This window comes from Triticum aestivum, chromosome 5B (genome assembly GCF_018294505.1).
Source record: "Triticum aestivum cultivar Chinese Spring chromosome 5B, IWGSC CS RefSeq v2.1, whole genome shotgun sequence".
In the NCBI taxonomy this organism is placed as follows: Eukaryota; Viridiplantae; Streptophyta; class Magnoliopsida; order Poales; family Poaceae; genus Triticum; species Triticum aestivum.
The window spans coordinates 72,877,728-72,937,528 of record NC_057807.1 but is presented as its reverse complement, the minus strand read 5'-3'; the positions used below and the strand labels follow the sequence as shown (position 1 = coordinate 72,937,528).

Genomic DNA, 59,801 nt, shown 5'->3' with positions numbered 1-59,801 from the left:
TTTTTTTGGGCCTTTCTTTTTTTTTCTGGGCCTCTCTTTTTTTGGGCCTTTCTTTTTTTTGGGACTTTCTTTTTTTGGGGGGGCAATGCTCTAATAATGATGATCATCACACTTTCATTACAACATATGAATTACAACTCGAAACTAGAACAAGATATGACTCTATATGAATGCCTCCGGCGGTGTACCGGGATGGTGCGATGAATCAAGAGTGACATGTATGGAAAATAATGCATGGTGGCTTTGCCACAAATACGATGTCAACTACAAGATCATGCAATGGCAATATGACAAAAGTAATGCATGTCACGATGATGATGGTGGAAGTTGCATGGCAATATATCTCGGAATGGCTATGGAAATGCCATGATAGGTAGGTATGGTGGCTGTTTTGAGGAAGATAAAAGGAGGTTTATGTGTGATAGAGCATATCGTATCACGGGGTTTGGATGCACCGGCGAAGTTTGCACCAACTCTCAAGGTGAGAAAGGGCAATGCACAGTACTGAAGAGGCTAGCAAAGGCGGAAAGGTGAGAGTGCGTATAATCCATGGACTCAACATTAGTCAAAAGAACTCATATACTTATTGCAAAAATTTAGAAGTCATCAAAAATTCAAGTACTACGCGCATGCTCCTAGGGGGATAGATTGGTAGGAAAAGACCATCGCTCGTCCCTGACCGCCACTCATAAGGATGTACAAGCCAGGTACACTTCATGTTTCAAATTTGTTACACAACTTTAACCATACGTGCATGCTACGGGATTTGCTAACTTCAACACAAGTATTTCTCAAATTCATAATCACCCAACTAGCACGACTATGATATTATCACCTCCATATCTCAAAACAATTATCAAGCATCAAACTTATCTTTGTATTCAACGCACTCAAAAGAAAGTTTCACATATCTTGAATACCAAGTATATTAACATTAAGCAAATTACATGCTAATAACGACTCTCAAAATAATCTAAGTGAAGCATGAGAGATCAAGTTTCTTTAAAACAAATCCACCACCATGCTCTAAAATATCTAAATGAAGCACTAGAGCAAAAATTATCATGCTCAAAAGGATATAAGTGAAGCACTATGAGCAAAAACTATCAAGCTCAAAAGATATAAGTGAAGCACATAGAGTATTCTAACAATTTTCAATTCATGTATGGCTCTCTCAAAAGATGTGTACAGTAAGGATGATTGTGGTAGACTAACAATAAAGACGCAAATAATACAAGACGCTCCAAGCAAAACACATATCATGTTGGTGAATAAAAATATAGCTCCAAGTAAATTACCGATGGAAGTGGACGAAAGAGGGGATGCCTTCCGGGGCATCCCCAAGCTTTGACTTTTTGGTGTCCTTGTATTATCTTGCGGGTGCCATGGGCATCCCGAAGCTTAGGCTCCTGCCACTCCTTGTTCCATAATCCATCAAAAGAATTCACCCAAAACTTGAAAACTTCACAACACAAAACTCAACAGAAATCTCATGAGCTCCGTTAGAGAAAGAAAACAAAAGACTACTTCAAGGTACTGTAATGAACTCATTTTTTATTTATATTGGTGTTAAACCTACTGTATTCCAACTTCTCTATGGTTTATAAACTAATTTACTAGCCATAGATTCATCAAAATAAGCAATCAACACACGAAAAACAGAATCTGTCAAAAACAGAACAGTCTGTAGTAATCTGTAACTAACGCAAACTTCTGGAACTCTAAAAATTCTACCAAAATAGGAAGTCCTGGACAATTTGTTTATTGATCAGCAGAAAAAATAATCAACGCAAAAGCACTCTCCAGTAAACAATGGCAGCTAATATCGTGAGCGCTAAAGTTTCTGTTTTTCAGCAGAATCAAATCAACTATCATCGTAGGTTATCCTATAGGTCCTACTTGGCACAAACACTAATTAAGACATAAAACCACATCCAAACATAAGGTAGATGGATTATTTATTCCTAAATAGAAGCAAGAACAAAAACACAAAATAAAATTGGGTTGCCTCCCAACAAGCGCTATCATTTAACGCCCCTAGCTAGCCATAAAAGTAAGGATAGATCTAGGTATTGCCATCTTTGGTAGGAAATCCATAAGTGGCTCTCATGATAGATTCATATGGTAATTTTATTTTCTTTCTAGGGAAGTGTTCCATACCCTTCTTTAAGGGAAATTGGAATCCAATATTCCCTTCCTTCATATCAATAATTGCACCAATCGTTCTAAGGAAAGGTCTACCAAGAATAATAGGACATGAAGGATTGCAATCTATATCAAGAACGATAAAATCTACGGGCACATAATTCCTATTTGCGATAATAAGAACATCATTAATTCTTCCCATAGGTTTTTTAATAGTGGAATCCGCAAGATGCAAGTTTAGAGAGCAATCATCGAAATCACGAAAATCTAGCAAGTCACATAAAGTTTTGGGAATAGTAGAGACACTAGCACCCAAATCACACAAAGCATGAAACTCAAAGTCTTTAATTTTAATTTTAATAGTAGGTTCCCACTCATCATAGAGTTTTCTAGGGATAGAAACTTTCATCTCAAGTTTTTCTTCATAAGATTGCATCAAGGCATCAACAATATGTTCGGTAAAGTCCTTATTTTGACTATAAGCATGAGGAGATTCTAGCACGGATTGCAACAAGGAAATACAACCAATCAAAGAGAAATTTTCATAATTAAATTCCTTGAGATCCAAAATAGTGGGTTTAGCAACATCACGGTTTCTATTTATTTCAATCCCACTTTCATCAATTTCATCATCAAGATCCAAAAACTCAGAATTCTTAGAACGCCTTCTAGGTAAAGGAAGATCATAATCAGTTTCATCAAGATTCATATTGCAAAACAAAGATTTAATGGGGGACACATCAATAACTTTTAGATCTTCATCTTGATTTTCATAGGGATTAGAAGAACACACTTTAATAAAGGCATCTTTGGAAGCACGCATCCTAGCGGTTCTTTCTTTGCACTCATCAATGGAAATTCTCATGGTTTTGAGAGACTCATTGATATCATGCTTAGGAGGAATAGATCTAAGCTTTAAAGAATCAATCTCGAGAGAAATTCTATCAATGTTCCTAGCCAAATCATCAACTTTAAGCAATTTCTCTTCAAGCAAAGCATTAAAATTCTTTTGTGAATTAATAAACTCTTTAACACTACTCTCAAATTTAGAGGGCGTCTTATTAACATTTCCATAAGAGTTGTTGTAGGAATTTCCATAATTATTAGAAGGATTTCTAGGATAAGTCCTAGAATTAAAATTCCCTCTATAAGTGTTGTTTCCAAAACTATTCCTACCAACAAAATTCACATCCATAGATTCATTATTATTGTCAAGCAAAGTAGATAAAGGCATATCATTGGGATCAAGAGGAGTATTTTTGGGAGCAAACATCTTCATAAGTTCATCCATCTTTTCACTCAAAACATTGATTTCTTCTATAGCATGCACTTTTTTACTAGAAGATCTTTCGGTGTGCCATTGAGAATAATTAGCCATAATATTATCAAGCAATTTGGTAGCATCCCCTAATGTAATTTCCATAAAAGTGCCTCCCGCGGCCAAATCTAAAAGATTTCTAGAAGCAAAATTTAATCCGGCATAAAAAATTTGTATGATCATCCATAAATTCAAACCATGAGTAGGGCAATTGCGAAGCATTAATTTCATTCTTTCCCAAGATTGGGCAACATGCTCATGATCAAGTTGTTTAAAATTCATGATATCATTCCTAAGAGTGATAATCTTAGCGGGAGGAAAATACTTAGAGATAAAAGCATCTTTGCACTTATTCCAAGAATCAATACTATTTTTAGGCAAATACGAAAACCAAACTTTAGCATGATCTCTAAGTGAAAACGGAAATTACTTCAATTTGACAATATTGTTATCCGTATCTTTCTTCTTTTGCATATCATACAAATCAACAAAATTGTTTAGATGAGTAGCGGCATCTTCACTAGGAAGGCCGGCGAATTGATCTTTCATAACAAGATTCAACGAAGCGGTATTGATTTCACAAGACTCATCATTATTAAGAGGAGCAATGGGAGTACTAAGGAAATCATTATTATTGGTATTCGAGAAATCACACAATTTGGTATTATCTTGCGCCATGGCAACAAGTAATCCAACACACAAGCAAACAGAAATACAACGGGAAAAAGGAAAACGGGAAAGAGAGGGGGAGATTGGGAAAGAGAGGGCAAATAAAACGGCAAGGGTGAAGTGGGGGAGAGGAAAACGAGAGGCAAATGGAAAATAATGTAATGCGAGAGATAGGTATTGTGATGGGTACTTGGTATGTTGACTTTTGCGTAAGCCTCCCCGGCAACGGCGCCAGAAATCCTTCTTGCTATGTCTCGAGCTTGCGTTGGTTTTCCCCAAAGAGGAGAGGATGATGCAGCACAGTAGTGTAAGTATTTTCCTCAGTTTTTGAGAACCAAGGTATCAATCTAGTAGGAGGTCACGCGCAAGTCCCTCGTACCTGCACAACACGATAGCAACTCGCAACCAATGCTTAGGGGTTGTCAATCCCTTCACGGTCACTTACGAGAGTGAGATCTGATAGAGACAATATTTTTGGTATTTTTGATAGATAGATGCAAAGTAAAAAGTAAAAGCAAAGCAAGTAAATAAAGATCCCTACCACCGCTGTGCTGCATCATCCCTTCCTCTTTGGGGAAATACCGACGTAGCTTCAAGCGACATCAGTTGAGAAAGCTAAGGTTGATGCAACTGAGAAAATTCCATGTCCTAAAGATATCAAAGGTATTCATAGTTTCTTAGGTCATGCTGTTTTCTATAGGAGATTTATCAAATCTTTTTTAAAATTTCTAGGCCTCTTACAAATCCTTTGCAAAAGGATGTTGCTTTTGTTTTTGATGATGATTGTTTAGAAGCCTTTGAAACACTCAACAAAGCCTTAATTTATGCACCTATTGTTCAACCACCTGAATGGACCTTGCCTTTTGAAATTATGTGTGATGCTAGTGATTATGTTGTTGGTGTTGTTCTAGGACAAAGAGTTGATAAGAAATTAAATGTTATTAATTATGCTAGTAAAACTCTAGATAGTGCCCAAAGAAATTATGCTACTACTGAAAAAGACTTTCTAGTAGTGGTGTTTGCTTGTGATAAATTTAGATCTTACATTGTTGACTCTAAAGTTATCGTTCACACCGACCATGCTGCTATTAAATATCTTATGGAAAATAAAGGTGCTAAACCTAGACTTATTCAATGTGTTCTCTTGCTACAAGAATTTGATTTACATATTACTAATAGAAAAGGGGCACAGAACCCCGTAGCTAATAACTTGTCTAGGCTTGAGAATGTCCTTGATGACCCACTACCTATTGATGATAGTTTTCCCGATGAGTAGTTAGCAACAATAAATGTTTCTCATAACACTCCTTTGGTATGCTGACTATGCTAATTACATTGTTGCTAAATATTTACCACCTAGCTTTACATACGAACAAAAGAAAAAATTCTTCTATGATTTAAGACATTACTTTTGGGATGACCCACATCTTTATAAAGAAGGAGTAGATGGTATAATTAGACGTTGTTTACCTGAGCATGAACAGGGACAAATCCTGTGGAAATGTCACTACGAAGCTTATGGAGGGCATCATGCGGGAGACCAACTACTCACAAGGTGTTACAATCTGGATTTTATTGGCCTACTCTTTTCAAGGATGCTCGTAATTTTGTCTTATCTTGTGATGAATGTCAAAGAATAGGTAATATCTGTAAGCGTCAAGAAATACCTATAAATTATTCACTTGTTGTTGAACCATTCGATGTTTGGGGTTTTGATTACATGGGACCTTTTCCTTCCTCTAATGGGTATACACATATTTTGGTTGCTGTTGATTATGTTACTAAGTGGGTAGAAGCTATTCCAACTAGTAGTGTTGATCACAACACTTCTATTAAAATGCTTAAGGAATTTATTTTCCCAAGGTTTGGAGTCCCTCGATACATTAGTGATTGATGGTGGTTCACACTTTATTCATGGTGCTTTCCGTAAAATGCTTGCCAAATATGATGTTAACCATACAATTGCATCACCCTATCATCCTCAGTCTAGTGGTCAAGTTGAACTTAGAAATAGAGAAATAAAGTTAATTTTGCAAAAGACTGTCAATAGGTCCAGGAAGAATTGGTCTAAGAAATTAGATGATGCACTTTGGGCTTACAGAACAGCATATAAAAATCCTATGTGTATCTCTCCTTATAAAATGGTTTATGGAAAAGCTTGTCATTTGCCTCTTGAGTTAGAACATAAAGCTTATTGGGCAATCAAAGAACTCAACTATGATTTCAAACTTGCTGGTGAAAAGAGGTTATTTGATATTAGCTCATTAGATGAATGGAGAACCCACGCTTATGAAAATGCCAAGTTGTTTAAAGAAAAAGTTAAAAGATGGCATGACAAAGGAATCCAAAAGCATGAGTTCAAGGTTGGAGAATATGTTCTTTTGTACAACTCTCGTTTCAGATTCTTTGCAGGAAAACTCCTCTCCAAATGGGAAGGACCCTATGTTATCGAAGACGTTTATCGGTCTGGAGCTATCAAAATAAATAATGCCAAAGGTACTAACCCGAAGGTTGTTAATGGGCAGCGAATAAAGCATTACATCCCAGGTACGCCATTAATGTTGAAAGTAATATTATCCAAACTATGAAACCGGAAGAACACATAAAAGAGTCCTTCCTGAACACTCCAGAATCATGAAAAAGAGGAGGTACGTGATACGGTAACTAAACGGACTCCGAAAAATCCACAAAAATATTTTTTGTCAGTTTTGGAATATTTAGAAAATTAGAAAAATAAGAAACTACCGGGAAAGTGGCCCTGGTGGGCACACCTCAGGTACATTCCGGACTCTGTTTTTATTCCGTTTGCTTGTTTCCCAAGATAAAAAAATCATTATGCTACAGCCCCTGGAGGTGCCCTCTCAGGTCTGGGCCGACATCTCCATGGACTTCATCGAGGGCCTCCCCAAGGTGGGCAGCAAGTCTGTCATCCTTACGGTGGTCGACCGCTTCTCCAAGTATGCGCACTTCATTGCGCTCGGCCATCCCTACACCGCCACCTCCGTCATGCGGGCCTTTTTCAACAGCATCGTCCACCTTCACGGGTTTCCGTCCTCCATCGTCAGCGATCGCGACCCGGTGTTCATGGGACATGTCTGGCGTGACCTATTTCGGATGGCGGGCGTGAAGCTCCGCCTCAGTACGGCTTTCCAACCCCAAACGGACGGCTAGTCTGAGGTGGTCAACAAGGTGATTGCCATGTACTTACGTTGTGTTACAGGTGATCGCCCACATGCATGCGCCGACTAGCTCTCTTGGGTGGAGTACTGCTACAAACACCTCCTACCACTCCGCCCTGCGTGCCACGCCCTTCGAGGTGGTCTACGGTCGTCCTCCGCTACCCATCTTGTCGTTCCAGCCAGACACGACACGGACCGAGGTGGCGGCCTAGCTTCTCCGCGGCATGGATGAGATCCTTGCCGAGGTGCGCCAGCGTCTTCTCCAGGACCAACAACTGTCCAAGAAGTATTACGATGCTCACCACCACGAGGCGGAGTTCACGGTGGGCGACTGGATGTGGTTGCGCCTACTTCACCGCTCCATGCAGTCACTCTCGACCCGCGCGCTAAGCGCAAGCTGGTCCCCGCTATGCTGGGCCATTTCAGGTGTTGGAGCGCATCGGCCACGTCTCCTACCGCCTTCAGCTGCCACCGGGCGCTCGCCTCCATGACGTCTTCCATGTGGGCTTGTTGAAGCCTTTTCGCGGGGAGCCACCGGCGGCCATGCCGGATCTCCCTCTGACCTCCGTGGGCCGTCTAATTCCCGGTCTAGCGAAGGTTTTGAAGGACCAACAGAGCCGGGGTGCGTGGCGCTTGCTGATTTAGTAGCAGGGACTTCCGGAGTAGGACGCCACTTGGGAGCACCTCGACGAGTTCCGCCAGCACTTTCCCTACTTTCAGCTCGAGGACGAGCTGTTTGTGCAGGCGGCGAAAGATGTTATGACTAGCATACACTATAGCCGGAGAAGGCCTCATGGCGCAGGCACTTAGGGGCCCAGCCCAACTTATCTTATCATGTTAGGGGCTTAGCCCGATTATATCATTCGAAGGATTATATAAAATCATGTAAGGACCCGTTTTGAGATTAAGAAGAAGCAATCATATTTGCTCGGCTACCTGAAGGGAGCCGGGAGACCTAACCCTAGCCGCCGCCCTGCGCCCTCTCTCTCGCGCGTGCGTGACGACAGCGCCACAGCGCCGGCGACCTCGCCTTCCTACACGCCAAACCCCCATCCACCCCTACAACCCACGAGCTAGACCTGGTAGGAACCCAGCTCCTATCAACACGCACACAAATCCAGCAGCCCTTCACCCGCAAAAAAAAAATCCAGCAGCCCTTTTGTGGAATTCCTATTGCGTGCATAACCAGCATCCATATGCACACAGATCAAGCAGTCCTTTTAGAATTCATATTGCGTGCACAGCTATGGCATTTGGGGAGCACTAGAGGCAGCGTACCTATGCGAGGGAACTCCACCATGATGCGCGGAGGAACCGATCTTGGGCGCTGTCCCAAGATCGTGTGACAGAGAGAGGTACGCCAGGCGGTGCGGGGCGAATGCACTATTAAAGATCTTGGGGCCCCCGTCCGGGCAGCTAGGCGGCGGCAGAAAAATGAAGAACTCAATGAGAAGGGAAACCTACGAACTAAGAGAGGGACAATTCTTTTTCGGAAACACTAACACCTACATGTGTGGGCGTTTGCATCTCGCCCACACGCATGGATCCGCGTTCATTTGTGGGTGCATGAATATTGGCATGTTTGTGGTGCCGCGTAGGACTGGGCTGGTGTGTGGGCTTTCACCCGGTCGTCCACACGTCCTTTTTCACCACACGGGGGGCCGGTGTGTTGGCATTTAGCAATTCGCCCACACATCAGTTTTCACGCACGCAGAGGGGTTGGTGTGTGGTTGTTTATCACTTCGCCCACACGCCCGTCTCCTCGCCCACACCCAAAGCTGTCAGTTGCCATGTGTTTCTGTAGGGTACATGGCAACTGCCCTAGCTTTGCTTGTAAGCAGATGGCAACTCTCTTTTTACCCGAGTTGCCATGTGTTTTTGCATGGTACATGTCAACTGCCCTAGCGTGTACGTAAGCAGATGGTAACTCCTTCTCTTTACATGGCAACTGCCCTAGCATTCTTATGAGCACATGGCAACTCGCTCTTTTACTCGAACATGTTTTTTTGCCATGCCTTTTTTTGTAGTGCTACATGGCAACTGCCTAGTGTTAGTAGGTGGCAACTCCTAAAGTTTCGAAATCATGGCAACTGCAGTAGACCAGACCATACATGGCAACTGCAGTTGAGCAACCATGGCAACTGTAGTTGTCCGACATGGCAACTGTAGTTCCGCGACATGGCAACTGCAGTTAAATGGACATGGAAGAGAGTCCAGACCATGGCAACTGCGGGGACGCGTGGTGACTGTCACGGGGCGTGCGGGACCATAAGGTAGGAGGCCCGACGTACGGGTGTGTGGGCGTTATCTATTTTTGTCCACACGTAGACATGTGGGAGGGACCGCGAGGAAAAAAAGAGGCGTGTGGGCATTACATGTTTTGTCCACACGTAGGCGTGTGGGCTGATCCTCTTAACACCACACAAAATGTGTGGGCAGACCCCTTAACGCCCACACGTATGGGCGTTATCGGCGTCCTTCTTTTTTGCAGGTGTGATTACTTACGTTATTAATCATTGCAATTACACATATTAATAATCAACAAATTATCATTAAAGGACTCATATACCAAAACAGCCAATTACCAAAATGTCCTCGTGAGAAAAAAAATCAGGGATCAATAATGATCATTGGATTTATTATATACTACCCACTATTTACAGGAGTATGATGCACCATAAAAAGTCTCCAATTGTATCCCAATGAACATGGTTATCAATCAAGTACGTGGAGTGTGTTTAGTCCATTGATTACGAGTCGAGGGACTAGTCGAGAAGAAGGCTGCGTTGGAGGACCCCGCGCCGTCCCTGTCCAGCGCCACCCGCTGCGCCGGGTCGCCGTTCGGCGCGCACAGTGATCGCAGCTGCGGCAGGAACGCCAAGCTGATAAGATAGATAGACCCCACCAGGTGCGAAGCTCTCTCGTATCTCTCCCGTCCCTCCCGCGTGCGGTAGTGCCGCCCTGCACCGGGGAGCCCCCGCCCTCCTCCTACAGCCTCGCCCCTCCTCCGCTCCCCTCCACCGCCGTCACCCGGGGCGTCACAGGGCAAAGCCCTTGTGGCGTGGCGGTGGCGGCGGTTTCTCCTCGGATCTTGATCTGGTTGGGAGGCGGCGCTCCTCTCCGGCCAGATCGGCAGCGGTGGCGTAGATCGGCGGTGACATGGAAGTGGTGCGGCGGCAGCGGGGGAGGACGGCACCAGCAATGGCGGATCTGGCCTTGACTCATGTCGGGCTGATACGTTGTGCTACCGATCTCAATCGTCGTCGGCGGGGCACTGCTCCTGGACTTTATCTGCAACACGAGGATGTCTGGGGCGCCGGCCCTAGGCTTGGTGGTGGTGGCCTTCTTCTTCGTCGGAGTTGGTCGGCTTGCTGGTTGTGCTCGCATGGTCATGCAGTGACCGGCGGCTTGGCTGGTCGGCGGCGGCGGAACTTGGCCGGTGGCAGCGGCAAAGTTCTATCTGGATCCCGGGGCAGCGGCCCTGGAGAGTGGCGGCCGGTGAAGCTCGGGCGTCCCGCGGCGGCATGGCGTGGTGCAGTCCCTGTCCAAGGCGGATCTGTGACGGCGATCTGCTATGGATTTGTGACGGTGACGAGTGCGCGGGATCCTTCTCGGCGGCTCTCGCGGCTTGGCGAGGCGGGGTGGGAGCCCTCCTCCTAGGCTCCAGTGGTGGCACACTCAGGCAGTGGCCAGTGCGCCAGGGATCCCACGGTGGCAATGTTGCTGCGGTTGGTCGCCGGATCTAGGCGGCTGGATCTGGGGCTTTGAAGGCGGTCGAGACGGTGCATAGGTTGTTGGGTTGATTTCTTGGGACGGATCCGGGTGAAAACCTGATCTTCGGTCGATGGCCGGAGCTGGTGATGACGATGCCCTTATCATCGCTTTCTTCATGAAGGCATCATCGAGGTGAAGCTCCCAACTCCACTCAATACCTCTGGGGAAAACTCTAGATCAGTTGATCGGATGTTGGCGGCAATCATGTGTCGTAACCCCCTTGGGGGCGGCATTTTTGGAGGTGCACTCGGCTTCGTGGGACCAGCTGACAGCTTTTTTGGTGGAGCGGTGCTTCATCCATACATTGATGGCGATGGATCTGGATGGCGTGGTGTAGTGCAGATTCGGAGTTCGATGTGGGAGGATGGACTCGCGCAGGAGGATGACACTGTCTGGCGTCATGGTGGCGTCGATGGCAGAGAGACCTGGCACGGTAGATGCAACAGTACAACTCTGAAGATGGACTCGTGGCAGGTGGCTGCGGCGGCCCCATACCTCGCAGGCGTCCTGGTTGAGGAGTGCGCCGAACTGGTAGGTGCCCCATACCAGGCAGGCGTCTTGGTTGGGGCCTCAGGTCTTAGATGTTTAGGTTTGGCTGCGATGTCTGTTTGGTATTAGGCCCAGACTATGAGCGCCCCTTCATCAATTGGATAGGTGTAGCGATAGTTGTTGCTTAGACGGTGGCTTCAGTCTTACTATTGTATGACTTTGTAAGGTCTTGTGAGAATAATTAAGAAAGTGGCCGTATGCATCGCCCAGATACAGAGGTCAGGGGTCATCCTCCTTTTCTAAGAAAAAGTCGAGGCTAGTCGCTAGACTAGACTAGTCTATGAGTCGCATTCTAGGTGTCAGAATAGAAATCTCGTGTAGACTAGTTCGCTGAGTCGAGGGGTCGAAGGACTAGTTGTGCACCTTGAGTCGTTCAACTCAAGTTTTTTTTTAAAAAAAAAAATAGGGATTGGGAAGGGATAAGTGAGCCACCACCCTGCCCCCTTCCCTCCATTGCTTCTGCTCTCCCTAGATCTGCCCCTATTGTATGCTAGATGTTAAAGTTAATTCGTAGTGGAGATATGCATCAATATTTTAATCTTGAAGATTTAGAAGAATGATTACTGCAACATCGTGATGTTCTTGTTCAGTCATTGGTTCTGGCATCTAATCCTGAGATCTAGCAGTGTTATAATATTGATCACCACTTCTTGTCCTAATATGTCCATCTGAATTGTATATACACGTAATCTTTCTTATAAAGTGTCATAGAATGTTTCTTACATACAGTAGTTGAAAACCTCATGTACAGCCTAGCATAAGTGAGCATTTAGAGTAATTGACTAAAATTCATGCCAAATGAGGCTCAATAATGCTTGACTAACAGAAAATCCCAGTAGAACTCTAGGTCAGGCTGGGACCTCCCAGTATTGGAAATCTATGTACTTGTTCTCACTTTGCAGCAGCTGGAATTAGGAAAGTTTGATGGATCAAAATTACTTTATCACAGTGTAATAGGCTGACTTGCTGGCCAAATAAACTGGCCTGCTAATCAAAATAGTGTCTTCTTTGACTATCTACAAATATTATGGGTAAAATAAGATGTAAGCATTGTTTAGTTTTCTAACAAGAGAACAATAACATGGAGGGCGAGTAACAGACCTTTCGTACTCGGCACACTGAACTCAGTACATGTGCGATTGTCGACTGCTACTTTCTTGATTAACTACATAGCAAAAGTGGAAAGAAGAAAAAGAGGTGAATATAACTCTACTGGTTATGACTTGTGAGCATGTCATGATCTCTTAGTGTAACAAGCGATTTTTTTACAATGCTGTTATAGGTCAAGAAACAACAAAATTGATCAGGAGAATTAGATGGTGCAACAGATATGCAGGTTATTTGGCGTCACAGAAGTGTTTACGGTTTCACATATTTAATGTTATACGATCTTTTTAGAGGGTTTATTAGGTTGTTGTAATTCTTGATGTTATCATGTAGGTGTGCATTTCTGCCCAGCATAGGATGGCGTACAAGGAGAATATGGAGTCACCAAGTGATCTGTAGTGAAGCTGTTTGGTTTAATTATGTAAGTTAGTGAACTAAGTAATACGCTTGTAAATATATGTATATTAAGGTCATGTTAATTCCTAGACCAAGATGGCAGCATATGATGCACCTTTATTTGTTGACATGCTTCTGATCCAGCGACCTTTTGATGCTATGAATGATTTTTGGCAATTTGCCATCCCTCACAATTTGCTAGCTTGTACTATTGTTTGTTGAGATGGATTTTTTGTCAAGATTTCTGCTAAATATTTTGATCATCGAAAATTTCATATGTGAATACAGGAATGAAAAATGGGTTCATGCTGATCACATGCCAATATATTCATTATGAAATAAAATTGATGGCGACCTGAAGGCTCAAGATAAGAATGTTTCAAGTTGTTGCTTGCTGTACTGATGAGAGCTTACTTTAAATGTACTGAATTTTAGCATGTACTCCCTCCGTTCGGAATTACTCGTCCAAAAAATGAATGTATCTAGATGTATTTTACTTGTAGATACATCCATTTTTATCCATTTTTGTGACAAGTAATTCCGAACGGAAGGAGTACTACGCTTTATTTGTTCAGCTGGGAACATTCATTTTTGTGTTGATTGATCACATGTAAAGTAACAGAACAAGGCCTAAATGATGTGGTTTAAGTTTGATTAATTCACACGTCTTGTTTTGAATCAGATAATCAGCTGGTATAGTGTTCGTACTTGTTGGTAGAAACTGACGATGTTGATGTTGGGGACAAATGCATAGGTCTGTTGTGCTTTCACAAAGATGGGCTGTTTTCAAGGGGGGCACATGCAAATGTACCAAGGGGGCATGTGTAAATAATAAGTGAGCTGATCCTGTCCCTTGCATGTAGATCCAAGGCACCACAGAGTCCCGTAGCAGGGTATCATGTGATGGCCCGTATCACTTGATATTTTCCCTTACCCCCTCCCCCCTGCCCTCTTCCTTATTTCGTTTTGTTTGCTTCAGTTTCTAGATCCTTAGATCTGAAATGCAATGTCTACGCCGGTAATATCTCAAGTATTGTATTAGCAGCTGCAGCTCAGGCCAATGAGCAATATGATCCATCGAAGGATCCTGCAAGAAGCCAACTAGGAGCAAGGATCCAACATGGAAATATGCTTATTGGCCTAATCTGCAGGACAAATTGACGCTCCAATGCACTTTCTATAGTATATACTACTCCCTCCGTAAACTAACATAAGAGCATTTAGAATATTAAAGTAGTGATCTAAACGCTCTTATATTAGTTAGGGAGTACATATTAATACCAGGTTTTAGTAATTGATTACTGCAAGCTGTGAACTACAGTACCATGTTGACTAGTCTAGCAGTAGTCTAGACTAGTCATGAACTCACGATTAGTCTATGAGTCTCAACCTTCGGACGACTCATCGAGTCGTAAAGGTTGGTTTAGTCTAGCTGGGAAGCGCTAGGGATCCGTGCTTCCTATCAGACCAGTGCTAAGCTGTACGATGGGATGTAGGATGGCCGTTGGATCTACTGCTAGGCCGTGCATGGTTGTTTGATTGCTTCCTAATAACTGCTTCTTCTTAGCATGCACGGCACCCTCGCTAACCACTCTGTTGTAGTGTGTAGTTATGTCTATCCTAAAACATGAAGCCATCAGACTGCATGCAATCAAAGTTTGATTCCAATTGTTCAGAAGAGAAGTTTGATTCCAATTCAATCTAAAAAGAGTTTGATTTCGATTCACGTAAAAAAAAGTTTGCTACATTGATGAGACCCTCGAGTATTGAGATTTTACATTCTTCACATGATTTATTTCTCACATATATGCTTCCATCAAATCAATAATTTGCTTCAACAAATAGCCAAAGTAATTTCAATCTAACAGAAATTCATTAGGAAATATGTGCCCATTATAAATTTTTACCTTGTATCCCCAATGAAGCAAGAACTTGTTTCTAGCTACCAAAAAATTTGCTTCCACTGAAAGTTACATTTCCATCGATGGGAAACAATTAAATTTAATTCCACTCAAACATAAAATGGTTTTCCAGGGTAGCACCTGATTGTTTTCAAACAAACAAAAGTTTGTTTGTAAAGAAAAAGGAACACGCTTCCATCCGTATATTTGAAGTTCAAAAGTTCAAACAGACAAAAGTTTGCTTCTTAAGAAAATGTAGTGTCATATTTGAAGTTTTCATTATAGGTTGGATGAAAACATGCTATATACAAGATACATGGAAGATGATATGATATACACACATGGGTTCAAATTGAAGCATAGGAAAATGAATATTAAACCACACCTATAAATGTTTGGCAACCGGATGTTTTGACTCACGAACATATTGATTGATTTCTTTTTGGCATTTGGAAGCAAAATAGGTAGAGCCCAGAAGCATCTTTATAACAATTTAGATGCTATGGAACTAGGAGGCATGGACATTGTAGTTAGGATATATCTACAATTGGGTGGAAGCATGGAAATTTGAAATCAAGTCGAAAACTAATATTACAGTCAAGATTGGGACACATGTTAATTTGATCTGCATTAGAAATTAAAAAAATCCTAAATGAAATAGTGATTCATTACACATCAGATATAACATAATTACGCTCAACGAAATTCATCAAACCATGCCTTGCATCTAGAGTAACACAAATCAAATCAAGTGTTGAAAAATGAATCAAACCCGAGTTCGGGTGAGTATATAACAGGGGGCGATGGCTGGGATATGCGTGAATCTTCTTTACCGAGCCAAACGGGGCACCATCACGGTGGGATGAATGGTGACGGGGCAGGGTCTAGCCGAGAACCGGGCCGGCGATGGGGGCGACCCCGTTGACGATGAGAGCGGGGCTCGGCGGAGTATACAGGGGCGGGTCGCTGCAACGGCTACCAGGAGCAGTTGTAGACGTCCCAGAGGTTTGGGACAGAGCGGGGTGGTGGCGGAGGCAGCCATCGCGACGTGGGAGATCGGTGGGCTCGGGGCTGCGCTCGCCCCGTGGGTGCGAGATGCGTGGGCTAGATGGGTCAGGCAAGCAAGATTTACATTTTGCTACTTTTTGCTTCCCTCTCCTGTCCAGTAAGTGGTCCCCGCGCCCGCCCTGTCAATTTGGGAAGTCCGGTTGTACATGCTCCGAGGTGGTTGGAACCGGGCAGGCGAGATTTTCTCGGATCCAATTAAATTGGGCAGTTTGCTTAGAAGTATATCAGCCTTGGGATTAGGAAAGCATCGACGGCAAATGACCCGTCTGACAAAAGTCTCCAATCAGACTACTGAATATAAGTGTTTCCTTACAGTAGTCTAAAACAAAAGTCTCCAATCAGACTACTGAATATAAGTGTTTCCCTATAGTAGTCTAAAACAATTGCAACACAGTGACTTTCTTTAGTTTGTCCGATTTCCGTTGTTACATTGTGTGCACGGGCTTGTATTAAACTAGCCATGCCTTTTCAGGTTCCACAACATCTTACAAAATTAAGACCACATCAAGATAAGCAATCACAAACTAACCATTACAAGCATAACACATACAGACACAGTAACATTTATTCGGGCCCAGGTAAATATCTCCTCTTCTACTGATGGAAGAGAACCATTCTAATTAGTTACATCATCTCTCGGGTAACCTATCGTACTTGTACTTCAGGAAATTTTGTATCAATACAAGTATAGCCCACAATAAGCATATAAGTGCTACATGCATGCTCATTTCCTCTATGTTTGTCTCTCAACTGGAACATGCATCAACTTGCCGTGAAACCACATGATCATTTGGTAGATCATCCTATTTATTATTTAACCTCTTCACCATATCATGAAGACGCTCAGCGACATCGGTCATCTCTGGTCTCTGATTGACGTCAAGATTTATACATTGCATAATCATCCCTACTAAATGACCAAGAATTTCTTGATCATCCTCTCGAAGTTCCTTATCCAGGAGCTCGGTCACAGACTTGTCCTTTGTGTAGGTATCAAGAAAGTTCCCGAGTAAATTGTTGTCAGAGTGAGAGGCTTTCTTTCTTGTAATGAGCTCCAAGAGCACAACTCCAAAATAGATATCACTCTTGGTGGTCAATTGTTCAGTTTGCCTATATACTGGATCAACATAAGCCCTGTCAAAAATGATATATCCAGTGTGTTGCATATCAGTGACCATTAACCTTGATATGCCAAAGTCTGAGATCTTCGGCATAAACTTTTCATTCAAAAGTATATTAGCTGGTTCAACATCACCATGGAGGATTGTTGTAGTTGTTTTTGAATGCATATAAGCTAGACCTTCTGCTGATTCTGCAGCAATTTGTAGACGTAGACCCAACTTTAGAGGCATATGGTTCTTGCCATGAAGAATATCGTCGAGGCTGCCCTTGGGCACAAATTCATAGATCAAAGTTGGCACTTTAAATTGTAGGCAACAACCTATGAGCTTGACAATGTTTTTGTGAATGACTCTAGACTGAATGATGATCTCATTTACAAACTGGTCATTCGTTGATTTGCGATTGATGGGTTCTTTCACAGCGACCACTTGTTTATCCTCAGTGTGCCCCATGGAAACCGTACCAAAGCGACCATTTCCAAGAATTTTCTTATTTTTCAGAATTTTCCTTATATCTTCCTTATTGAATAGCTTTATATTATTGATCTTTTCCAATATAGGTCCCCCATTCTTTTCAAAATTGTCTCTCATCCTTCTTTTCTCTTTGTGAAGAAGCCACAAGAACACCATAATAGCTATGATGAAAAGACCCCCTATGGCACCTGTATAACAAAAATATATAGACAATATTGGAACAAATTACCATTGACTTATTTTTAAAATAAATAAAGGAATGTCAAAAGTTTACTTGTGACAACAATTACCTTTTTACATGTGGTTGATCTAGAAAATAGCACATATAAAAAAGATGAGTTATAAGTTCTTAATATTGTATTGTAGTACTGATAATAGCGGGAGTGAAAATTACAGTAATAAATTGCTAATGTGTTTCCATTCTGAATATGAACTTCCAAGTGTCAGGCAAACTAATCAACGTAGTTAAGAAATGGCCACACCAATGGAATGAGTATACCCAATACTACGTAGCATCACATTTTTTTAGGCATTAATCTTTTTTTGAGAATCCTTTTTAGGCATTAATATGTTGTGTGTCTCTTAAGTGGGTTTATCAATCACCTTCTGATTTCTTACTCCCTTCATAAAACTTCAATGAGCCAGGCCAATGTCCGCCTTTCCCTGGCCGCAGCACCCAACGGGATGACCCATTTGGTCTGCCGTGCCCATATCCTTTTTTTTTTGCAATATTTGGCATATTTTCATCAAATGAGATATAAAACATATTGAGTGTTATTGGGTGAGTCCGGCAGAGTGGGCGGGCGTGGACGGGCCACCGATGAGCCCGAGCTAGCCCTGGCGGTCGCGGTTGCGACAATGGCCAGCTAGCGGAGTAACCCTAGCCAGAGGAAGGTCTGTTGCGCGGCTTTGGCGGCAATGACCTCGACTATATGGAGTTAAGGTATAAGGGGCTAAATTTGAAGGGGTCTGCTAGAGGTGTCCTATCTCATCTTTCACGTTCGCTGGACCAGTAACCCCTGGCACCGGATGAATATTTCTCAAGAAAGGCTCTTATAATTCTAGGTGGTGGGCACTTAGTAGGACAATAAGCATTGCTTTGAGAATTCGAAGTTGTCAAAGAAGAACAAGTATGTGAGGGTTGGGGATCACATACAGCAATGGGAGGTCTACTGCGTAAGGTTGGGTCGTTGTGGCCAAAGCTCTAGAAGGATAACAATTGACGCGAGCAGAGGATTTGCTTGCTTAGGGTTGCCCAATATCACCTAGTTTTATTGTAAATCCGAGACCCGCTTCGGTACAACCCCCCTCACAAAACGTATAAAGGGTAATATGAACCTTTCACACACCATATTCATTTTTGTATGTATGATGGGTCATCGCTTCAACGTATATGCCGTACGGAGACCTCTTGTACGAGACCTTTTGATTTCCTACAGCGCACATTCTATAAGAACAAATAACACGTTTATATATAAAAAAAATCTGATAAAAAACGGAACATTTCTTCAAAAAAATGTGAACAACTTGGAAATGTCGAATATTTCTTGGAAAGCAAATAATTTATAAAACTCCAAGCAATTGTTGAGAATTTTCGGGATTCCCTACGTTTCTTTAAAAAAAACGTGAACTGTTTATAAAGATACAAAAAAAATTACAAATTTTAGAAATATATAAAAACACGACAAGGTTTCAAAAACAAGATTTGTATAAAGCACACAAACATTTCTTAAAACTTCGACCAAAATTTGGAAAAAGCAAACATTTTCTGGATGTGTGAACTTTTTTGGATGCGGGAACATTTTTCCAAATACAAATATTTTAATTTGTGAATATTTTTGACAATAGGACTATTTTTTTAACTTCTGATCTTTTTAAAGCCCGACAATTTTTTATATTCCTGAACATTTTTCAAACAAACAAATATGAAAATACGAGAAATTTTTTAAATTTGAACAGAATTTATTAACATGTATATTTTTTGAAAACGTGCACAATTTTGTAAAAATTGCAATCTCATTTAGAAATTTCCAACAGGCGCCTGACGGGAGCGATAGCATCGCCTAGTTGGTTCGACTCCTAAATGTTTTTTTCCTTCTATTTTTTATTCTTCTCTTTTTCCGTTAATTCATTTTTCTCCATTTTTAAATTTATATTCTTTTTGGAATCTAGTCAAAAAATTGAAATATTGTTTGGAATACCAAAATAACGGTTTTAAACAAATGTTTTAAATTATGGTTCAAAATAGTTTTTTCATAAATGATTTTTTCATGAACTTATATAAGCAATTCAAGGTACCATGCCAAGTTGTTTGAGTTTTCGACAATTTCTACAATTGTTAGAGTTTTTCTCGGCGAAAAATGGCCAATAAATTGTTGGACATGAGGCAAGTTGCATATTGTGTCGGAAATCGTTCAAACCTGACATGGATGCCTATCATGGGCATGCCCGCCTGCTAGAAAAAGTTGAGATCATTTTATGCATGCACAAAAATAGACCATGCTCGACGGAGGTGTTTGCGTATGCTAGAAGAGTCCGTCTGAGAGCGGGTTTTTTTCGCATCCATCAAATGATCCCAAATTTTCCTTGAGCTTATATGACCATTTCAAGGTACCATGCCAAGTTGTTTGAGTTTTCGATAATTCTTGCATTTTCTCGGTGAAAAAGGGAGATAAATGGCTGAACGTGACACAACTTGCATACGGTGTCGAAAGTAGTTCAAATCTGGCATGAATATCTATCATATTCATGCGCACCAACTGGCAAAACTTGGGGTCATTTTAAGAATGTACAAAACTAGACCATGTTTAGTGGAGGGTGTACGGAAAGCCAGACTGTTGTCTGAGTGCACATTATTTCTCGACATCCTTGAAATGGCTCCAATTTTTTTTCATGTCCTTGTATGATCAATTTGAGGCACCATGCAAAGTGTTTTGGTTTTTGACATTTTTTATGTTTTCTGGTATTTTCTCTGTGAAAAATGGCCGGACGTGACACATCTTTGCATACTGTGTCGGAAATCCTTCAAACCTGGCAGGGATGCATACCATGGGTATGCCCATATTTTGGAAAAAATGGGATCATCTCATTTATGTTCAAAATAGACCATGTTCGACATAGGGTGTCCGAGTAGGTCAGAAGGTCCGTATGAGAGCATGTTTTTCGGCATCGTCAAATGTATCCATTTTTTTCCACGAGCTTATATGACCATTCAAGGCACTATGCCACATTGTTTGAGTTTTTGACAATTCTTGATTTTCTGGAGTTTTCTTGGTGAATAATGGCTGATTAATGGCCGGACGTGATGCAACTTGCATACGGTGTCAGAAATCATTCAAACCTGCCATGGACATGCGCACCTGTTGGCAAAAGTTGGGGTCATTTCATTTATGTACAAAGTTCGACCATGTTTCACGTTGGTTGTCCAGGTAGGCTAGAAGGGTCCATATCCGTAGTCCGAAAAAACCATCAGTTGAGAGGAGTGCGCCACACTAGGGCAGACTGGTCCATTCGTGAGCATGTAATTTTCTCTCATTAGAATGCTTTTATTATTTGCAATTTTCTTCATTATCAATCAACATGAATGTTTTATATGTCCTCACCATTTTCTTGAAATTTGTGAACAATTTTGGATGCTTCTGTTATTTATAGTTTCCGTCATTATCAATCAACATGAACTTTCTTTTGTAACCCAAACATTTCTTAAATTTTTGAAAAGTTCACGAATTTGAAAAAAGGGAAAAAATAAATGCAATTTTTAAATAAAACCATTATATAACAGAAGAAAACCCAGTTTAAAAAATGCAAACACAACTGGTCAGGAAATTCACAAACTTACATTTGCCACATAAGCCAAAAAGGAAAGTGTTCAAGTTGTATTAAAAAAATGTTCAAAATGTTAGTTCTTAAGTTTGCACACTCCTCATATCTCTTTGAAATTGTTCAAAATGTTGTTCATAAAATGTTCAACATTTTGAACTAACCTATCTCTTTAAAAATTTCAAATTGTTCATGCTTTTAGAAAATATTGTTCATTTTTTCATAAAAATGTTTATCCTTTTTTAGAAAAATGATGTTTTCAAAATGTGTTCAAGTTGTTCACAAAATTGTTGGATTTTCAAACATTATTTGATTTTTTAAATTTTATTCAGAATTTCCAACAAATGTTCGAAAAATTCGGAAATGTGCCCGGATTCTACGTTGGTGTTACCTTTTTTTTTGAGAAGAACATGCTTTACTTTATTGCTCAATAGAACGAATTACAGGAATAATAGTAGTATCATAAGGGTGTAATAGCCATACACGGCGACCCTCCCCTAAATGTAAAGCATGTCGAGCTAAGCCATGAGCCTCCTTATTAGAGAGACGTTTCTCATGGACGAAAGAACAAGACTGAAACTCCCTACTCGAGTCGATGATCTCCTCCACAATTGGAGCGATTGTACCCATAGTGCCAGTATGTATGTCCTTGACCACCGCAAGGCAATCAGAAGCTACCTTCAAATGAGTAAGTGCAAGGTCCCTGGCTAATGCAATAGCCTCGCGGCATGCCAAAGCTTCCAGTATATGTGGATCGGTCATGCCATGGAATACCACCGATGCTGACCCAGCAAAAGTTCCTGATTGATCCCGGCAAACCGCACTTATGGCCCCGACAGGAGGTTGTTTACATATAGCAGCGTCGACATTAACCTTGTGATGACCCGCCGGTGGTGGAATCCACACAGGCGTCCGCTCTGGGGCTGTTCTCGGCTTCGTTATTTCATGTGACATAGAAACAATACTCAAATCTGCCAGAAAGCGTTTGATAAATGAGTGAGTCCCCATGGGGCTCTGGTGCTCCCCTTCGTGGATCAGCTTACGTCGTGCACCCCATATAGCCCATAGTGTCACAGCTAGCTTCGTGAACTCGGAATGCGGCATCGATTCTTGCATACTGAAAAGCCAAGCCTTTGCATTCGGTTCTGCTGTTGCGATGATATGCTCAACCAACTCCGGGTCATCTAGCGCCCACACGCACCGCGCCATTGTGCACGTTATGAGTGAGTGCATCCATGAGTCCTCCTCTCCACAGATGGCACACCGCGACGATGTGGACATATTACGATGACGAAGTACATCCGCCGTGGGTATAGAGCATTGTGCAAGTCTCCACAGGAATACCTTCAGTTTTGACGGCACCGCAACCTTCCAGATATTGGACCAGCTGGCTTCCTCTCTCTGCCTGTCAGCCGGGCCGGATCGTCCTTCGAGCCAAGCCTCCCGCCTGAGCTTCGTGTTGATTAGCATCCGATATGCCGAGCGGACGGAGAAGGCACCCTTATGTTCATGAGCCCAAGCCCAAGAATCTCTGCAGTGTCTTGTGGCTAGAGGAATATTGAGGATCACCTACGCATCAATTGGAAGGAAAGTTGCACGAACTACGTCCTGCTTCCACCTGGCATTTGCGCTGTCAATGAGTTCAGACACGAACTGCGGCCGATGTTGGCTCAAGCATACTATAGGTCTGAGTGACGCCTCTTTGTGTATCCAGTTATGCTGCCATATCAATGTATCCCGACCATCACCTATGCGTTTGATGAGACCCTGCGATAGGATCTCCTTGCCCTCCACGATCGCTCGCCAAATTTGTGATGGTTGGTTACCTAGGGATGCATCAAGAAAGTCTGTCGTTGGAAAGTAGCGCGCTTTCAGAATTTTTGCACTTAGGGATTCAGGTGTTTGTAGGATTCTCCACGCTTGTCTTGCCAGCAGAGCGAGGTTAAACAGCTCGATGTCTCGAAAACCCAATCCACCTTCATATTTCGGCCTTGTCATCTTCTCCCAGGAGACCCAATTTGTCTTCCTTTCGCCCCGTTTACTCCCCCACCAGAACTTCCGTATGATGGAGTTGATATGAAGACAGAGGCCCCGAGGTAGCTTAAAACAAGCCATAGAGTATACCGGGATAGATTGAGTGACAGACTTTATAAGTACTTCTTTTCCTCCGGATGACAACACCTTTTCCATCCATCCCTTTACTTTGTTCCAGACTCTATCCTTCAAATATTTGAAAGCCCCGTTTTTGCTGCTCCCTACATCCGTAGGCATGCCCAAGTACTTCTCTGATAGACTCTCATTATGAACATTCAAGGTAGTTTTCATGCTCTCTTTAACACCCTGCGAGCAGCCTTTGCTAAAAAACACTGAAGATTTGTCCAAGTTTATTTTCTGTCCAGAAGCATTACAGTATGATTCCAACAAAGAGGATACCTGAATAGCTCCCTCAACACTAGCCTTGACGAACAGCAGGCTGTCATCTGTGAAAAGAAGGTGGCTTACCGGCGGAGCCGTATCTGCCACTCTGATCCCATGCACTGGAGATGACTCTGTCTGGTTTTTTAAAAGGCTCGAAAGGCCCTCTGCTGCAAACAAGAATAGGTAAGGTGATATTGGATCCCCCTGTCGGAGTCCTCGTGAAGGTGTAAATTTCTCAAGTCTTTTTCCATTGAACATAACCGAGAATTTGACTGAACATACCGTCCTCATAATTGAGTTGACCCAAGCCGGTGCAAAACCCAGTTTGGACATGATAGCACGGAGGTAGTCCCACTCCAAACGGTCTTAGGCCTTCATCATGTCAAGTTTAAGGGCACAAAACCCATTCCTCTTAGATCTATTCCTCTTCATAAAATTTAAACACTCATACGCGGAGATGATATTATCCGTGATAAGCCTTCCCACCACAAAGGCCGATTGCTCCTCCGATATGATCATAGGAAGGATGGTCTTGAGCCTGTTTGCCATAACCTTCGATGCAATCTTATAGAGTACATTACATAGACTTATAGGGCGAAACTGTGACAGAAGTGTGGGATTTGTTACCTTGGGGATGAGGACGAGGATAGTATCATTCAGCTCCTCCACATCTTCCTCACCCCTCAGGATTTTCAAGATGATAGTAGCCACTTCATCCCCGCAGAGCTCCCAATTTCTCTGGAAAAAATGCGCAGGGAACCCATCAGATCCTGGAGCTTTAGTAGGGGCCATCTGAAACAGCGCCGTTTTAATTTCCTCTCTGTTGTACTCGCTCATCAGCCGCTGGTTCATCTCGTTTGTGACTTTGAGAGGAACCACGTCAATTACTTCATGCATATTCATTGTCCCCTCTGACGTGAACAGATTTTTGTAGAAGGCCGTGACCATGCACTCCATCTCTGTTGCATCTTCTACTGTAGTTCCATCATGTCTCAGCAGACATTTTATCTTGTTCTTAAGGCGCCGCCTGCTGGCCCGTAGGTGAAAGAACTTGGTGTTCTTATCACCCGCCGCCAGCCATGTTATTCGCGATCTCTGACGCCACATTACCTCCTCTCTGTGATAGAGCTCGATCAGGCGATCTTTTACTTTCTCTTCCTGACGAGTAGGTGCCGTCCTTGACGGGTCAGCACGCATGCTCTCTAGCTGAAGCTTTAGAGATCGAATCTCCTCCTTCACACTGCCAAACGTAGTTCGGTCCCAGTGTTTCAGATTTGTTGAGAGCGTTTTAATTTTTGCACATAGTTCCGCAACCGTGGTTGCTCCTGGGCCTTGCCAGTGTTGTTCAATTATCGCCTGGAAACCCTCGTGAGATTCCCACATCATCTCATATCTGAAGGGTCTAGCTTGCCGTGGCTGATCATCTACCGGTGATAGTTGTAGCAATATCGGTATGTGGTCCGATGTGGTGGCAGATTTGTGAGATAAAACTGCTCCTGGATACATGCTGGACCACGATGGGGTGGCAAGTGCCTATCAAGACGCACTCGCGTGTATGTTCCTCCGGCTACTCTCTTTTCAAACGTCCAGTTGTTTCCCGAGAAGCCTAGATCAATAAGGCCACATGTGTCAACAGCATCCCTAAAACCATTCACCTGTGTCATGCACCGATGACCAATCCCGTCATGTTCATTCAGACTCAGTACTTCATTGAAATCACCGAAACACAACCATGGCAGACCGTCATCCTCAGCGAGAGATCTCAACACGTCCCAAGTCTTGCCTCTATCACTGACTTGTGCTTCACCGTACATCACTGTGAGCCACCATGGAGAAGCACCAGGCAAAGTAACATGAGCATCTATGTGATAAGCAGAGTAACCAAAATTTTCAATCTTTATTTCATTATTCCAAAAAATACCGAGACCACCACTCCTACCAGAGCTACTAACAGCAAATGAATTATCATAACCTAGGGTGCTTGCTAAGTTTTCCACTCTATCTCTCGGGAGTTGAGTTTCAACAATACAAAGCACCAACGGGGCAAACTGCCTCGCGAAATCGCGAAGCTCTCGAACTGTCGCGGGTTTGCCCGCCCCGCGATAGTTCCAGCATGAAAGACTCATTGGACCCGGCGGCGCTCCTCAGAGGAGCCCGCCACGCTGTCCATATTGCTTTTGTTTGGGGAACTACCTTGCTTTTGCTTCTTTCTATCCCTTGGGGTAACATAAGGTGGTGGAGGAGGAGGGACAACACTGGCCCCTTGCACAGATGCATCAAGCGAGCCACCTCTGATGCTCTCATCAGCCTGCTCATCCATGTTCAACTTGCGACTAACCGTGGTCTGTGGCCGGACAGTCCCAACATCAACGCCCTTTTCCTTGAGAGGGCTCTTAGCCGTATCTTTGAGATCATCATCACCATCTTTGTCAATTTCCTCACCTAGACCGGCGTCCTCCGATGATCGTTTCTTGGCTCCATTGTTTCTTCCGCAGCCGCCACCACGGGCACGTCCACGTCCTCGTGTGGAATTCCCCCTGTTCCAGCTCGGGTCACGGTTCTGGTTATCCGGCATGGCTCTCCTGGTTGCTTTCATCCACTCCCCGTATTCAACCTCCTCGGGGCTGTGAACCCCATCGCCGCACTCTTCCATGGAATGGCCTAGGACGCCACAGACTTCACAGAAGAAGCCCATCTTCTCATATCTTACTGGCAAGAGAATTCGCCCTTCCCCTTTGATGTTCATTGGGGCAAACCGCACCAAAGGATCAGCTAGTTTAATCTTCGCCCGGACCCTAACATAGTTGCCTTCAAAGACTCGGTTAGGGTTCATCTCCACGCTCTTCACCTGACCTATGCGACGAGCCAGTTGGTCTAAAATTATCTCCTTCCTGTAGAGCTCCGGGGTATCATGAATCTGCGCCCACACATGGACTCGGTCGAGCTGAACTAGATCTGGTTTACCTTTGCCATCATACTCTTTAATTGCCACCATAAGTCCCCTATAGATCCAAGGGCCCTGGTGCATAACTCTGTTCCAATCACCTAAGCAGAAAAGTTGGACGATGAACAGATTGTTATCTGCCTCGCGGATATCTGGCTCGTGGGCAAGTCTCCATGCGAAAATCATTGTGTTCTTGAAGGACTCGGCACTGAAGTACTTCGTCGTGTTCACCCGTGCTACCGCTAGCCACCGGGACTCCTTGAACAGTTCTGCAATTTCCTCATCGCCAACGATCACGTCATCCAGCTCCGTCTCCTTCAGCTTCATGTTCCTCATCGCCGCTTCCAGGTCGATCGGAGTCTTCCCCTTCCTTCTACCTGAACTAGTACTCCCCCCTCCATTGGAAGAAGTCGCTCCTGCCATGGCTGCAGTTAACCCTAGATCGCCGCACCGCACAGAGGCCGGGTGGAAGGACAAAGCCGACCCCTTGATCAGCCCAAGCGCAGGCGTGGGATGGTTGGGATGCACAGGCAGGTTATCCGGATCCTCGACGGCGACGAACGGCGCCGGAGTAGGAAAACCCTAGTCGCCGCGGCGGCTAGGGTAGGTATTAGTTCTTGTTTTGCCACGTTGGTGTTACCTATGTTCGGGATTTCTAGGGTAGAGGAAGTCCACTTTTGTAAGGCGACTGCTATTCCCTACGCCTGAATTAATAGTCAGTTTGTTAATCGATGAAAATTAATTTCAAGCAGTTAAGAGAAAGTTGTGGTCTGATTGGGCCATGGCCCATGCGCCATGCAACCAATATTTGCGTGTTTGGGCAGCAATGCATGCAGGAGCATTGATGGATGCGAGGAGGTTTGAGAATTAATTTACGGTAGTTAAAACCATTCAATCCTGGTCACTAATTGGGCAGATTCAAAACAAAAAAGTCGGCCTTGATGTGCCTTGGTTTTGGCAATACTGGGGTAGGCACAATAAATCCGGACAATGTAATTCTTAAGCTTGTACGTTCATAATTTTTCATAGACACTAATCATCTCAACCGGTTAGCCACTCACACTCACATGCAAGAGGTCCATGGTTTGATTCCTAGTATGTGCATGTACTTAGTTTGTGATTTTTTACCTCCCGTGAACGGCCACAATCTCTAGTCTTTACATCGGTCACTAATGGGCCGGCCCAGTAAGCGTACAGTGTATACACTGGTGGACGTATTTAAAAAAATCAACCGCTCAAAAAAAAAGACCATCCTACCCTTTCTTCGGCCACAGTCTCTAGTCTTTACATCGGTCACTAATGGGCCGGCCCAGTAGGCGTACAGCGTATACACTGGTGGACGCATTTAAAAAAATCAACCGCTCAGAAAAAAGACCATCCTACCCTTTCTTATGAAGGGGTATACACTGATACACTGATTCACTTCCGCTTCGGTATAACCCCGCTTCGGTATACACTGATTCACTTCCTCCGTCGATGTGTTCAGGGGGGTTATACCGAAGCGGAAGTGAATCCCCTATTTCTCCTCCCATGCTACCCATTGCCTAGATCCAATAAGCAATATGAACTGAATTGCAAGGGAAAAAAATGCTTTCATCATGCAACCATGAGATAGCTCGCAACTTGCTCTCGCCTTAATTAGTTCATTTACATGAAAATTAACAGTTAAATTATGTGTCAGAAGCTTCCGTATTCTGAAGAGTGACGGATGAACAAATCAAGGCATGCAATCTGCAAATATATAGAGGATGCAAAGAAAATAGAGAATCGAAGATAGTAAAAATGTATTGGATGCACAATAACACTTTTGCATTAATGGTACAGTATACTGCATGCAGTTGACATACATACCTACGATGATCTTTGCTCCGAGTGGTAAATTTTGGCTGCAACGTTCTTTGAAGGGATTAGGACTATTTGTGTGCTTGGGGCATGTGCATTCGTAAGAACCTTCTTTGTTCTCGCAGTCTCCCTTGCAAGGATAGTGGTCAAGATGCTCACACTCATTTATATCTACATTATTTATCAAAATTAACCATCAGAACACACCATTGACCTGACCATGCATTCAGAATGTCGAAAGAATAACTATTTTCCCATCCAAACTAGTGATGATTTCCTTGATTTCACAATGTTCAAAAGGGAGAAATAAATACCAGATAATTTAGAAGTCATGAAATACTTAATACTGTAAGGATTAGAAAGACATGAATACAAATAGAAGTTGTCTGGTTGAACCACAGGAAAAATATAAGAGGCCCTGACTAAGTTCACAGGAAAAACATAAGAGGCCCATCGTGCAAACAAGTTTTATTTATAGGAACAATTCATAAGGAATAGGTTCCTCCAATATTCCTATGGAATTTCTTAGAACATAAGAGGCCCTGATTAAGTTCGCACAATTGAACGAAAAAGATACCACAAGCTGCATACTTTCTTGCGTGGGTTGGGGCAGGGGGTACAATGACTATGCTTTCCATCCATGTAACTGGAGCAACAGCATGGTGACTCTGCCAATATTTTACCACTGCATATGAATGCATAATAGCCAAACTTTGATAGTTTTGTCACTCTTTTGTAGCTAAATGAAAGTTTTTCTTATCATAAAAATATAAGACATTCAAACTACTTCATGTAGATGTTCCTACAGAGGTGAATAAATTATAGGTAAATAGATAGTTGCTAGCTATCGAACTGGTGCGTTAGCCAAATAACCCAAAAGTCCGAACTGATGGAAAGGACTAGGCAACATTTTTTAACACCCCCTCACGTCTCTAGGCTGTGGACGTACATGAAGACCTTAGACGTGGGATCAAGATTAGATCACAACTATTTTTTTATATTAAATAGTTCATTGGCCAGGATTTAATCCTGAGGCCTTGTGGCTCTAATACCATATTGAACCGATGCACTAGCCAAATTTGTCAAAAATCCGAACTGATGGAAAGGACTAGACACGTATTTTAACACTAGCAAAGTCTGCTACTTTGTAGTATTTATTTTGAAAACCTTAAAAACCTACTACGTTTTGTGGGATCTTTTCAAAACTTCTCGATATACTAACTTTATTAATGTCGTCAAGAACTTGGTGCAATATGATATTATTGAACTAGATGGTCTCACACTCCTAAATATACAAGTGACACTGCCAATATGTAGAACACGAACATTATATTATGTTCTCTTTGACAGTGTTAAGTTTTATAAACCAAATTTATATATGAAAAATTGGTTGTACAAACACCACATCATTTCCGAATAATAGAACATCTTGTTTCTAAAACAAAATATTCATAATTCTATGTAGTGCAAACATCATGTCGTTTCAAAATAAATTATACCGATGTATTTTCAGAAAGTGTACACACATATATAACAATCGGTATGTCTTGACAACCGTTTCTAAAGCGATAGTGTCCCCTAGATTCTCGGAACTGCACCTAAATAATTCAGTCATAATTGTACCGAGACATACTATATCACAGCTAGTGGTTTTCAATACTATACCTAAATAGATAATAATTAATATATCACCACAACTGTATCTAAACATTTCACATTCAATACATTACAATTGCAGCTAAACAACGTCGATACCAGCAAAATTGATACACCGAATATGAGCATATCATAACCTCATGAGAGGTGAACAATATATTAATTTCATGAACTATCTAGCGTGATCGTCCATCATCCGTCTACCTGGATGTCTGGATGACCCTCATAATTATCCTTTTTTAGGGGATGAATTAATGTTGATTAAGTTGATAAGGTTGCCTAAATTTAGAAGTAAAATATTATTTTGCCTAGACAAATCAAAACGAAAAAAGTCCATTTTACTACCCTGAATAAAGTGGGTGGTTCACTTTACCCCCGATCTATTTTTCCTCTTCTTTTACCCCCCAAACAAACCCAAACCGGACAAAACACCCCCTCGGCTGGTTTTTCTCCACCCGCTGCTGATGTGGCACTAGTCAATGGCGGTTTTGACCTGGGTGGGGCCCTCTCTCTCTCTCTCTCTCTCTCCAACCGAAGGGACGGGCAGAGCGCCTAAAGCGAGCGGAGGTTGTAGGCGTCGCCATGCCTCTGGCGACAGGGAAGTGGCCGGGCGAGGCGCGGCCATGCGCGGGCAAGCGTGCAGGCGAGCGCGCGTGGAGGAAAGGTCGAGCGCAGCGTCCACGGGGATGCGGTAGGGGCGGCGAGGGGCTGCGGGGCAGGACGGACGGCGGGCAATCTGAGCGGCGCGGCGAGGAGCGGGCAGCCGCGGGGGCTCAGGCACGGCCCGACGTCGGCGCGTGAGGGGAAGGGGCGGCTGGGCACCGACTGACATGGGCAGTCGGCTGCGGTCAGCGACGTCGCGGGCTAGGCGATCGTGCGGACGGGGCGCAGCGGCGCGGCAGCACGACAGCAGAGGAGGCGCGCGCGCAAGGGCGGCCGGGGGGCTCGCAAGCAGCAGAGGAGCTCGGTAGGTGGAGGTGGCCGGCGAGCAGGCGAACGGACGACGACGGCAGCAGACGCAGAAGCAGCATCACCGTGGGTGGGAGGGGAGGAGGAGCAGGGGGGCCCCGCTAGGGCGAGTGCAGCAGCAGAGCAAGCGGGCGAGCAGGGCGCCTAGCGCTTGCCGCGGGCGCGGCAGTGCGACGGTGAGCGTGAGCGCGTTTGGGCGAGCATGTGAGTGTAGCGAGGCGTGGCAGATGCGCTAGGGGCGGTGGCAACAGCAGCTAGGGGCGGTGGCAACAACAGCAGGACGAGCAGCGCAACAGTGGCGGTGAGGGCGAGCAGCGGCAAGGCGCAGTGGCGGAGCAGGACCCTGCGGAGAGAGAGAGAGAGAGAGAGAGAGAGAGAGAGAGAGAGAGAGAGAGCCCTGACAAGGGGGCCCCACCCAGGTCAAAACCGTCGTTGACTAGTGCCACATCAGCAGCTGGTGGAGAAAAACCAGCCGGGGGGGGGGGGGGGTGTTCTGTACGGTTTGGGTTTGTTTGGACGGTAAAAGAAGCGGAAAAATAGATCAGGGGTAAAGTGAACCACCCCCTTTATTCAGGGTAGTAAAATGGACTTTTTTCAATCAAAACCAATGATTTTCCGCTGCCACCCAGTGACATAATTCCACCATTTATGTTATTTCATTTTATAATTCTTCCATGTAAATATTTAATATCGCATACAACTTTCATTTGTACACACAAAATGAAAATATCTGGATTCATCAACTTTACTTATATTATAGATATACGTGTCGTGGAAAATCACAAATATGTCTAATTTACTTCATTCTACTCATCTAAATTATTATTTTCTGAACAAAATCAGATATTCTCTCTAATGCCTTGTATATCCTATTTCCTTTCTTCTACTCTTAGATCTTTCTCATGTTGATTGACATGTAGTTCTTTTACTAAGAGATCTAGATTGTTCTAGATAGTAAAAAATCCAGACATGTTTATTATGAAATGCTCTCTTATTGTTGTTACAGAAAAAACGTGTTGTACAAAATCACAAATGCTCGTACCTCTGATTTACGACCTTCTACTTATCCATATTAATGTTTAGACTTCCTTTAACAAATCACATATTCGATTTTGATACCTCAAATTTCCTATTTCCTTTCTAGAGTTTAAGATTATTTTTTCATGCTGAGTGAGATGAAGGTCTTGTAATAGATGAGAGAAGAACAAAATTGTTGTACCATAAATACTTAAGAGGCCAAATAAAAAACTTCTAGTAAGTTAATAACCCCCCCCCCCCCCCCCCCCCCCCGTTTTAAAAAATACTTAAACTTCTAGGTTTTATTTAAGTCGAACATCTTTAAGTCTGATCATGCCTGTAAAAAACATACTGACATTCACAAGATGACATTTATCTCATTACATTCATCATAAATATATTTCACTATATGAGGTTGAACCTATAGATGCCGCTATATTGTTTATAGACTTGGCAAAACTTAAAGATATTTTACTTGGGATAAATTGAGAACTTCAACTGTTTAAGAAAGAATGGGTAATTGATTATGATTGGGAAAAAAGAGCTGCCTCAGAATTAGCAAATTCCAGAAGAAGAAATTTAAATGTTCCCTGTGAATTAGCGTATATCTGAAAAGACAAGTGATTGCTATGCATGATGTGTTTATATATTGCATGCTGCTAGATAAAAAGCTTTCTCAGTGCATTAAGGAAGACATGCATGCAGTGAGAAATAGGAGTATTTTGCAGGGAATCTCAGAAAAGCTCTTCTAAATATATGTTCAAAATTATATTTGATCATGCAGGTGTGGTCCCATGTATACAATCTATATAGCAGGAAAACTTACCGATACAACCACGCTCATTATAGGGGTTGCCCTCGTAGCCCCGGCGGCAGTTGCAGATGTACCCAGGTCCGTTGGTAGAATCGAGGCAGCGGCTGTTGGAGCTTTTGCAGGCGTACCCTTCCTTCTTCTTCCTGGCCTCCTTGCAGGTGGGGCTGTCGCGGATGGCCCAGTCGAGGACCACCGGCATCTCCCAGGTGGTCCCGCGCAGTGCCCTCTTGAGGTCGGTGGTGTTGAAGCTGTAATGCTTCTCCGCCGCAAACGCATACTCGCAGGGGCTGAAGTTGAACTTACTGGGTGAGACCCATCCTGATGAATGACACGTGCCATTTACAAATCACAAAGCATCTACCCTATTCCTCATCTGAAATCAAGGAGAAGAGATTATATGTTTTGTGATTTGTAAATGTCACGTGTCATCCATCAGGGCGGGTCTCACCTGCTAACCGTGAGACCTGGTCTCATATAATTTTTTTCCAACTTAATGGTGTTGTCGTAGCTAACGAAGGCCACCCAGTTGCCATGGAGGTCCGGCGGAATTTCTACGTGGCAGCAGTCTACCCCGGAGCAGGCACCGCTCGCCGCGCTCTCGGAGTTGTTGCAGTAGGAGAGGCAGACGGTGAACTGGGCGTATGACCTGCTTTCGCCGGAGCCCTGGTCCGGCTGGCTCCCGAGGTAGCCCGTGGTTTCGCAGCCCAGGACAAAGAGGGTTGTTCCTGGCGTGGGAGATGCGGTACACGCCCTCCTCGTTGAACTCTAGGTTCCTGTAGTCTGACCCATTCGCTTTGCCGGAGGAGTCGTAGCACTGCCACGCTACAGGCAGCCACACGCGGGCCTCAGCCGCCTTCATGGAGAAGTTGCCGATCTTAACGGGCTTTCCGTCGCCGCCGGTGGTGTGCAGTACCGGCTCACCGGCGTCACACATGACATGGGACCCAGCGCGGTAGTCGCCACCGCCGCCATCCTCCACGATGGCGAACGGGTAGGGGACATCCACGCCGCCGCAGCTGTGCGGGCCGTGGGTGACGTTCTTATGAGCGCGGGAACCACTCACTCTAACTATTCCTACTAGTGCAAGAACTAGCAGCAACTGAAATGTCCTCGACATCACTACTCTCGGTCGATCGTGGCGCTCTCACTTTTCGATATGCAGTGATCTCACAACGACCCTTCAAGTGTTTAAATAGCTAAGGCGTTGCCCTGAACATCCATTCTCATCAACGTGTTGTGTTCATGAGGCATTGGCCCCATGGCTCCTTGTCTCGTGTAAACAAGTGAACTAACGAAAATGATGTTTTGAATAGTAAAGGTCTTCTTGACTTGGCTAAACATCATTTTGTTCTACACCCTCCATCCGGCATTACTTATCTTAGACACGTTTTAGTGTTCGATACATTCGTATATAGACAAATTTAGGACAAGTAATTTGGGACGATGGTAATAATAAGTAGTGCCATGACGGCCCTGCCCAGTTTCCCGTCGAGGTTCCTCGACGGTGGATCGGGATCGGGGGTTTTTGAATCCTTCAAAATGGCGCGTGCGTTTCGAAGATGCAAGGGAGGCTGGGCGATGGATCACTGGTTTGATCTACTCGCATCTGTCTCGATGGATGATGATTAGAGATGAAGAAGGAGAAATTTTGGCCGGACGGCATCTGAGAACCGACGAGGAACTTGCTAGTGGTAAGCGTTTATTGATTGATATTTACCAAATCGAGGTTCTTGAGTGTGTGCATGTGCCTGCGGAATGCGGAGATCAACCTCTCGTTGTGGATCTTACGACGGAGGTGGACGGACCGAAGCCTACGCAGCGGTTTGGGGGTCGCTTCTGGATTCTTGCCAACGAGGAGGAAGACGATGATTATCGACAGGCCACGTCTGATCGGCCGCCACCTAAGCTTGACTTGGTAATGTCCATCTCGCTGCCTAACCCTAATGAGGGCTGCAAATATTCTATTCCGCTCGGTCCTATGGTTCCTTCGCAGAAGCCGAAAGTGAACCATGGATTGGACCGTTGCCAAAAGTGGCTCCATCTGTTGTTACGCTGTCCGACTTTTTTCGTCCCGAGTGCTGGACGAGAGTAACTAGGCGAAAGAAGAAGGGAGGCCGAGTTGTGCCTCAGCGATCGCCGGCGGCGGCCGTTGTGCGTGATGTTCGGGCGGCAAGGATTGAATGTTTGAATTCGCTTTTAGGCCGAGACGGGCCAAGCGAACGATGGCGTTGTGGGCTTGGTTAGTACTGGGCTTGAGGCCCAGGGGGCTGGCCAAGCCTGCGATCCATCTGGGAGGGGCGACGTGCATGAGGAGGCATCGGATCGGGAGCCGCTGCATGCACGTTCGTTCTCTCCCTGCTGCCGCATCGCTGGTTCTAGGGTTCATCGTCGCGGGAGTCGGGGGTTCCCTACTACCTCCTCGCGCCGTGTCAACCTTGGAATCGTCCGGTTTGGAGACTGCCCGCCATCCGCGGTTCGTGCGGCTGCGATGCCGCCCAAGCCTCCTCCATCGAGGGCCGCGCCGTCGTCGAGGAATGCGTCGGGGGCTGCGGGCGTGGCTTCGGCACAGGCTGTGGGCGCTGCCGCTCCGGTGCCCGTGCGGGCTGCGCCTCCGCCCAGGGTGGCTCCGCCGCCGCCTAGTGCGGCGCCTCCTCCGCCCCTGCGAGGGCCGCTCCACCGCCACTGAGGGCTGCCCCACCTCCGCCGCCCCCACCAAGGGTTGCGCCTCCACCGCCGCCTAGGGCTGAGCCACCGCCGCCGCAACGACCGTGGCCGGGGCAGAGGGCGGGCGGCCGTGGTGGGACAGGCCAAGCCATGAATGGTCGTGGTGCGGGTGTTGGGTTTCGTAGTAATTTCAAAAAATTTCCTACGCACACGCAAGATCATGTGATGCATAGCAACAAGGGGAGAGTATTGTCTACGTACCCAACGCAGACCGACTGCGGAAGCGATGACACGACGTAGAGGAAGTAGGCGTACGTCTTCTCGATCCAACCGATCAAGCACCGAAACTACGACACCTCCGAGTTCGAGCACACGTTCAGCTCGATGACGATCCCCAGACTCCGATCCAGCAAAGTGTCGGGGAAGAGTTCCGTCAGCACGACGGCGTGGTGACGATCTTGATGAACTACAGCAGCAGGGCTTCGCCTAAACTCCGCTACAGTATTATCGAGGAATATGGTGGCAGGGGGCACCGCACACGGCTAAGGAATAGATCACGTGGATCAACTTGTGTCAACTTGTGTGTTTGGGGTGCCTCTACCTCAGTATATAAAGGAGCCAAGGGGGGAGAGGGGCGCCGGCCAAGGAGGAGGGCACAGGAGGAGTCCTACTCCTACCGGGAGTAGGACCCCCCCCCCAATCCTATTCCAACTAGGATTCCCAAGGGGGAAAGAGGGAGAGGGGTGGCCGGCCACCTCTCCTAGTCCTAATAGGACTAGGGGAAGGGGGGAGGCGCGCAGCCCCCTTGGGCTGCCCCTTTCTCCTTTCCACTAAGGCCCATGAAGGCCCATATGGCTCCCGGGGGGTTCCGGTAACCTCCCGGTAACCCGGTAAAATCCCGATTTCACCCGGAACACTTCCGATGTCCAAACATAGGCTTCCAATATATCAATCTTTATGTCTCGACCATTTCGAGACTCCTCGTCATGTCCGTGATCACATCCGGGACTCCGAACAACCTTCGGTACATCAAAATGCATAAACTCATAATATAACTGTCATCGTAACCTTAAGCGTGCGGACCCTACGGGTTCGAGAACAATGTAGACATGACCGAGACACGTCTCTGGTCAATAACCAATAGCGGGACCTGGATGCCCATATTGGCTCCTACATATTCTACGAAGATCTTTATCGGTCAGACCGCATAACAACATACGGTGTTCCCTTTGTCATCGGTATGTTACTTGCCCGAGATTCGATCGTCGGTATCCAATACCTAGTTCAATCTCGTTACCGGCAAGTCTCTTTACTCGTTCCGTAATACATCATCTTACAACTAACATATTAGTTGTAATGCTTGCAAGGCTTATGTGATGTGTATTACCGAGAGGGCCCAGAGATACCTCTCCGACAATCGGAGTGACAAATCCTAATCTCGAAATACGCCAACCCAACATCGACCATTGGAGACACCTGTAGTACTCCTTTATAATCACCCAGTTACGTTGTGACGTTTGGTAGTACCCAAAGTGTTCCTCCGGTAAACGGGAGTTGCATAATCTCATAGTCATAGGAACATGTATAAGTCATGAAGAAAGCAATAGCAACATACTAAACGATCGGGTGCTAAGCTAATGGAATGGGTCATGTCAATCAGATCATTCTACTAATGATGTGACCTCGTTAATCAAATAACAACTCATTGTTCATGGTTAGGAAACATAACCAACTTTGATTAACGAGCTAGTCAATTAGAGGCATACTAGTGACACTATGTTTGTCTATGTATTCACACATGTATTATGTTTCCGGTTAATACAATTCTAGCATGAATAATAAACATTTATCATGAATATAAGGAAATAAATAATAACTTTATTATTGCCTCTAGGGCATATTCCTTCAGTCTCCCACTTGCACTAGAGTCAATTAATCTAGTTCACATCGTCATGTGACTTAACACCAATATTCATATCTGTATATGATTAACACCCATAGTTCACATCATCATGTGACCAACACCCAAAGGGTTTACTAGAGTCAATAATCTAGTTCACATCACTATGTGATTAACATCCAAAGAGTACTAAGGTGTGATCATGTTTTGCTCGTGAGAGAAGCTTTAGTCAACGGGTCTGTCACATTCAGAGCTGTATGTATTTTGCAAATATTCTATGTCTACAATGCTCTGTACGGAGCTACTCTAGCTAATCGCTCCCACTTTCAATATGTATCCAGATTGAGACTTAGAGTCATCTGGATCAGTGTAAAAGTTTGCACTGATGTAACTTTTACAACAAACTCTTTTATCACCTCCATAATCGAGAAACATCTCCTTAGTCCTTACTAAGGATATTCTTGACCAATGTCTAGTGATCTACTCCTAGATCACTATTGTACTCCCTTGCCAAATACAGAGCAAGGTATACAATAGGTCTGGTACAAAGCATAGCATACTTTATAGAACCTATGACTGAGGCATAGGGAATGACTTTTCATTCTCTTTCTATTTTCTGCTGTGGTCGGGATTTGAGTCTTACTCAATTTCATACCTTTGCAACACAGGCAAGAACTCTTTCTTTAACTGTTCCATTTTGAACTATTTCAAAATCTTGCCAAGGTATGTACTCATTGAAAATCTTATCAAGCGTCTTGATCTATCTCAATAGATCTTGATGCTCAATATATAAGTAGCTTTTTACTGAGGTCTTTTCTTTTTAAAGAACTCCTTTAAAACACTCCTTTATGCTTTGCAGAAAAATTCTACATCATTTCTGATCAACAATATGTCACTCACATATACTAATCAGAAAGGCTGTAGTGCTCCCACTCACTTTATTGTAAATACAGGCTTCATCGTAAGTCCATATAAAACTATATGCTTTGATCAACTTATCAAAGCGTATATTCCAACTCCGAGATGCTTGCACCAGTCCATAGATGGATCGCTGGAGCTTGCACATTTTGTTAGCACCTTTAGGATTGACAAAACCTTCTGGTTGCATCATATACAACTCTTCTTTAATAAATCCATTAAGGAATGCAGTTTTGACATCCATTTGCCAGATTTCATAAAATGTGGCAATTGCTAACATGATTCAGATAGACTTAAGCATCGATACGAGTGAGAAAACCTCATCGTATTCAACACCTTGAACTTGTTGAAAAACTTTTGCAACAAGTCGAGCTTGGTAGATAGTAACACTACTATCAGTGTCCGTCTTCCTCTTGAAGATCCATTTATTTAACATGGCTTTGCTGATCATCGAGCAAGTCAATCAAAGTCCATACTTTGTTGTCATACATGGATCATATCTCAGATTTTATGGCTTCAAGCCACTTTGCGGAATCTGGGCTCACCATCGCTTCTTCATAGTTCGTAGGTTCATCATGATCTAGTAGCATGACTTCCAGAACAGGATTACCGTACCACTCTGGTGTGGATCTTACTCTGGTTGATCTACGAGGTTCAGTAGTATCTTGATCTGAAGTTTCATGATCATTATCATTGGCTTCCTCACTAACTGGTGTAGGTGTCACTGAAACAGTTTTCTGTGATGAACTACTTTCCAGTAAGGGAGCAGGTACAGTTACCTCGTCAAGTTCTACTTTCCTCCCACTCACTTCTTTCGAGAGAAACTCCTTCTCTAGAAATGATCCATTCTTAGCAACGAATGTCTTGCCTTCGGATCTGTGATAGAAGGTGTACCCAATTGTCTCCTTTGGGTATCCTATGAAGACGCACTTCTCCGATTTGAGTTTGAGCTTATCAGGATGAAACTTTTTCATATAAGCATCGCAACCCCAAATTTAAGAAACGACAGCTTAGGTTTCTTGCCAAACCATAATTCACACGGTGTCGTCTCAACGGATTTAGATGGTGCCCTATTTAACGTGAATGCAGCTGTCTCTAATGCATAACCCCAAAACGATAGTGGTAGATCGGTATAGATCGCACCATATCTAATAAAGTACGGTTATGACGTTCGGACACACCATTACATTGTGGTGTTCTAGGTGGCATGAGTAGTGAAACTATTTCACATTGTTTTTAACTGAAGGCCAAACTCGTAACTCAAATACTCTTCTCTACGATCAGATCGTAGAAGCTTTATTTTCTTGTTACGATGATTTTTCACTTCACTCTGAAATTCTTTGAACTTTTCAAATGTTTCAGACTTATGTTTCATCAAGTAGATATACTCATATCTGCTCAAATCATCTTGTGAAGATCAGAAAATAATGATACCTGTCGCGAGCCTCAATATTCATCGGACCACATACATCAGTATGTATGATTTCCAACAAATCTATTGCTCGCTTCATTGTTCCGAAGAACAGAGTCTTAGTCATCTTGCCCATGAGGCATGGTTCGCAAGCATCAACTGGTTCATAATCAAGTGATTCCAAAAGCCCATCAGTATGGAGTTTCTTCATGCGCTTTACACCAATATGACCTAAACGGCAGTGCTACAAACAAGTTGCACTTATCATTATTAACTTTGCATCTTTTGGTTTCAATATTATGATTATGTGTATCACTACGATCGAGATCCAACGAACTATTTTCATTGGGTGTGTAACCATATAAGGTTTCATTCATGTAAACAGAACAACAATTTATTCTCTTACTTAAATGAATAACCGTATTACAATAAACATGATCAAATCATATTCATGCTCAACGCAAACACCAAATAACACTTATTCAGGTTCAACACTAATCCCGAAAGTATAGGGAGTGTGCGATGATGATCATATCAATCTTGGAACCACTTCCAACACACATCGTCACTTCACCCTTAACTAGTCTCTGTTTATTCTGCAACTCCCGTTTCGAGTTACTAATCTTAGCAACTTAACTAGTATCAAATACTTAGGGTTTGCTATAAACACTAGTAAAGTATACATCAATAACATGTATATCAAATATACTTATGTTCACTTTGCCATCCTTCTTATCCGCCAATCACTTGGGGTGATTCCGTTTCCGGTGACCAGTCCCTTTGCAGTAGAAGCACTTAGTCTCAGGCTTAGGACCAGACTTGGGCTTCTTCACTTGAGCAGCAACTTGCTTGCCGTTCTTCTTGAAGTTCCCCTTCTTCCCTTTGCCCTTTTCTTGAAACTAGTGGTCTTATCAACCATCAACACTTGATGTTTTTCTTGATTTCTACCTTCATTGATTTCATCATCACGAAGAGCTTGGGAGTTGTTTCCGTTATCCCTTGCATATTATAGTTCATCACGAAGTTCTACTAACTTGGTGATGGTGACTAGAGAATTCTGTCAATCACTATCTTATCTGGAAGATTAACTCCCACTTGATTCAAGCGATTGTAGTACCCAGACAATCTGAGCACATGCTCACTAGTTGAGCGATTCTCCTCCATCTTTTAGCTATAGAACTTGTTGGAGACTTCATATCTCACAACTCGGGTATTTGCTTGAAATATTAACTTCAACTCCTGGAACATCTCATATGGTCCATGACGTTCAAAACGTCTTTGAAGTCCCGATTCTAAGCCGTTAAGCATGGTGCACTTAAACTATCAAGTAGTCATCATATTGAGCTAGCTAAACGTTCATAACGTTTGCATCTGCTCCTGCAATAGGTCTGTCACCTAGCGGTGCATCAAGGACATAATTCTTCTGTGCAGCAATGAGGATAATCCTCAGATCACGGATCCAATCCGCATCATTGCTACTAACATCTTTCAACACAATTTTCTCTAGGAACATATCAAAATAACACAGGGAAGCAACAACGCGAGCTATTGATCTATAATTTGCAAAATACTACCAGGACTAAGTTCATGATAAATTTTAAGTTCAATTAATCATATTACTTAAGAACTCCCACTTAGACAGACATCCCTCTAATCCTCTAAGTGATCACGTGATCCAAATCAACTAAACCATGTCCGATCATCACGTGAGATGGAGTAGTTTCAATGGTGAACATCATTATGTTGATCATATCTACTATATGATTCACGCTCGACCTTTCGGTCTCCGTGTTCCGAGGCCATATCTGCATATGCTAGGCTCGTCAAGTTTAACCTGAGTATTCTGCGTGTGCAAAACTGGCTTGCACCCGTTGTAGATGGACGTAGAGCTTATCACACCCGATCATCACGTGGTGTCTGGGCACGACGAACTTTGGCAACGGTGCATACTCAGGGAGAACACTTCTTGATAATTTAGTGAGAGATCATCTTATAATGCTACCGTCAATCAAAGCAAGATAAGATGCATAAAAAGATAAACATCACATGCAATCAATATAAGTGATATGATATGGCCATCATCATCTTGTGCTTGTGATCTCCATCTCCGAAGCACCGTCATGATCACCATCGTCACCGGCGCGACACCTTGATCTCCATCGTAGCATCGTTGTCGTCTCGCCAATCTTATGCTTCCACGACTATCACTACCGTTTAGTAATAAAGTAAAGCATTACATCGCGATTGCATTGCATACAATAAAGCGACAACCATATGGCTCCTGCCAGTTGCCGATAACTTGGTTACAAAACATGATCATCTCATACAATAAAATTCAGCATCATGCCTTGACCATATCACATCACAACATGCCCTGCAAAAACAAGTTAGACGTCCTCTACTTTGTTGTTGCATGTTTTACGTGGCTGCTACGGGCTTAAGTAAGAACCAATCTCACCTACGCATCAAAACCACAACGATAGTTTGTCAAATAGACTCCGTTTTAACCTTCGCAAGGACCGGGCGTAGCCATACTTGGTTCAACTAAAGTTGGAGAGACAGTCGCCCGCAAGCCATCTCTGTGCAAAGCACGTCGAGGGAACCGGTCTCGCGTAAGCGTACGCGTAAGGTTGGTCTGGGTCGTCTCGTCCAACAATACCGCCGAACCAAAGTATGACATGCTGGTAGGCAGTATGACTTGTATCGTCCACAACTCACTTGTGTTCTACTCGTGCATAAAACATGAACATAAATAACCTAGGCTCGGATGCCACTGTTGGGTTTCGTAGTAATTTCAAAAAATTTCCTACGCACACGCAAGATCATGTGATGCATAGCAACGAGGCGAGAGTATCGTCTACGTACCCAACGCAGACCGACTGCGGAAGCGATGACACGACGTAGAGGAAGTAGTCGTACGTCTTCTCGATCCAACCGATCAAGCACCGAAACTACGGCACCTCCGAGTTCGAGCACACGTTCAGCTCGATGACGATCCCCGGACTCCGATCCAGCAAAGTGTCGGGGAAGAGTTCCGTCAGCACGACGGCGTGGTGACGATCTTGATGAACTACAGCAGCAGGGCTTCTCCTAAACTCCGCTACAGTATTATCGAGGAATATGGTGGCAGGGGGCACCGCACACGGCTAAGGAATAGATCACGTGGATCAACTTGTGTCAACTTGTGTGTTTGGGGTGCCTCTACCTCAGTATATAAAGGAGCCAAGGGGGGAGAGGGGCGCCGGCCAAGGAGGAGGGCGCAGGAGGAGTCCTACTCCTACCGGGAGTAGGACTCCCCCCCCAATCCTATTCCAACTAGGATTCCCAAGGGGGAAAGAGGGAGAGGGGTGGCCGGCCACCTCTCCTAGTCCTAATAGGACTAGGGGAAGGGGGGAGGCGCGCAGCCCCCTTGGGCTGCCCCTTTCTCCTTTCCACTAAGGCCCATGAAGGCCCATATGGCTCCCGGGGGGTTCCGGTAACCTCCCGGAAACCCGGTAAAATCCCGATTTCACCCGGAACACTTCCGATGTCCAAACATAGGCTTCCAATATATCAATCTTTATGTCTCGACCATTTCGAGACTCCTCGTCATGTCCGTGATCACATCCGGGACTCCGAACAACCTTCGGTACATCAAAATGCATAAACTCATAATATAACTGTCATCGTAACCTTAAGCGTGCGGACCCTACGGGTTCGAGAACAATGTAGACATGACCGAGACACGTCTCTGGTCAATAACCAATAGCGGGACCTGGATGCCCATATTGGCTCCTACATATTCTACGAAGATCTTTATCGGTCAGACCGCATAACAACATACGTTGTTCCCTTTGTCATCGGTATGTTACTTGCCCGAGATTCGATCGTCGGTATCCAATACCTAGTTCAATCTCGTTACCGGCAAGTCTCTTTACTCGTTCCGTAATACATCATCTCACAACTAACATATTAGTTGTAATGCTTGCAAGGCTTATGTGATGTGTATTACCGAGAGGGCCCAGAGATACCTCTCCGACAATCGGAGTGACAAATCCTAATCTCGAAATACGCCAACCCAACATCGACCATTGGAGACACCTGTAGTACTCCTTTATAATCACCCAGTTACGTTGTGACGTTTGGTAGTACCCAAAGTGTTCCTCCGGTAAACGGGAGTTGCATAATCTCATAGTCATAGGAACATGTATAAGTCATGAAGAAAGCAATAGCAACATACTAAACGATCGGGTGCTAAGCTAATGGAATGGGTCATGTCAATCAGATCATTCTACTAATGATGTGACCTCGTTAATCAAATAACAACTCATTGTTCATGGTTAGGAAACATAACCATCTTTGATTAATGAGCTAGTCAAGTAGAGGCATACTAGTGACACTATGTTTGTCTATGTATTCACACATGTATTATGTTTCCGGTTAATACAATTCTAGCATGAATAATAAACATTTATCATGAATATAAGGAAATAAATAATAACTTTATTATTGCCTCTAGGGCATATTTCCTTCAGCGGGTGCTTTCACGGGTGACAATCGCAACCCTCCGCGCGGTCAGTGGGGCAATGATGGATATAATGCATACGGTGATGGTCTGCATCAAGGTTCTTCGTCTACCGGAGGCGGCCGTGGCTATGCTTGGGTGGATCAAGGCAATGCCGGTAGGGGTTTCCAATGACCGCCTGTCAACTTTGTGGAGGGCGCGGTTGGCCAGAACAACCATCCTTTCCGGGGTCGTTTCCGCAGAGGCCGTGGCGGCGCCCTCCTCTGCCGAGGCAGCCGACCACTGTTTCTGAGCAGTAGACGACCTCGCCGGAGGTGGCTGCCGTTGGATCGGCTCTACCGCAGGTGGCGGTGGAGACAGTTCAGGCCTTGGCCGCAGTTACGTTGTCGGAGCCCATGCATACTGGAGATACTGCTTCTGAACAAGGTACAGAGAAGTCCGAGGTTGAAAAGGTGTCCAAGTGGGCGGCTAAAAAGAAGAAGTTGACCTGTTTCCGTTGCGGTGAACCGGGTCACTTTCTGGTTGAATGCACTGCAGAGTTATGCGACTTGTGCCGGAAACCTAAGCATACAGCTTTGGAGTGTCCTCTTTTGTTGGGTCCTAAACCTTCTGTTAACATCTATGGGGTCTGCTGCTCGGAGTTGATGTTCTTCGAGTCTCCTAGTGTGGAACCTTTGACACCCGTGGTTGAAACCTCCTTCCCTGGTGTGGTGAAGGTGGTTCATGGACCTTTGACTGAGGCACAAATCATTCAGTAGTTGCAGGAGTTGGCACCAGGTAATTTTCAGTGGTCTTTGCTCAAGGTGACAGATCAGACTTACAAAGTGGATTTCCCGTCTAAGGAGGATCAGCTGAGAATCCTCAAATTTGGTATGAGCAGGGTCACTGGTACTAGTTTTCTGCTGCAGTTTGATGAGTGGAAAAAGAAGGAGAAAGAAGGAGCCGCGGGGCACGCCGTTAACTCAGATTTGGGTTCGTTTCTCCAAGGCGCCATCTGCTCCCCTGGATAGTTTTTTGGTCACCTGGAGCCTGGGTTCTCTGATTGGTAAGACTGAACAGGTGGATATGCAGTTCACACGTGCTCATGGGGTGGCGTGTTTGCTTGTCAGTGTTGCTAACATTGAGTTCTTGCCGGATGTGGTGCCTTGGACGCATGAAGGCGTTCTGTATCAGCTGGATGTCGAGTATGAGGATCCCAATCTTTTCCGGGAATTTGAGGACGATAATCCTATGGACACTTCGTAGGGAGGAGGTGCTTTGGGGAACCAGGATGATAGTGCTAAGAGTAATGATGATAAGGCCAAGGGGCCTTCGGGTCCGTCTAACTCTGGTGAGACTACTACTGAAAGGTCAACAGGTACTGTTCCGACGAGTACGTTGCAGCTTGGATCCTTGGGAGCTTTCTCGGCGCCTCCTAGGCTTTGGAGTGATCGAGTTGATCTGATGGACCCGGTGGTTGATACTTCTCCAACGTATCTACTTTTCCAAACACTTTTTCCCTTGTTTTGAACTCTAACTTGCATGATTTGAATGAAACTAACCCGGACTGACGCTGTTTTCAGCAGAACTGCCATGATGTTGTTTTATGTGTAAAAGAAAAGTTCTCGGAATGTCCTAAAAATCCACGGAGGCACTTTTTGGAAAATATAAAAAATACTGGCGAAAGAATCAAGATCAGGGGGCCCACACCCTGTCCACAAGGGTGGGGGGCGCGCCCCCTCCCCCTGGGCGCGCCCCCTGTCTCGTGGGCCCCATGGACCTCCACCGACCTCAACTCCAACTCCATATATTCACCTTCGGGGAGAAAAAAATCAGAGAGAAAGTTTCATCGCGTTTTATAATACGGAGCCGCCGCCAAACCCTAATCTCTCTCGGGAGGGTTGATCAGGAGTCTGTTCGGGGCTCTGGAGAGGGGGGATTCGTCGCCGTCGTCATCATCAACCATCCTCCAACACCAATTTCATGATGCTCACTGCCGTGCGTGAGTAATTCCATCGTAGGCTTGCTGGACGGTGATGGGTTGGATGAGATTTACCATGTAATCAAGTTAGTTTTGTTAGGGTTTGATCCCTAGTATCCACTATGTTCTGAGATTGATGTTGCTATGACTTTGCTATGCTTAATGCTTGTCACTAGAGCCAAAGTGCCATGATTTCAGATCTGGACCTATTATGTTTTCATGAATATATGTGTGTTCTTGATCCTATCTTGCAAGTCTATAGTCACCTATTGTGTGTTATGATCCGATAACCCCGAAGTGACAATAATCGGGATACTTCTCGGTGATGACCGTAGTTTGAGGAGTTCATGTATTCACTATGTGCTAATGCTTTGTTCCGGTTCTCTATTAAAAGGAGGCCTTAATATCCCTTAGTTTCCACTAGGACCCCATTGCCACAGGAGGGTAGGACAAAAGATGTCATGCAAGTTCTTTTCCATAAGCACGTATGACTATTTACGGAATACATGCCTACATTACATTGATGAACTGGAGCTAGTTTTGTGTCACCCTATGTTATAGCTATTACATGAGGCATTGCATCCGACATAATTATCCATCACTGATCCATTGCCTATGAGCTTTTCACATATTGTTCTTCGCTTATTTACTTTTCCGTTGCTACTGTTACAACTACTACAAAACCCAAAAACATTACTCTTGTTACCGTTACCTTTATTATCATACTACTTTGTTACTAAATACTTTGCTGCAGATACTAAGTTATCCAGGTGTGGTTAAATTGACAACTCAGCTGCTAATACTCAAGAATATTCTTTGGCTCCCCTTGTGTCGAATCAATAAATTTGGGTTGAATACTTTACCCTTGAAAGCTGTTGCGATCCCCTACACTTGTGGGTTATCAAGACTAATTTCTGGCGCCGTTGCCGGGGAGCATAGCTCTATTATCTGAGTCACTTGGGATAATTTCTATTGATCACTATGAAGAACTTGAAAGATGCGAAAACTACGATCTATCCCTCAACTACAAGGGGAGGTAAGGAACTGCCATCTAGCTCTGCACTAGATTCTCCTTCTGTTTTGAGTAAGCTTGCGACACCTAAACCTGCTACTACTATGAACTCTGATATGTCGCATGTTATTGATGATGCCACTTCTACTTTGCATGATACTTATGATGAAACTACTTCTGTGAGTGATACTACTTTTCCATTAGGTGAATTTCTTGATGAACAACTTGCTAGGGCTAGAGAGAAGAACATTATTGAAGATACTATTATTGATGATAGTGATGATGAAGGTTCTCCTAATGATTATCAATTGCCTGTTGTTCCTGAGGGTTATGTTATGGAAGAGGAAGCTGCTAGAGCTATCTTTGCTTGTAGAGATAGATATGATCTTAAGAAATTATTAGCTAAATAGAAGCAACAGTCTCTTAATGCTAGAACGAAACCTGACCCTGCTTTTGGTACTTCACCTATCTGTGTTACTGATAAGGATTATGAATTCTCTGTTGATCCTGAGATTATTACTTTAGTTGAATCTGATCCTTTTTATGGCCTTGAATCTGAAACTGTTGTGGCACATCTTACCAAGTTGAATGATATAGCTACCCTGTTTACTCATGATGATAAATCTTGCTATTTTTATATCCTTAAGATATTTCCGTTCTCATTAAAGGGTGATGCTAAGACTTGATATAATTCTCTTGCTCCTAGTTGTGTGCGTAGTCCCCAGGATATGATTTATTACTTCTCTGCTAAATATTTCCCTGCTCATAAGAAACAAGCTGCCTTACGGGAAGTATATAATTTTGTGCAAATCAAAGAAGAGAGTCTCCCACAAGCTTGGGGGAGGCTTCTCCGATTACTTAATGATTTGCCTGATCATCCTCTTCAGAAAAATGAAATACTTGATATCTTTTATAATGGACTAACCGATGCTTCCAAGGACTACTTGGATAGTTGTGCTGGTTGTGTTTTGAGGGAAAGAACAGTCGACGAAGCTGAATTACTATTGAATAATATGTTGACTAATGAAAATAATTGGACTCTCCCTGAGCCAATTCCTGAGACAAGTCCTGAACCAATTGAGCCAACTCCTGAGCCTATTCCTAAACCCACTCCGAAGAAGACAGGTGTTTTATTTCTCAGTCTTGAAGATATGCAAGAGGCAAAGAAATCAATGAAAGAAAAAGGTATTAAAGCTGAAGATGTTAAGAATTTACCACCTATTGAAGAAATACATGGACTTAATATACCGCCTGTTGAAGAACCACATTGTCTTGATAACCCGACATAGGTAGTAAAGGTAAATTCTCTCCGTAGATATGATAAAGTTGAAATTCCCTCTACTAAATTTCATAGACCATGCTTAGATGAATTTGATGTCTTTATGGCTAGACAAGAAACTTTTAATGCTTATGTTGGTAGAGAGTTAAAGAATAATGCTTTCGAGATAGGACACGTGAGCGATAATATGGCTAGAGTTAAAGGCGAACTCAAACTCGCTAGAAAATATGCTTCTATGGTTGCTACTCAAGTTGAGCAAGTACTTAAAGCTGAAAATGATTTGCTTGATGAATTAAATAATAAAAATGACTATGCTGTTAGAGTGGCTACTAGAACTGGTAGAATGACTCAGGAACCTTTGTATCCTGAAGGCCATCCTAAGAGAATCGAGCAAGATTCTCAGAGAAATAATGTAGAGGCACCTAGTTCTTATAAAAAGATGAAAAAGAAAAATGATAGGACTTTGCATGCTTCTAGTCACCTACTGCAGACACACCTGAGAATCCCAATGATATTTCTATTTCTGATGCTGAAACACAATCAGGTGATGAACATGAACTTAGTGAGAATGTAAATGATAATGTTCATGTTGATGCTCAACCTAGCAAAAAATAATGACGTAGAGATTGAACCTGCTGTTGATCTTGATAACCCACAATCAAAGAATCAACGTTATGATAAGAGAGATTTTGTTTCTAGGAAGTACGGTAGAGAAAGAGAACCATGGGTTCAGAAACCCATGCCCTTTCCTCCTAAACCATCCAAGAGAAAGATGATGAGGATTTTTAGCGCTTTTCTGAAATGATTAGACCTATTTTCTTACGTATGCGCTTAACTGATATGCTTAAAGTAAACCCTTATGCTAAATATATGAAGGATATCATTACAAACAAAAGAAAGATACCGGAAGCTGAAATTTCCACCATGCTTGCTAATTACACTTTTAAGGGTGGAATACCAAAGGAACTTGGAGATCCGGGTGTTCCAACTATACCATGCTCCATTAAAAGAAATTATGTTAGAACTGCTTTATGTGATCTTGGAGCCGGTGTTAGTGTTATGCCTCTCTCTTTATATCGTAGACTCGAATTGAATAAGTTGACACCTACTGAAATATCTTTGCAAATGGCTGATAAATCAACTGCTATACCTGTTGGTATTTGTGAGGATGTGCCTGTTGTGGTTGCAAATGCCATTATCTTAACGGACTTTGTTATTCTTGATATTCCCGAGGACGATAGTATGTCGATTATCCTTGGTAGACCTTTTCTGAATATTGCAGGGGCTGTTATTGATTGCAGCAAAGGCAATGTCACTTTTCATGTTAATGGTAATGAGAATACGGTACACCTTTCGAGGAAACAATCTCAAGTTCACAGCATCAATTCTATTGGAAAAGTTCCAACTATCATTATTGGAAGTTTTGAATTTCCTCTTCCTACTGTCAAGAAAAAGTATGATATTCTTATTGTTGGGGATTTTCATATCCCCGTTGAGGTAACTTAGTGTTATTCAAAATTTCTTCGGTTCCGTGTTATTCGGAATGAGTTTGTTAACAAGACTTGATCAACCTTGTTAGTGGATTCATTTTGATGATCATGAGATGGATGAAATTATAAGGCACAACCTTTTGTACCCTTTTTTCTATTATTTAGAATAAATAAAGCAAAAATAGTATTATCTATCTGTTTTCTGAATTATCCGTGCATTAAAAAATATCCCGAAAATAAAAGTGCTCCAAATCCCTGCAAATTTAGTATGATTTTTTATGAAATATTTGAGGATTTTAGGCACTAAAAACACTGCAGGAGGGGCAAGCACCAGGCCATGAGAGTGGAGGGCGCGCCCACCCCCTGGGCGCGTCCCCTGTCTCGTGGGCCCCTGGTGGCACCACTCCACTTATGCCAGCACCCACACACTTCATCTTCTACCCAAAAAAATCCCCATCCAGCTCAAGCACGAGTTCTAGCTCATTTTGCTGCGATTTTCGATCTCCTTGCTCAAAGCTCCATTCACAAAACTGCTCTGGGAGATTGTTGCTTGGTATGTGACTCCTCCATTGGTCCAATTAGTTTTTGTTCTAGTGCTTTATTCATTGCAAATTTTTGCTGCATAGGTGACCATGTTCTTGAGCTTGCATGTCAAATTTATGAGGTCCCAAGTAATTCTAATGCATGATATAGGCTCCATGCACTTGTAGGAGTAGTTGCTACCAATCTTGTTTAGTTTTATTCACTTTTATTTTGAAGTTACTAAAATTTCAGAAATTTTCAGAAAATGTTAAGGAAACTTTTGAGGGGCTCTTCTAGCCAAGGCTCTCTTGAAAAACAAGCCAAAGAGAAGGAAAAAGCCAAGTATAATCTTCCTCGCTTAGCGGAAGTACGGTCGAGTGAATGTCCATGCGATGATTTCTTGAAAGAAGCTGGAATTCATGAAGATTTTTATTCTTTGATTGAGAATGCAGGCCTCACCGGTTTCATCAACGACCGGATCGATCAGTATCTCTTACTCACCAATACTTTCGTGCAAAACTTTTATTATTATCCTAAGAAGTCACCGCCTTCAGTATCATTTCATTTGTATGATGAATTTAGAGAAATGTCTTTACGTGATTTTTGCGCGGTATGTAGGATACCCTATGAGGGAGAATTATTGGAACCCCATCATAAAGATGTGGATGGATTCGTTAACACTATAGTTGTAGAGGAGCCAAAGAAGGGTTCCGAGGCGAAAATCTATAGCATATATTTTCCTGTTCTGCGCTACTTTGCCATATTTGCTAGTAGATGCTTGATTGGTCGTGGAAATAGTGGAAACCTTTGTGTTCCTGATATTATCATTCTTCAACATGCCTTGCTCGGAGATAATAGTTTTAGTATGGGTGTCGTCGTCGCTAAATGTCTAAGCCTGAATCGTACAAAAGTCCCCATATTTGGAGGTATCTATGCTTCACGTCTTGCTAGACATTTTCAAATACCTATTAGGCACCATGAGAAAGAGGAGACAAAATTGCCTCTTCACATTTTAAATTAAAAGAGCATGGTAGCCCACACATTTATTGTTGACAACGAAGAAAGGATGCTCTTGTATAACCTTAGATTTAATAAGAAACACAATGAGACTATTATTTTGCCCGCGCCTCTGTTGTTTGATTTGACTGCAGATAATTTTCTTGTTACACCTGAAGCGGTGTACACTCATCGAGCCCAAGCATCCACTCCAGAACCTGAACTTGAGCCGGAACCCGCACTGGACCCTTATCGTGCATCATCTTTCCAGTGGGATCCGGAGATGACCAGCCAGTGGTATCCTGATTACACCTCCCAGTACACCGGGGAGAGTACCGGTGGTCCTTGGTATTAGACCAACTTAGGCCAAAAGCCTAAGCTTGGGGGAGTACGTATTTCTCACCGAATTTACATTCATGTTTATACACTAGTCGTCGGTGCTCATACTCTTTCATTGTATTATCCATGTTAGTTTAATTTTCTTTCTAGCTTTCTTCTTGTGTGTTTGATAAACCTTAAGAAAAACCAAAAAATTAGTTAGTTTAAATTCTATGCCTATAGTAGAAATTAAAATGAAAACCCCAAAAGATTTCTTATTCTTCTTCTTACTTGTTGGGAGCTTTCCTGTGTAAATAGTTTTCTTTTCTTTTCTTTCCTTTGGGGGTCGAGAAGACCATATTGAAAATGTTTAGTGGATCTCATATGCATGATTGTTTTTATACTTCAGAGCCCATATTACCTTGTCTTCTCTTTTGAGTTGAATGCTTGCAGATTCCAGCTTAGTCCAATGCACGTGCAATCTTATTATTATACACATCGTTCGGTCGTGCAAGTGAAAGGCAATAATGACGATATATGATGAACTTATTGAGATAAGAAAAGCTGGTATGAACTCGACCTCTCTTGTTTTTGTAAATATGATGAGTTCATCGTTTCTGATTTAGCTTATTATGAAGTAAACATATTTGCAATGACATTTAGAAATTATAGTTGCTAGTGCCATGCTTGATTAGCTACGAGTTATAATAGTTTACCTTGCGTGCCAACATACTATTAGAATGATTATGATGTGGTATGATGGGATGGTGTCCTCCTTTGAATGAATTGAGTGACTCGACTTGGCACATGTTCACGCATGTAGTTGAAACAAATCAACATAGCCTTCATGATATTTATGTTCATGGTAGATTATATCCTACTCATGCTTGTATTCGGTGTAAATTAATTTTAATGCATGTTTATGGCTGTTGTCGCTCTCTCGGTTGGTCGCTTCCCAGTCTTTTGGTAGCCTTCACTTGTACTAAGTGGGAATACTGCTTGTGCATCCAAACTCCTTAAACCCCAAAGTAGTTCCATATGAGTCCACCATACCTACCTATATGCGGTATTTACCTGCCGTTCCAAGTAAATTTGTATGTGCCAAACTCCAAACCTTCAAATGAAATTCTGTTTTATATGCTCGAGCAGCTCATGTTACAACTAGGGCTGCCTATATCTTCCATGCTAGGTGGGTTATTCTCAAGAGCAGTGGACTCCGCTCCTCATTCACGGGAAAGGGGCCGGTAACCGGGATGCCCAGTCCCATGATCCAAAAAGATCAAAGCAAATCAAAATAATTAAACAAAACTCCCCAGGGCTGTTGTTAGTTGGAGGCACTCGTTGGTTCGAGCAAGCCATGGATTGATGCTTGTTGGTGGTTGGGGGAGTATAAACCTTTACCATTCTATTTGGGAACTGCCTATAATGCATGTAGTATGGAAGATACAGCCATCTCATAGTTTTTGCGTTGACAGTGAAAGTATGCCGCTCAAAATGTTATTCAATCTCTATTTTAAAATCGAGCTCTGGCACCTCTACAAATCCCTGCTTCCCTCTGCGAAGGGCCTATCTATTTACTTTTATGTTGAGTCATCACCTTCTTATTAAAAAGCACCCGCTGGAGAGCACACTGTCATTTGCATTCATTATTATTTGTTTATATTGGGTATGACTTGACTGGATCTCTTTTACCATGTATTACAATGTTTAGTCAGTCCTTGATCTTTAAAGGTGCTCTGTATTTATGTTTTGCAGTCTCAGAAAGGGCTAGCGAGCTACCATTTTGTTATATCATGTTATGATTATTTTGAGAAAGTGTTGTCATCCGAGTTTTATTATTATGGCTTGCTAGCTGATTATGCTATTGATATGAGTAATTGTGAGACTTAAGTGTTGTTGTGAGTATGGTTAGTTCATAATATTTGCTGAAACCTGAATGATGGCTTTGCATGTTTACAACAACAAGAGCAAACAGAGTTTGTAAAAGTTTTTCTTTATCACTTTCAGTTTATCAACTGAATTGCTTGAGGACAAGCAAAGGTTTAAGCTTGGGGGAGTTGATACGTCTCCAACGTATCTACTTTTCCAAACACTTTTGCCCTTGTTTTGGACTCTAACTTGCATGATTTGAATGAAACTAACCCAGACTGACGCTGTTTTCAGTAGAACTGCCATGATGTTGTTTTATGTGTAGAAAAGAAAAGTTCTCGGAATGTCCTGAAAATCCACGGAGGCACTTTTTGGAAAATATAAAAAATACTGGCAAAAGAATCAAGACCAAGGGGCCCACACCCTGTCCACGAGGGTGGGGGGCGCGCCCCCGTGTCTCATGGGCCCCCTGGACCTCCACCGACCTCAACTCCAACTCCATATATTCACGTTCAGGGAGAAAAAAATCAGAGAGAAAGTTTCATCGCGTTTTACGATACGGAGCCGCCGCCAAGCCCTAATCTCTCTTGGGAGGGCTGATCTGGAGTCCGCTCGGGGCTCCGGAGAAGGGGATTCGTCGTTGTCATCATCATCAACCATCCTCCATCACCAATTTCATGATGCTCGCCACAGTGCGTGAGTAATTCCATCGTAGGCTTGCTGGACGGTGATGGGTTGGATGAGATTTACCATGTAATCAAGTTAGTTTTGTTAGGGTTTGATCCCTAGTATCCACTATGTTCTGAGATTGATGTTGCTATGACTTTGCTATGCTTAATGCTTGTCACTAGAGCCAAAGTGCCATGATTTCAGATCTGAACCTATTATGTTTTCATGAATATATGTGTGTTCTTGATCCTATCTTGCAAGTCTATAGTCACCTATTATGTGTTATGATCCGAAAACCCCGAAGTGACAATAATCGGGATACTTCTCGGTGATGACCGTAGTTTGAGGAGTTCATGTATTCACTATGTGCTAATGCTTTGTTCTGGTTCTCTATTAAAAGGAGGCCTTAATATCCCATAGTTTCCACTAGGACCCCGCTGCCACGGGAGGGTAGGACAAAAGATGTCATGCAAGTTCTTTTCCATAAGCACGTATGAGTATTTACGGAATACATGCCTACATTACATTGATGAACTGGAGCTAGTTCTGTGTCACCCTATGTTATAGCTATTACATGACGAATTGCATCCGGCTTAATTATCCATCACTGATCCATTGCCTACGAACTTTTCACATATTGTTCTTCCGCTTATTTACTTTTCCGTTGCTACTGTTACAACTACTACAAAACCCAAAAACGTTACTTTTGTTACCGTTACCTTTATTATCATACTACTTTGCTACTAAATACTTTGCTGCAAATACTAAGTTATCCAGGTGTGGTTGAATTGACAACTCAACTGCTAATACTCAAGAATATTCTTTGGCTCCCCTTGTGTCGAATCAATAAATTTGGGTTGAATACTTTACCCTCGAAAGTTGTTGCGATCCCCTACACTTGTGGGTTATCAGTGGTGCGTCTATTTTTGCCCGAGCTTGTTGGGCTGGGGGAGCCGAGGGGCAGGAGGCCTCTACCACTCCCTCATCTCCCCCTCCTCTTTTGGAGGTGGAGGCTGCGGCGGATGACTCGGCAGGAGGTGGCGGGCAGGTGGCCCGGCGATCCGCGTCGCCATCTTCGTCAGCGCCAAGGGCGGGCTCGGCGGCTTTGCTCTCTCCTATGAGACCGGTCGTCTTTGGAGGGGTGTGCGGTCAGGAGGCCACTGCACCCCTTCCCACCAGGTCGATACCTGCCGCGGTGGGCGGGTCGGGTGGAGTGGCCAACCAGGCACCCCACTCCACGGATCGCCCACCCAGGCTGGTTTCGCCCGTCTCAGGCCCGTCAGCCACACCTGTTCTCAGTGGGACTCCCGTGGTGATGCCGCGGGATGTGTCGTCATCTCTTGGTGTGGCCCCGGATGTCCCAGGCCGGGTTACCACTATTGGGGGTCAGGCAGGAGGCCCTTCCCCAAGCAGAGTTTTGTGCGAGGAGGTCATCACCTTTATAGGGATACTAGATCCTGTTTCTGAGGGGAGGCGGATCAGGAGTCGGCTGCAGGAGCAGCCGGACGTTGATGACATGCAGCAGAGGTGCGCTAAGCAGGCGGCCAAGCTGCATGACGTTGAGATCTCTACGGGTATGTCTGTTAATAAATCAAATTCAATTTTGTATTTTATCAATGATGAGATTGTTCATAATACAAATCAACTAGGGGTTTCACTTGGTAGTAATGATAGTGAAATCACTAAATCAGTTAATGACATTCTTGATTTAGAAGCGCAGAGGGCGTTGGAAATGATTCATAACATAGCTGCCGTTAAATCCATGAATGATTCAAACATTGATGCGCTAGGGGTCAGGGTTCTTGATGGTTTGTGTGCGGATCTTGACCCTTCACTTCCCGAGACTGAGGAGGAGGATGGCTTCGGTTCTCCTGAGGTCTCTAACCATGTAGACGGTTCGTTGGTTATCTCGGCAGAGCCCGGTTGTGGTAGCCGGCCCGAGGATCGCGTTAAGCCTAAGCGGACATGGAAATGGAAGGTTTACCTAGTGTCGGCTGTGCATAGAAGTGCTAGGATCCGTACCTCTAAAAAAATTCATGATGAAATATGAGAGGCATTTTATGGAATAGCAGAGGTCTTAAAGACTTGGCTAAAAGAAGGTTTCTAGCGGATGCTTCTCTTGAGCATCAATTGGATTTTATTGCTCTGTCAAAGACTGGAAGGGACAACTTCACCCCCCCAATTTCTTAGCACTTTATCGGGGTGTTGACTTCGAATGGCATTGCCTTCCTCCGCGAGGAAGATCCGGTGGGGTTTTACTTGGGGTTAAGTGTGACTCTTTGGAAGTTCGGAGTGTAGTTATGGGAGATTTTGCGGTAAAGTTTTGGGTCAAAACTAAGGCAGATGGGTTTGATTGGGCTCTGGTGGCGGTTTACGGCGCCGCTCAACCAGAACTCAAACCAGACTTTTTGGCCGATCTTGTCCGTATTTGTGGTAACGAGCAGCTCCCTATTTTAGTGGGGGGTGATTTCAACATTATTCGAAGACGGGAGGAAAAGAATAATGAGAATTTTGACGGCAGATGGTCGTTTATGTTCAATACCATCATTGAGAGCTTGGATCTTAGAGAGATAGAGCTGTCGGGTAGGAAATTCACTTGGGCTAACTTGTTACCAATCCTGACTTTTGAGAAGCTAGACCGTGTCTTAGCTAGCGTCGAATGGGAATAAAAGTTTCCCCTAGTAACAGTACAGGCTCTGTCACGAGGTATCTCGTATCACACGCCGTTACTAGTTGACTCGGGGGCTCAAACCCATGTGGGTAACAAGAACACATTCTCTTTTGAACTTGCAAGGTTTGAAAGAGAAGGGTTCCTTGATCTGTTAGCTAGAGAATGGGCTAAAGACTCAGGAGGAAGGTCACCTATTGAAAGATGGTAGTGTAAGATTCGTCATCTACGAAGGTTCCTTCGTGGATGGGCTAAGCATACGTATGGGATATATAAGGCTGAAAAGGAACGACTCCTTTTACTTATTCAAGCCCTATAAGTAAAAGCCGAAACTTCTGTTTTAGTATCAGCGAGCTGGAAACTAAGATGGAGGCTGAGTTGAGGCTGAAAGAACTCCTCCAAGAGGAGGAATTGAAGTGGGCACTGCGAGCTAAGGTTCACAAAATCGTCCAAGGGGATGATAACACTCAATTCTTTCACATGATTGCTAATGGCAAGCACCATAAGAAGAGGATTTTCCAACTAGAATAGGACGAAGGGACGATTGTAGGTCAAGAAAATCTGAAAGTTTACACTACCAACTACTATAAGCAGTTGTTTGGACCTCCGGACGAGAATTTTGTGTCCTTAGATGAGTCCAGGGTTGAGGATGTTCCTCAACTCACGACTGACGAGAATGAGATTTTGACTGCCCCTTTTACGGAGAAAGAGGTGTTTGAGGCCATCGCACAAATGAAAAATAATAAGGCTCCAGGACCGGATGGGTTTCCGGCGGAGTTTTATAAAAAATGTTGGCACTTTATTAAGGGGGACTTGCTTCCGATGTTCCATGATCTTTTCTCTGGACAACTTCAATTGTTTCAGCTGAATTTTGGAATGATAACTTTACTTCCTAAGAAGACAAAGGCTGTTCGCATTGAGCAATTCAGACCTTTTTGTCTTCTTAATGTTAGTTTCAAAATTTTCACCAAGGTTGGGACGAATAGGCTTACGCAAATTGCGCATTCTGTGGTGCAACCATCCTAAACTGCTTTTATGCTAGATAGAAATATCCTAGAAGGGATTGTCATCTTGCATGAAACGCTCCATGAGATTCACTCAAAAAAACTCGATGGCGTTGTTTTCAAAGTGGATTTTGAAAAAGCATACGATAAAGTCAAATGGCCCTTTCTTCAACAGGCTTTGCGTATGAAAGGTTTTGATTAGGCCTGGAGAAACCATGTAGAATCCTTTACGCAAAAAAGGAGTGTTGGGATTAAAGTGAATGATGACATAGGTCACTACTTCCAGACACACAAAGGGTTAAGGCAAGGGGATCCCATGTCACCGATCCTATTCAACATAGTGGTAGACATGTTGACCATTTTAATAGGACATGCTAAGGATGTGGGGCAGGTAGGTGGCCTTGTTCCACACTTAGTTGATGGAGGTGTCTCCATCCTTCAGTATGCTGATGATACTATCATCTTCATGGAGCATGACTTGGCGAAAGAGCGAAACATGAAGCTCGTGTCATGCTTATTTGAACAATTGACCGGGTTAAAAATTAACTTCCTCAAGAGCGAATTGTTCTGCTTCGAAAGAGCTAATGATGACCAAGAGGCATACAAACAATTGTTCGGATGTGAATTGGGGACTTTACCATTCACATATTTAGGTATACCCATTCATCATCGTAAGCTGACCAACAGAAAATGGAAGTGCATTGAGGATCGTTTTGAGAAGAAACTGAGCTGTTGGAAAGGTAAGCTCATGTCATACGGAGGGCGATTAATCTTGATTAATTTGGTCCTCACAAGTATGCCTATGTTTCTTCTATCCTTTTTCGAGGTCCCGGTTGGAGTCAGGAAGAGGCTAGATTTCTATCGATCACGATTCTTTTGGCAGAGTGATGAGCTTAAGAGAAAATATAGGCTTGCTAAATGGGATATCATCTGTAGGCCGAAGGACTAAGGGGGTCTTGGTATTAAAAATCCGGAAGTCAAGAACAGATGTCTCCTTAGCAAGTGGTTGTTTAAGCTTTCTTCTGAGACGGAGGCCACTTGGGCTCAGGTCTTGCGAAATAAGTATCTTCACTCTAAAACTTTGTCCCAGGTGACAGTGAGGCCGACTGACTCACCATTTTGGGAAGTCTTGATGAGAGTTAAACCACTCTTTTTCAATAGGACAAGGTTCTTAGTCAGAAATGGAGCTGCTACGAGGTTCTGGGAGGATACGGGGCTTGGGGAGACTCCCCTTGCACTTCAATATCCTTCTTTGTATAACATTGTTCAATGTAGAGATGCTTATGTTGCAACCGTTCTCCACTCCACCCCACTCAATATTCATTTTCGGAGGATGCTAGTGGGAAATCATTGGGAGGCCTGGCTCCATCTTGTGAGAAGATTGATGGATGTCCAGTTGTCTCAACAGCCAGATCAGCTGTGTTGGAAACTCACTAA

General features: G+C 43.6%; 1 pseudogene; it reads right to left on the bottom strand.

Moving 5' to 3' along the window:
* Positions 1 to 16,730: 16,730 nt before the first annotated feature.
* On the bottom strand, positions 16,731 to 34,320 carry LOC123115708 (wall-associated receptor kinase 2-like; annotated as a pseudogene).
* Between the last annotated feature and the right edge of the window lie 25,481 nt (positions 34,321 to 59,801).